The sequence below is a fragment of the Entelurus aequoreus genome, linkage group LG23, assembly GCF_033978785.1.
Source record: "Entelurus aequoreus isolate RoL-2023_Sb linkage group LG23, RoL_Eaeq_v1.1, whole genome shotgun sequence".
NCBI lineage: Eukaryota > Metazoa > Chordata > Actinopteri > Syngnathiformes > Syngnathidae > Entelurus > Entelurus aequoreus.
The window spans coordinates 42,446,653-42,518,741 of NC_084753.1; the positions used below are offsets into that span (position 1 = coordinate 42,446,653).

The 72,089-nt window shown below is 38.4% G+C and overlaps 3 protein-coding genes and 1 long non-coding RNA gene across 7 annotated transcripts in view; 1 reads left to right on the forward strand and 3 right to left on the reverse strand.

Annotated features, from left to right (window-relative positions):
* Window positions 1-2,195: 2,195 nt before the first annotated feature.
* On the reverse strand, window positions 2,196-30,589 carry LOC133641139 (pantothenate kinase 3-like). The gene is made up of 7 exons (XM_062035024.1): window positions 30,277-30,589; window positions 25,822-26,174; window positions 19,561-19,814; window positions 19,326-19,502; window positions 6,528-6,651; window positions 6,186-6,311; window positions 2,196-6,120 (listed from the first exon to the last, which is right to left on the reverse strand). The coding sequence occupies exons 1-7, from the start codon at window positions 30,467-30,469 to the stop codon at window positions 6,070-6,072; spliced, it is 1,278 nt and encodes a 425-aa protein (XP_061891008.1). The 5' UTR covers window positions 30,470-30,589; the 3' UTR covers window positions 2,196-6,069.
* A 5,622-nt stretch (window positions 30,590-36,211) lies between these two features.
* mavs (mitochondrial antiviral signaling protein) lies at window positions 36,212-49,196 on the reverse strand. 2 transcript variants are annotated; one of them, XM_062034651.1, is made up of 5 exons: window positions 49,015-49,196; window positions 46,481-46,603; window positions 44,032-44,212; window positions 43,365-43,762; window positions 36,212-37,576 (listed from the first exon to the last, which is right to left on the reverse strand). In XM_062034651.1, exons 2-5 carry the CDS (start codon window positions 46,601-46,603, stop codon window positions 36,821-36,823), a joined length of 1,458 nt encoding a protein of 485 aa, XP_061890635.1. In that variant the 5' UTR covers window positions 49,015-49,196; the 3' UTR covers window positions 36,212-36,820. The 2 variants fall into 2 exon arrangements, with proteins under 2 accessions (XP_061890635.1, XP_061890634.1); XM_062034650.1 differs by having other exon boundaries at window positions 43,365-43,798; window positions 49,015-49,193.
* Window positions 49,197-52,090: 2,894 nt separating this feature from the next.
* The window catches only part of LOC133640934 (uncharacterized), a 66,951-nt gene continuing 46,952 nt past the window's right edge, over window positions 52,091-72,089 (reverse strand). The window contains exon 6 of the long non-coding RNA XR_009824227.1: window positions 52,091-52,239. This is a non-coding gene — a long non-coding RNA (uncharacterized LOC133640934). The remainder of the gene's footprint in view (window positions 52,240-72,089) is intronic.
* Window positions 54,373-66,629, forward strand: LOC133640931 (mitochondrial antiviral-signaling protein-like). 3 transcript variants are annotated; one of them, XR_009824225.1, is made up of 6 exons: window positions 54,373-54,468; window positions 57,769-57,891; window positions 62,387-62,567; window positions 62,796-63,250; window positions 65,237-66,335; window positions 66,416-66,629. XR_009824225.1 is itself a non-coding variant. In XM_062034648.1 (5 exons), the coding sequence occupies exons 2-5, from the start codon at window positions 57,769-57,771 to the stop codon at window positions 66,245-66,247; spliced, it is 1,734 nt and encodes a 577-aa protein (XP_061890632.1). In that variant the 5' UTR covers window positions 54,373-54,468; the 3' UTR covers window positions 66,248-66,629. The 3 variants fall into 3 exon arrangements, 2 of the variants coding, with proteins under 2 accessions (XP_061890632.1, XP_061890631.1); XM_062034648.1 differs by having other exon boundaries at window positions 62,832-63,250; window positions 65,237-66,629; XM_062034647.1 differs by having other exon boundaries at window positions 65,237-66,628.

Consider the following 72,089-nt stretch of genomic DNA (forward strand, 5'->3'; position numbering starts at 1 on the left):
GGTACACTAAAATGTGACACTTAGAAAAAATCCCGACTTTTTGAGTAATGGTACACTAAAATGTGAAACTTAGAAAAAATCCCGACTTTTTGAGTAAAGGTACACTAAAATGTCAAACTTAAAAAAAATCCCGACTTTTTGAGTAATTGTACACTAAAATGTGACACTTGGAAAAAATCCCGACATTTTGAGTAATGGTACACTAAAATGTGACACTTAGAAAAAATCCCGACTTTTTGAGTAATGGTACACTAAAATGTGACACTTAAAAAAATCCAGACATTTTGAGTAATGGTACACTAAAATGTGACACTTAGAAAAAATCCAGACTTTTTGAGTAATGGTACACTAAAATGTGACACTTAGAAAAAATCCAGACATTTTGAGTAATGGTACACTAAAATGTGACACTTAGAAAAATCCCGACTTTTTGAGTAATGGTACACTAAAATGTGACACTTAAAAAAATCCTGAGTTTTTGAGTAATGGCACACTAAAATGTGACACTTAAAAAATCCAGACATTTTGAGTAATGGTACACTAAAATGTGACACTTAAAAAAAATCCAGACATTTTGAGTAATGGTACACTAAAATGTGACACTTAGAAAAATCCCGACTTTTTCAGTAATGGTACACTAAAATGTGACACTTAGAAAAAATCCAGACATTTTGAGTAATGGTACACTAAAATGTGACACTTAAAAAAATCCCGTCTTTTTGAGTAATGGTACACTAAAATGTCAAACTTAAAAAAAAATCCCGACATTTGGAGTAATGGTACACTAAAATGTGACACTTAGAAAAAATCCCGACATTTTGAGTAATGGTACACTAAAATGTGACACTTAGAAAAAATCCCGACTTTTTGAGTAATGGTACACTAAAATGTGACACTTAGAAAAAATCCCGACTTTTTGAGTAATGGTACACTAAAATGTCAAACTTCAAAAAAATCCCGACTTTTTGAGTAATGGTACACTAAAATGTCAAACTTTAAAAAAATCCCGACTTTTTGAGTAATTGTACACTAAAATGTGACACTTGGAAAAAATCCCGACATTTTGAGTAATGGTACACTAAAATGTGACACTTAGAAAAAATCCCGACTTTTTGAGTAATGGTACACTAAAATGTGACACTTAGAAAAAATCCCGACATTTTGAGTAATGGTACACTAAAATGTGACACTTAGAAAAAATCCCGACTTTTTGAGTAATGGTACACTAAAATGTGAAACTTAGAAAAAATCCCGACTTTTTGAGTAATGGTACACTAAAATGTCAAACTTAAAAAAAATCCCGACTTTTTGAGTAATTGTACACTAAAATGTGACACTTGGAAAAAATCCCAACATTTTGAGTAATGGTACACTAAAATGTGACACTTAGAAAAAATCCCGACTTTTTGAGTAATGGTACACTAAAATGTGACACTTAAAAAAATCCAGACATTTTGAGTAATGGTACACTAAAATGTGACACTTAGAAAAATCCCGACTTTTTGAGTAATGGTACACTAAAATGTGACACTTAAAAAAATCCTGAGTTTTTGAGTAATGGCACACTAAAATGTGACACTTAAAAAATCCAGACATTTTGAGTAATGGTACACTAAAATGTGACACTTAAAAAAATCCAGACATTTTGAGTAATGGTACACTAAAATGTGACACTTAGAAAAAATCCAGACTTTTTGAGTAATGGTACACTAAAATGTGACACTTAGAAAAAATCCCGACATTTTGAGTAATGGTACACTAAAATGTGACACTTAGAAAAAATCCCGACATTTTGAGTAATGGTACACTAAAATGTCAAACTTAAAAAAAAATCCTGTCTTTTTGAGTAATAGTACACTAAAATGTGACACTTAGAAAAAAATCCCGACTTGGGGGTCCCCACATCTGCGGTCCCCCCCAAGGTTTGTCATTGTTATCCCGTTGGGTTGAGTTTTTCCTTGCCCTGATGTGGGATCTGAGCCGAGGATGTGGTTGTGGCTCGTGCAGCCCTTTGAGACACTCCCGATTAAGGGCTATATAAATAAACTTTGATTATTTTCTCTCCCCGAGGGGCCGTGTTACAAATCTTATTATAGTGCATGAATGAATGATTGTAAGACCGCATACTGGCCCCAATTATACTAATAGTGTACCTAATTAAATGTGACGACGTGAAGAAGGAATAAAACAGCATAAAAAGTCGGAACATTTATTAGGAAATAATGGCATTTCAGTGCCAAATCTGAACTAGAAATAAGAGCTTTTGTCTTTTAAAAGTCACAGTAAAAAAATGTGATTGTCGCTGCAAATAACGTGAAAGCATCAGGCAGGCACTTAACATTAGAAGATGAAAATGGAGTTAACGGGACAATGCGTGTCCATAAAACCGACACGTGTGTGTGTGTGTGTGCTTACCGTTAAATGTGCCTAACCAGTCCATAAAAAACACAAAAAAGACCGGTTGAGAAAAGACGCAGCAGCGACTTGGTAAACATCGAGATGCCGTAACCGTGGCGACCGCAGTAACATAAAACCTCATGGCGCTCGTGTCCCGGCGAGAACACAAATCCAGTGTCTGGTGGACTTCTTTTGGGTGATCCTGTTCTGTGTCCTTTGTCTTATTTGGGAGGAGGAAGTGTCATGGCTGACCTTTGTTTGCTACACTTCATCGTGATGACTGTTGTCAATCAAAGACCAGACCAGGGGTGTCCAAAGTGCACCTGGGTCAAGTTGGCCCCACAAACTTGTCCTAATCATTCATGCTGCAAAAGTGTTTGGTCTAACTATTGTAGTTTTTAAGTTATTAATGTTTTATCAATCATAAATCGACCCTAACTATGTCAAAATCTCCCCAAACTTGTTCTATTTATTTATGCTGCAAAATGTTTTGGTCTAATTATTATAGTTTTTAAATGATTAGCATGTACTTGACGTGTTATTAATCATAAATCGACCCTAACTATGTCAAAATCTCCCCAAACTTGTTCTATTTATTTATGCTGCAAAATGTTTTGGTCTAGCTGCTATAGTTTTTTAATTATTAACATGTACTTGACGGGTTATTAATCATAAATTGACCCTAACTATGTCAAAATCTCCCCAAACTTGTCCTATTTATTTATGCTGCAAAATATTTTGGTCTAATTATTATAGTTTTTAAATTATTAACATGTACTTGACGGGTTATTAATCATAACTTCACCCTATGTCAAAATCTCCCCAAACTTGTCCTATTTATTTATGCTGCAAAATGTTTTGGTCTAATTATTATAGTTTTTAAATTATTAGCATGTATTTGACGTGTTATTAATCATAAATCGACCCTAACTATGTCAAAATCTCCCCAAACTTTTCCTATTTATTTATGCTGCAAAATGTTTTGGTCTAATTATTATAGTTTTTAAATTATTAGCATGTACTTGACGTGTTATTAATCATAAATCGACCCTAACTATGTCAAAATCTCCCCAAACTTGTCCTGTTTATTTATGCTGCAAAATGTTTTGGTCTAATTATTATAGTTTTTAAATTATTAGCATGTACTTGACGTGTTATTAATCATAAATCGACCCTAACTATGTCAAAATCTCCCCAAACTTGTTCTATTTATTTATGCTGCAAAATGTTTTGGTCTAGCTACTATAGTTTTTAAATTATTAACATGTACTTGACGGGTTATTAATCATAACTTGACCCTAACTATGTCAAAATCTCCCCAAAATTGTCCTATTTATTTATGCTGCTAAATTTTTGGGTCTAACTATTATAGTTTTTAAGTTATTAACGTGTTATTAATCATAAATAAACCCTAACGTTGTAAATCTCCCCAAACTTGTCCTATTTATTTATGCTGCAAAAATTTTTGGTCTAACTATTATAGCTTTTAAATTATTAAAATGTACTTGACGGGTTATTAATCATAACTTGACCCTAACTATGTCAAAATCTCCCCAAACTTGTTCTATTTATTTATGCTGCAAAATGTTTTGGTCTAATTATTATAGTTTTTAAATTATTAGCATGTACTTGACGTGTTATTAATCATAAATCGACCCTAACTATGTCAAAATCTCCCCAAACTTGTCCTGTTTATTTATGCTGCAAAATGTTTTGGTCTAATTATTATAGTTTTTAAATTTTCACCATGTACTTGACGTGTTATTAATCATAAATCGACCCTATGTCAAAATCTCCCCAAACTTGTTCTATTTATTTATGCTGCTAAATGTTTTGGTCTAGCTACTATAGTTTTTAAATTATTAACATGTACTTGACGGGTTATTAATCATAACTTGACCCTAACTATGTCAAAATCTCCCCAAAATTGTCCTATTTATTTATGTTGCTAAATTTTTGGGTCTAACTATTATAGTTTTTAAGTTATTAACGTGTTATTAATCATAAGTAAACCCTAACATTGTAAATCTCCCCAAACTTGTCCTATTTATTTATGCTGCAAAATTTTTTGGTCTAACTATTATAGTTTTTAAATTATTAACATAAACTTGACGTGTCATTAATCATAAATCGACCCTAACTATGTCAAAATCTCCCCAAACTTGTCCCATTCGTTTGTGCTACAAAATGTTTCCATTTGTGCTTTTACTTTTTTAAAGTTACTATTTTACGGTATTAATGTGTAATTATTGTGGTAGCAATCATAACTTTTTTAAATAATTTTTGGTCAAACTATTGTAGTTTTTAAGTTATTAAATGTTTTATCGAGCTGGTTATGAATACAAATTTAACAGTCTGTGGAACGCTCTCCCTGACCACCTGAGGGCACCACAGACTGTGGATGCTTTTAAAAAAGGCTTAAAACCCCCCCCTTTTTTTTTTAAACTTTATTTATTTTTAGATATATGCATACTAGTTCTACCTATTAGGCTGTTGTAGTTTTAATTTTTATTATCCTTTTTTTTTTTTTTTTAAATACATTGTAGCACTTTTAGGTCGTTTGCTCAAAGTTCAATTTGCTCAATGCTCAACATGTTAATAGCATGACTAGACCTTATGTCAAAAATGTCCTATCCCATTCGTTTGTGCTGCAAAAATTTTCATTTGCACTTTTACGGTTTTTAAGTTAACATTTTATGGTATTAACGTGTAATTAATGTGGTATTAATCATAACTAGACATCTACTATGCCAATAACTCCCCAACTTGTCCTATTCATTTGTGCTGGAAAAAACTTATTTTTTGCCGTTACGGTTTTTAAGTTAACATTTTTTTAAATCTTCTTATCCCGTTCGTTTGTGCTGCAAAATTTTTTCCATTTTTGCTTTTACTTTTTTTAAGTTACTATTTTACAGTACTAATGTGTAAATTATTGTGGTAGCAACATTTTTGGTCAAGCTATTATAGTTTTTAAGTCATGCAATGTTTTATGGAGTTGGTTATGAATACAAATTTAACAGTCTGTGGAACGCTCTCCCTGACCACCTGAGGGCACCACAGACTGTGGATGCTTTAAAAAATAAAAATAAAAAAATAAAAAAAAAGGCTTAAAAACCCTTCTTTTAAAAATTTTTTTTTTTTTTTTAGATATATGCAGTTCTAGCTATTAGGCTATTCTAGTTTTTATTTCTTTTTTTTTATACACAGTAGCACTTTGAGGTTGTTTGCTCAATGTAAAGTGATTTTTAGAAATAAAATCTATTATTATTATTATTATAATAACTATAATAGTTTAGTTTTTTTTGCAGCACAAACGTATAGGACAGGTTTGGGGAGATGTTGACATAGTAGTTATGATTAATAACATGTTAAAAACTATAATTGTGCAGCATTAACGAGTGAGACAAGTTTGGGTAAAAATCTAATGAATGATTAGCGCCATGATATTACATTAATTTGCATTGCCACCTGTAATAACTTAGCATATTTCCACCTACAGTGGATTCCTTTTAGCATCTTTAATATACAAATTGCATCAACGTGGACCTCGTGCTTCTGGCTGGGAAACGTTTGGACACCCCTGCCAGGGAGCGGGACGTGGGTCACCTTTTCCCTCATGACTGTGGACCATAAGGAGTAAAGTGCTGGTTGGAGGACCTTCTTCCAGATGCCTCAGGACGGATGCAGCAGCTCCAGGAGTGCTCCCACGGCTCCAAAGTAACCCTAGAGACGAAGCGCAGACCAGTGAGGCGTCACCAAGGGAACGTCTGGGCAGCCATGTTGCTCACCTCATGGCGCAGGAAGAGAGCCTTGAGTTGACCTTTGGACCAGTAGTCCATGGCGTAGGCCAGCAGCTTCATGGAGAGCGTGTTGACTCTCAGGAAGTTCCCCACAAACACCACACGCTCGATGTTCTTCAACGGCGAGACAGTGGTTATTAAGCTCCGCCCATTTGTACATGACTTAAGTTGTAAGAAGTTCCTGGGCGTGGCTCATCTCCTGGCGCTTTCATAGCCCTGTACAATGCTGCTTGATCTAGACGCCACAAGGCAGCACAGTAAAGAGGCTGAACGCGCGCGGAACAACGCCGTTCCGTGTCCCGCCGGTTGGTGTCCCAGACGCCCACTGACCTCGTTGAGCGCGCACATCCTGGTGATGGAGCCGATGTTGTTGGTGATGGTGACCAGCGTCGCTCGGGCCAGGTCCTCCTTGGACACGGACTCCCGCTTGTCTTTGGACATCATGTTGCCGAAACTGGCGGGACAAAAGCCAACTAAAATGAAACGCCACTTCTACGATTGGATGCTGATTCAGCTGTGAAAGTCGTGCGTGTTACATTTGCTGACTGAGCAGTTTTCCTCATAATGCAAGCTTTTTGACTCAGGGGACACATTGTGTTCAAATATTTCATGTAATGTGACCTGCATATTAAAGGCCTACTGAAAGCCACTACTAGCGACCACGCAGTCTGATAGTTTATATATCAATGATGAAATCTTAAAGGCCTACTGAAATGAATTTTTTTTATTTAAACGGGGATAGCAGATCTATTCTATGTGTCATACTTGATCATTTCGCGATATTGCCATATTTTTGCTGAAAGGATTTAGTATAGAACAACGACGATAAAGATTGCAACTTTTGGTATCTGATAAAAAAAAGGCTTGCACCTACCGGAAGTAGCGTGACGTAGTCAGTTGAACATATACGCAAAGTTCCCTATTGTTTACAATGATGGCCGCATGAAGTGAGAGAGATTCGGACCGAGAAAGCGACAATTTCCCCATTAATTTGAGCGAGGATGAAAGATTTGTGGATGAGTAAAGTGCAAGTGAAGGACTAGTGGGGAGTTGAAGCTATTCAGATAGGGAAGATGCTGTGAGAGCCGGGGGTGACCTGATATTCAGCTGGGAATGACTACAACAGTAAATAAACACAAGACATATATATACTCTATTAGCCACAACACAACCAGGCTTATATTTAATATGCCACAAATTAATCCTGCATAAAAACACCTGCGTGTTTGTTATGCTAGCTCCTAGCTCCTCTGCTAGCTCCTAGCTCCATAGAACACGCCAATACAATTCAAACACCTGATCAACACACACAATCACTCAGCCCAAAAGACCGTTTACCTAACCCAAGGTTCATAAAGCTTATATATTTTTAAAAAGTTACGTACGTGACGCGCACATACGGTCAAGTTATCGAATGTTTAGCAGCCAAGGCTGCATACTCACGGTACCTGATATTCAGCTGGGAATGACTACAACAGTAAATAAACACAAGACATATATATACTCTATTAGCCACAACACAACCAGGCTTATATTTAATATGCCACAAATTAATCCTGCATAATAACACCTGCGTGTTTGTTATGCTAGCTCCTAGCTCCTCTGCTAGCTCCTAGCTCCATAGAACACGCCAATACAATTCAAACACCCGATCAACACACACAATCACTCAGCCCAAAAGACCGTTCACCTAACCCAAGGTTCATAAAGCTTATATATTTTTAAAAAGTTACGTACGTGACGCGCACGTACGGTACGGTACGTGTTATGCTAGCTCCTAGCTCCTCTGCTAGCTCCTAGCTCCATAGAACACGCCAATACAATTCAAACACATGATCAACACACACAATCACTCAGCCCAAAAGACCGTTCACCTAACCCAAGGTTCATAAAGCTTATATATTTTAAAAAAGTTACGTACATACGCAAAAAAAAGCCAAAGCTGCATACTCACAGTAGCACGTCTGCGTCTTTGTCATCCAAATCAAAGTAATCCTGGTAAGAGTCTGTGTTGTCCCAGTTCTCTACAGGCGTCTGTGTATCCAAATCAAAAGTCCTCCTGGTTAGAGTCTCTGTTATCCGAGTTCTTCCATCTTGACTGCATCTTTCGGGAATGTAAACAAAGAAGCGCCGGCTGTGTACTGTTGTGGCTGACTACGTTCGAAAAATACGTCCATTTCGCACCGACAACTTTCTTCTTTGCTTGCTCGGCTTCCTTCTCCATAATGCAATGAACATGATTGAAACAGATTCACGAACACAGATGTCCAGAATACTGTGGAATTATGAAATGAAAACAGAGCTTTTTCGTATCGGCTTCAATGTGGAAGGCATACCCGTGTTCGCCGGGCTACGTCACACGCATACGTCACACGCAGAGGCGTTTCGAACCGGAAGTTTAGCGGCAAATTTAAAATGTCACTTTATAAGTTAACCCGGCCGTATTGGCATGTGTTATAATGTTAAGATTTCATCATTGATATATAAACTATCAGACTGCGTGGTCGGTAGTAGTGGGTTTCAGTAGGCCTTTAACATTGCAACACATGCCAATACGGCCGGGTTAACTTATAAAGTGACATTTAAAACTTCCCGGGAAATATCCGGCTGAAACATCGCGGTATGATGACGTATGCGCGTGACGAAGTCCGAGTAACGGAAGTTATGGTACCCGTAGAATCCTATACAAAAAGCTCTGTTTTCATTTCATAATTCCACAGTATTCTGGACATCTTTTGCAATTTTTTAAATGAACAATGAAGGCTGCAAAGAAGACAGTTGTAGGTGGGATCGGTGTATTAGCAGCGGACTACAGCAACACAACCAGGAGGACTTTGTTGGAGCGCTAGCCGCGCTAGCCGCCGACCTTACCTTGACTTCCTACGTCTCCGGGCCGCCAAACGCATCGGGTGAAGTCCTTCGTCCTTCTGCCGATCGCTGGAACGCAGGTGAGCACGGGTGTTGATGAGCAAATGAGGGCTGGCTGACGTAGGTGGAGAGCTAATGTTTTTAGCATAGCTCTGTGCAGTCCGGTTGCTAAGTTAGCTTCAATGGCGTCGTTAGCAACAGCATTGTTAACCTTCGCCAGCCTGGAAAGCATTAACCGTGTATTTACACGTCCACGGTTTAATAGTATTGTTGATTTTCTATCTATCCTTCCAGTCAGGGGTTTATTTCTTTTGTTTCTATATGCAGTTAAAGCACGATGCTATCACGTTAGCTCGTAGCGAAAGCATTTCGCCGATGCATTGTCGTGGAGATAAAAGGCACTGAATGTCCATTTCGCGTTCTCGACTCTCATTTTCAAGAGGATATAGTATCCCAGGTGGTTTAAAATACAAATCTGTGATCTACAATAGAAAAAGGAGAGAGTGTGGAATCCAATGAGCCAGCTTGTACCTAAGTTACGGTCAGAGCGAAAAAAAGATACGTCCATCACTGCCTCTCAAGTCCTTCACTGTAACGTTCCTCATCTACGAATCTTTCATCCTCGCTCAAATTAATGGGGTAATCATCACTTTCTCGGTCCGAATCTCTCTCGCTCCATTTTAAACAACGGGGAATTGTGAGGAATACTAGCTCCTGTGACGTCACGCTACTTCCGCTACAGGAAAGGCTTTTTTTTTATCAGCGAGCAAAAGTTGCGAACTTTATCGTCGATTTTCTCTACTAAATCCTTTCAGCAAAAATATGGCAATATCGCGAAATGATCAAGTATGACACATAAAATGGATCTGCTATTCCCGTTTAAATAAAAAAAAATCATTTCAGTAGGCCTTTAACAGACTATTAGCGATATAGGGTTGTCCTGATACCAATATTTTGGTACCGGTACCAAAATGTATTTCGATACTTTTCTAAATAAAAGGGGACCACAAAAAAATGTCATTTTTGTCTTTATTTGAACAAAAAATCTTAGGGTACATGAAGCATATGTTTATTATTGTAATTTAGTCCTTAAATAAAATAGTGAACATACTAGACAACTTGTCTTTTAGTAGTAAGTAAACCAGGCATGTGATTTGACCACAATGAAAAAGACTGAAAAAATTTCCGGGGGTCTGGGGGCCAGCTCCTGGTTTTTCACCAATTTAACGTGCTAAAATTAACAAAGACAGCACCATTTGAAGAAAATATTTTAGTGTTTAAAGACATGAAAACATCATTAATAAAACATACATAACCCAATGATCCTAATGAATCACTGTATATGGTTCAGCCCCAACAGTATTTAGTCACTAATATTTACATCTTGTGTTCATTTCACATCCACAGGTGTCACATTGATCAGTGTTATTATCTACAGTTTATTTACAGTATTACCACATTACTTCAGTTCATGTAATGTAATTTAATGTAAACATTTCATTTTCGCCAAAATAGGATATACATTTATGAAAATAATTAAACATGTTTAGTATTGTTTACTCATATTTGAAAATAGGAAATAATAATAATGTGAGGACACTGACTTATTGCACGAAACAAGTGTGAAAATATTGACCTTCAAGATTGTTACACCACTGACAATAGTTTCAACAGACTACAAAAGAACATAATATTACAAAATAGCATTATATGCAAATTTATTTCAAATAAATTGTTAACTGGAATCAATAATGCGACTCTTTGATAGGGATGATACTCGAAACCGGTTTTCCCGGTTGTTTGATAAGAAAAGAACCGAGTCCTCGGACTCGAATCCCTTTTTGAGAACCAGTACCCGTTATCGAGACCACTATAGTAAAACAAAAGAGTTGATTCTTTATTCGAATCCCGTCCCGACCAGAAATGCTCCGTGGGACATCACAATAAATGACGTCACGTAGCTCAGTCATTAGGCTCAGATAGCGAAATCAGGAAAACAATGGACGGGAAAAAGCGCTCCAAGGTGTAATAAAGTTCAAAACAAAAGCTATAATCCATCGAATAACTTTACTGAGAGATTTGAGCAGGGTAAAACACATGACGAACACTTTTACGACCAACCGGAAACATAGCAACCAGGCTAGCAACGCACCTCCTTTACGGCAGCTGTCACAACGTTCTTAAAACAACCGCAGCACATACATATATATACAACATATCTCCCTTTTTTAACTTTTGTTTTTCTTTCCTTGTAAACGTTACAAAATCACACTGTAGATGTGTTGTCGGTCTAATTATAAATAATGCAGACGAGGCGTGTTGGCTGAGTTCTTGACGTTTACTTTCACAGCGTGGCAACATGCAACACTTTTCGGGGCTACCGCGCATGCTCGTAACTCCCGTTGCATGCTGGGTAGTGTAGTTGTTATATTCTCTAGCTCATAACATTTTTCCCCCAAAAAGAAATAATGTTAACTCAATAAAGTGTATTTCTTTTTTTAGCTTTCACTTTTCATTTATTAGCATTGTAACCACATTTGCAAACAACTTTTCTCTTCATAGAATGTTCTTTCAATAAAGAAAAAAAGTGCAAAAATGTCAAAGCATCATAACAAAAAGTTATGTCAAATAGCAGCAGAAGTGCACTTTTTGGAGAGCTGTATTATTTTCAGTTTTGTGCCCAAGGGACTGATTTTATTTAACACTATATTATTATTTATACACCTATAGTGATCACAGAGACAGCTTGTTTTTGTGTTACTGTATATATTTGTTTCTCTGAAAAATCCCACTTAATATACTTTGGGTAACAACAGTCAATATTTATTTATTTTTATTTAATTTTTTTAGGTGGGTAACAGTCAATATTTATTTATTTATAAGATTTTATTTTTTTATTATATAATAAAAGTGAGCTTTTGTTAAACCAAATATTGTGTGTTTTTTTCCATATACAACAACCTATCTGGACTCCATAAGAGAATCGATAAGGAATCGGTTCGATAAGAGGATTCGATAATAGGCTCGAACTCGATAATTCCTTATCAAACATCATCCCTACTCTTTGAATTTCTGTAATTTCATAATATATTTTCACGTGGCTTTTTATTTTTAGAAAACCCCATTTATATTTCGCAAAGCAATAATTGGTTAATATTTCAAACAAACGTGCGTATTTCGCAAGCAAATATTTTTTAGCTTACCTCATTATTAACAACCCTGTCTGCAACTGAAGTGGGCGGATCTTTCCTCTCCATGTCTACGGCAGTTTAAACAACAGATGAAGTCCGTAAGGTTTGCTCACTTTCGGTTGACATCCAAAAGTACCAGCTAGTGAAAAGTTGGTTTTCCTTGCTTCAAGTTGTTTCGTATGTTTTTGGCGTTTCGCATGTACTTCCAAAGCCTTGAAACCTCGCGATCCATAGTCAATATTATCATGACACCACGTGCACAAAACCTTTCCGGGACGATCGATTTTCCGAATAAAATCACCGAACAAAGTCGTAACTTCCTTCTTCCCAACAGTATCAGTGATTTCCCTTTCCATCCAGTCCCATCGGAACTTATTTTTGACATGTTTATCCATTTCTTTTACTCGTAAAGCGTCCTTTCTCTCGAGAACCGACATTGTTTACATATGGAAAATGGCCGTAGTAACCATTATGAATGATGACGTTTTAAACGTCATCATTCATAACAGATGTCCTGATTGGTCACAAGGAACATATCGACCAATCGACTACGGCGTAATATAAACTACGTCTCGAATCTTGATTTAGGGTCGGAAAAAAAAACGGAAGATAATTTTTATTTTTTCCCCCCGAGATTAAAAAAGACGGAATTCCGACTTTAGACGGAAAAATCACATGCCTGGTAAACAAACAAAGACTCCTAATTAGTCTGCTCACGTATGCAGTAACATATTGTGTCATTTATACACCTATTATTTTGTACACATTATGAGGGACAAACTGTAAAAATGGATTATTAATCTACTTGTTCATTTACTGTTAATATCTGCTTATTTTCTGTTTCAACATGTTCTATCTACACTTCTGTTCAAATGTAATAATCACTTATTCTTCTCTTCTTTGATACTTTACATACCACACATTTAGGTATCGATCCGATACCAAGTAGTTGCAGGATCGTACATTGGTCATATTCAAAGTCCTCATGTGTCCAGGGACGTATTTACTGACTTTATAAACATAATATGAATTTTTTCAAAAGGAAAAAAGATTTTGTGATGCTAAAAAATATCGATGTAATCATAGTAGCATCGACTAGATACACTATTGTACTTGGTATCATTACAGTGGATGTCAGGTGTAGATCCACCCATGGCATTTGTTTACATTGTGACGCCGGCGAGCTATTGTATCCTCCTACGGTGTGTAGTGAAGCATGTTTAGCTATTCCTCGTCCTCCAGTGATAATGCTACTTGTAATAAACTTACTTTGTCACCATGGAGGCAAGGATTAGGGATTTAGAAGTAGCTAAAACACTGCTGACTGCGGATGGATGTTAGCTCTTAAAGCACCTCTTCCTAAAGGTGTTTCAGTGTTATAACTTCACCTTTATCTTTACTTTTTACACCAAAATGCGTCCGTCCTCCCTTTTCTGTCTACACACTGTGTCTGCTTGTAAGTACTCTGTGTGTGTGCGCTGCCCAACATGCTACTCTGCTCGTAAAACCAGCAATGTCACCACGTGACGACACGCTGTCATGCCCGGGAGCTGGTACTTTTCAAACAGAGTATAGTACCGTTTTTTTATTCATTAGTACCGCGATACTACACTAGTACAACACTATAGCGATATCGTTACTATAAGCACTGAAGCGGCGGCGTGATCGCAGAGAGCCGACTAGCTCTGAGTTGGTGAAAGTTCATTCTAGACCAGAGGTTCTTAAACTTTTTTTCACCAAGTATCACCTCAGAAAACACTCAGCTCTCCTAGTACCACCTTAATGACCACACTAAAATACTAGTAGGCCTAAGTATTCATTATAAACAAGACGTTTTATTTAACAAGTATATTTAATATTTTTGGCCACCGTTTGAACAGTAACACTGTGTTTGTGTTTTTTAATCAAGTGATTCTTTGACAAAAACTGTTCTATGGTTCTTTAATGGACAAGTTTGCATAATGGTGTATGTAGAATTAGCAATTATCGTTTGACTAGTTGACTAATCGAAAAAAATAAGCAGTCAACTGTTGAAATAATGGTTAGTTGCAGCCCTACTTCCAATATCTACTCCTCATTTTGTAATACTTTCCACAGATTTGACTATTTATGTTAGGGTTGGGTTGATAAAACAATGTCAATATACATCACGATAAACATGTCATCAATATTGACGTAAAATGCGTTCAATAACAATATTTTTTTTTGGTTAGAACAAACCGGAAAGAATGCAGTAAGCTAGCAAAACAGGAAGTGACCAGTGAGCAATGGGCAGATTTCCCCCCCTGCACCATGACTAGGGAGGGTTGTTTGGATTGGGTCATATAAGTAAATACTGTACACAAGAATATCCACAAAGTTCAATGAGCAGGGTGTGTTGTGTGTGACCATGTTTGTTGAAATTTGGGGCTGCCGGATTTTTTTTCCCCTGCACCATGACTAGGGAGGGTTGTTTGGATTGGGTCATATAAGTAAATGCTGTACACAATAATATCCACAAAGTTCAATGAGCAGGGTCATAGTTTGGACCAATATAAAAAGCCAATATGACCAATATAAAACCTATATTGTGATACTTTTTGGTAAATTAATTTACAAGGGTGTAATTTTGATTTATTTTTTGCTGAGGGACAAGCGGTAGAAAATGGATGGATGGATTGGACCTTTTTAAAAAAAATAATATCCACAAAATTCAATGAGCAGGATGTGTTATGTGTGACCATGTTTGTTGAAATTTGTGCTGGTGTTTTTTTTTCTTCTTCCTGCACCATGACTAGGGAGGGTTGTTTGGATTGGGTCATATAAGTCAATACTGTACACAATAGTATCCACAAAGTTCAATTTGACCAATTTAAAACCTATATTGTGATACTTTTTGGTAAATGGATTTAAACCGGTTTAATTTTGATTTATTTTTTACAAAAGGGACAAGCGGTAGAAAATGGATGGTTGGATTGGGCGTTTTTTTGTTATAATATCCACCAAATTCAATGAGCAGGGTGTGTTGTGTGTGACCATGTTTGTTGAAATTTTGGACTGGTGGATTTTTTTTTCTGCACCATGACTAGGGAGGGTTGTTTGGATTGGGTCATATAAGTCAATACTGTACACAATAATATCCACAAAGTTACATTTGACCAATATAAAAAACAATATGACCAATATAAAACCTATATTGTGATACTTTTTGGTAAATGGATTTAAACCGGTTTAATTTTCATTTATTTTTTATAGAGGGACAAGCGGTAGTAAATGGATGGATTGAGCGTTTTTTTGTTATAATATCCACAAAATTCAGTGAGCAGGATGTGTTGTGTGTGACCATGTTTGTTGAAATTTTGGGCTGGTGGATTTTTTTTTCCCTGCACCATGACTAGGGAGGGTTGTTTGGATTGGGTCATATAAGTCAATACTGTACACAATAGTATCCACAAAGTTCAATTTGACCAATTTAAAACCTATATTGTGATACTTTTTGGTAAATGGATTTAAACCGGTTTAATTTTGATTTATTTTTTACAAAAGGGACAAGCGGTAGAAAATGGATGGTTGGATTGGGCGTTTTTTTTGTTATAATATCCACCAAATTCAATGAGCGGGGTGTGTTGTGTGTGACCATGTTTGTTGAAATTTTGGGCTGGTGGATTTTTTTTCTCCTGCACCATGACTAGGGAGGGTTGTTTGGATTGGGTCATATAAGTCAATACTGTACACAATAATATCCACAAAGTTCGATTTGACCAATATAAAAAACAATATGACCAATATAAAACCTATATTATGATACTTTTTGGTAAATGGATTTAAACCGGTTTAATTTTCATTTATTTTTTATAGAGGGACAAGCGGTAGTAAATGGATGGATTGAGCGTTTTTTTGTTATAATACCCACAAAATTCAATGAGCAGGGTGTGTTGTGTGTGACCATGTTTGTTGAAATTTTGAACTGGTGGATTTTTTTTTCCTGCACCATGACTAAGGAGGGTTGTTTGGATTGGGTCATATAAGTCAATACTGTACACAATAATATCCACAAAGTTCAATTTGACCAATTTAAAACCTATATTGTGATACTTTTTGGTAAATGGATTTAAACCGGTTTAATTTTCATTTATTTTTTACAAAAGGGACAAGCGGTAGAAAATGGATGGTTGGATTGGGCGTTTTTTTTTTGTTATAATATCCACCAAATTCAATGAGCAGGATGTGTTGTGTGTGACCATGTTTGTTGAAATTTTGGGCTGGTGGATTTTTTTTTCTGTACCATGACTAGGGAGGGTTGTTTGGATTAGGTCATATAAGTCAATACTGTACACAATAATATCCACAAAGTTCGATTTGACCAATATAAAAGACAATATGACCAATATAAAACCTATATTGTGATACTTTTTGGTAAATGGATTTAAACCGGTTTAATTTTCATTTATTTTTTATAGGGGGACAAGCGGTAGAAAATGGATGGATTGAGCGTTTTTTTGTTATAATATCCACCAAATTCAATGAGCAGGATGTGTTGTGTGTGACCATGTTTGTTGAAATTTTGAACTGGTGGATTTTTTTTTTCCTGCCCCATGACTAGGGAGGGTTGTTTGGATTGGGTCATATAAGTCAATACTGTACACAATAGTATCCACAAAGTTCAATTTGACCAATTTAAAACCTATATTGTGATACTTTTTGGTAAATGGATTCAAACCGGTTTAATTTTGATTTATTTTTTACAAAAGGGACAAGCGGTAGAAAATGGATGGTTGGATTGGGCGTTTTTTTGTTATAATATCCACCAAATTCAATGAGCAGGATGTGTTGTGTGTGACCATGTTTCTTGAAATTTTGAACTGGTGGATTTTTTTTTCCTGCACCATGACTAGGGAGGGTTGTTTGGATTGGGTCATATAAGTAAATACTGTACACAATAATATCCACAAAGTTCCATTTGACCAATTCAAAACCTATATTGTGATACTTTTTGGTAAATGGATTTAAACCGGTTTAATTTTGATTTATTTTTTACAAAAGGGACAAGCGGTAGAAAATGGATGGATGGATTGAGCGTTTTTTTGTTATAATATCCACCAAATTCAATGAGCAGGGTGTGTTGTGTGTGACCATGTTTGTTGAAATTTTGGGCTGGTGGATTTTTTTTCTCCTGCACCATGACTAGGGAGGGTTGTTTGGATTGGGTCATATAAGTCAATACTGTACACAATAATATCCACAAAGTTCGATTTGACCAATATAAAAAACAATATGACCAATATAAAACCTATATTATGATACTTTTTGGTAAATGGATTTAAACCGGTTTAATTTTCATTTATTTTTTATAGAGGGACAAGCGGTAGTAAATGGATGGATTGAGCGTTTTTTTGTTATAATACCCACAAAATTCAATGAGCAGGGTGTGTTGTGTGTGACCATGTTTGTTGAAATTTTGAACTGGTGGATTTTTTTTTCCTGCACCATGACTAAGGAGGGTTGTTTGGATTGGGTCATATAAGTCAATACTGTACACAATAATATCCACAAAGTTCAATTTGACCAATTTAAAACCTATATTGTGATACTTTTTGGTAAATGGATTTAAACCGGTTTAATTTTCATTTATTTTTTACAAAAGGGACAAGCGGTAGAAAATGGATGGTTGGATTGGGCGGTTTTTTTTTGTTATAATATCCACCAAATTCAATGAGCAGGATGTGTTGTGTGTGACCATGTTTGTTGAAATTTTGGGCTGGTGGATTTTTTTTTCTGTACCATGACTAGGGAGGGTTGTTTGGATTAGGTCATATAAGTCAATACTGTACACAATAATATCCACAAAGTTCGATTTGACCAATATAAAAGACAATATGACCAATATAAAACCTATATTGTGATACTTTTTGGTAAATGGATTTAAACCGGTTTAATTTTCATTTATTTTTTATAGGGGGACAAGCGGTAGAAAATGGATGGATTGAGCGTTTTTTTGTTATAATATCCACCAAATTCAATGAGCAGGATGTGTTGTGTGTGACCATGTTTGTTGAAATTTTGAACTGGTGGATTTTTTTTTTCCTGCCCCATGACTAGGGAGGGTTGTTTGGATTGGGTCATATAAGTCAATACTGTACACAATAGTATCCACAAAGTTCAATTTGACCAATTTAAAACCTATATTGTGATACTTTTTGGTAAATGGATTCAAACCGGTTTAATTTTGATTTATTTTTTACAAAAGGGACAAGCGGTAGAAAATGGATGGTTGGATTGGGCGTTTTTTTGTTATAATATCCACCAAATTCAATGAGCAGGATGTGTTGTGTGTGACCATGTTTCTTGAAATTTTGAACTGGTGGATTTTTTTTTCCTGCACCATGACTAGGGAGGGTTGTTTGGATTGGGTCATATAAGTAAATACTGTACACAATAATATCCACAAAGTTCCATTTGACCAATTCAAAACCTATATTGTGATACTTTTTGGTAAATGGATTTAAACCGGTTTAATTTTGATTTATTTTTTACAAAAGGGACAAGCGGTAGAAAATGGATGGATGGATTGAGCGTTTTTTTGTTATAATATCCACCAAATTCAATGAGCAGGGTGTGTTGTGTGTGACCATGTTTGTTGAAATTTCGAACTGGTGGATTTTTTTTCCCCCTGCACCATGACTAGGGAGGGTTGTTTGCATTGGGTCATATAAGTAAATACTGTACACAATAGTATCCACAAAGTTCAATTTGACCAATTTAAAACCTATATTGTGATACTTTTTGGTAAATGGATTTAAACCGGTTTAATTTTGATTTATTTTTTACAAAAGGGACAAGCGGTAGAAAATGGATGGATGGATTGAGCGTTTTTTTGTTATAATATCCACAAAATTCAATGAGCAGGATGTGTTGTGTGTGACCATGTTTGTTGAAATTTTGGGCTGGTGGATTTTTTTTTCTGCACCATGACTAGGGAGGGTTGTTTGGATCGGGTCATATAAGTAAATGCTCATTTTGACTTGCGTTACAAACAAAACTAATTGCTAAATGATGAAGATCTTGTCTTTAAATGGCGGCGAGAGCGTACCTGGAGGCCACCGCCCATCCTGGCAGTCCAAAGCGTTCGTAGTCTCCTCCGTAGATGTCCCGCACCAGCTTGTCCACGCGGGTGCTCTCGCCCTGCGACGCCATTTGCAGAGCTTCCTCAAAGGTGGAGCATCCCGTCAAGAGGCAGCACAGACCCAGGAAGGTTCCTCCCCCAAGGCTACGAAACAAAGCCAGCTTCACCTCTGCTCCCTGCACGTGGAGTCATGACCTGGTACCTGGTCCCGGTGACACGCTTGTAGTCGCTCTCAGAGTAGACGGCCAGGATGCTGACGCCGGAGCCGATGTTGACCAGCAGCAGGGGGTAAGGGTTCTCCAGGGTGTACGGCCTCTGGACGCAGCCCTCCGGCTCGGCGGGGTTCTCGAAGTAGTAGCACTCGGACGGGCCGCTGGACACCACCGCGTCGATGTAGAGCACGCCGCGGATCAGACAGTCCAGCTCGTCCAGCTTGCTGAGTTGCAGGTCGGCCATCTGAAGAAAATACATCTTCTTCACCTTATGAATGTTAGAATAATCATGTATATATTATCACACAACTTTATGCTTAAGGGCCCTTGCTGTACTTATTATCTATTATTAATCCAAAAGATTGCCAGCCGTCTCTATCAGTGTCGGCCTGCTGCCTGCCAAGGCAGAACATCGGGTACCCGGACGCAGACAAAGCAGAGGCGGGGCGATAGCACCAGCGTCAACACATTTGCCTTTGTGTATAATCATATATTGTGTCTAAGTGTTTGAACCTGACAATGAAACATTCCATGCATCACATCGAAGCTGCTACGCCCCCTGGTGGCTGTAAGCAAAATAGGACCAAGTTTAATAAGTGCAATGATTTTCGGTTTTTGACAAATGGTAACTGTTAGCATTTTTTTTAGCACATTTTTCAGACATACACCTCACAGTCAAATTTTTTGGTAGTTGGCAAATGCTTGCTGTTAGCATGTTAGCTTTTTAAACTAATTTCACAGGCATACACCTCAGAGTCTGATATTTTGGTACCTGACAGGTGCTGATTGTTAGCATGCTAAAATTAACATGCTAGCTTTTTTTTGGCAATTTTTTCAGAAGTCATATGTTGGTACTTGACGCATGCTAACTGTTAGCATGTTAGCTTTTTAAATCATTTCACAGGCATACACCTCAGAGTCTGATATTCTGGTGCTTGACAAATGCTAACTGTTAGCATTTTTTTTTTTTTTAGCAAATTTTACAGACATAAACCTCACAGTCATATTTTTTGGTAGTTGACAAATGCTTGCTGTTAGCATGTTAGCTTTTTAACTAATTTCACAGGCATACACCTCAGTCTGATATGTTGGTGCTTGACAGGTACTAACTGTTAGCATGCTAAAATAAACATGGTAGCTTTTTTTTGGGCAATTTTTCAGAAGTCATATGTTGGTATTTGACGCATGCTAACTGTAAGCATGTTAGCTTTTTAAATCATTTCACAGGCATACACCTCAGAGTCTGATATTCTGGTGCTTGACAAATGCTAACTGTTAGCATTTTTTTTTTAGCAAATTTTACAGACATTAACCTCACAGTCATATTTTTTGGAAGTTGGCAAATGCTTGCTGTTAGCATGTTAGCTTTTTAAACTAATTTCACAGGCATACACCCCAGAGCCTGATATTTTGGTGCTTGACAAATGCTAACTTTTAGCGTTTTTTTAGCAAATTTTTCAGACATAAACCTCACAGTCATATTTTTTGGAAGTTGGCAAATGCTTGCTGTTAGCATGTTAGCTTTTTAAACTAATTTCGCAGGCATACACCTCAGAGTATGATATTTTGGTACTTGACAGGTGCTGACTGTTAGCATGCTAAAATTAACATGCTAGCTTTTTTTTGGCAATTTTTTCAGAAGTCATATGTTGGTACTTGACGCATGCTAACTGTTAGCATGTTAGCTTTTTAAATCATTTCACAGGCATATACCTCAGAGTCTGATATTCTGGTGCTTGACAAATGCTAACTGTTAGCATTTATTTTTTTTAGCAAATTTTACAGACATAAACCTCAGTCATATTTTTTGGAAGTTGGCAAATGCTTGCTGTTAGCATGTTAGCTTTTTAAACTAATTTCACAGGCATACACCTCAGAGTCTGATATTTTGGTACTTGACAGGTGCTGACTGTTAGCATGGTAAAATTAACATGCTAGCTTTTTTTTGGCAATTTTTTCAGAAGTCATATGTTGGTACTTGACGCATGCTTACTGCTAGCATGTTAGCTTTTTAAATCAATTCACAGGCATACACCTCAGAGTCTGATATTTTGGTATTTGACAGGTGCTAAATGTTAGCATGCTTAAATTAACATGCTAATTTTTTGGGTGATTAGCGCATGCGATCTGTTAGCATGTTGACATTAGCATGCTAGCTTTTCAGCTAATTTCGCAGGTATACACCTCAATGTCTGACATTTTGGTACTCGACAGAGGCTATCTGTTAGCATGCTAGCTTTTTTTGGCAAATGTTTCAGACATACACCGCACAGTCATGTTTTGGCAACTGGCTAGGGCTTCCTGTTAGCTTTTTAAACAAATTTCGCAGGCAAACACCTCAGAGTCTGATATATTGGTACTTGAGAGAGGCTAACTGTTAGCATGCTAAAATTAACAGGCTAGCTTATATTTTGCAATTTTTTTCAGAAGTCAAATGTTGGTACTTGACGCATGCTAACTGTTAGCATGTTAGCTTTTTAAATCATTTCACAGGCATATACCTCAGAGTCTGATATTTTGGTGCTTGACAAATGCTAACTTTTAGCGTTTTTTTAGCAAATTTTTCAGACATACACCTCACAGTCATATTTTTTGGTAGTTGGCAAATGCTTGCTGTTAGCATGTTAGCTTTTTAAACTAATTTCACAGGCATACACCTCAGAGTCTGATATTTTGGTACTTGACAGGTGCTGACTGTTAGCATGCTAAAATTAACATGCTAGCTTTTTTTTGGCAATTTTTTCAGAAGTCATATGTTGGTCCTTGACGCATGCTTACTGTTAGCATGTTAGCTTTTTAAATCAATTCACAGGCATACACCTCAGAGTCTGATATTTTGGTACTTGACAGGTGCTAACTGTTAGCATGCTAACTTTTTTGGTGCCTAGCGCATGCTATCTGTTAACATGTTGACATTAGCATGCTAGCTTTTCAGCTAATTTCGCAGGTATACACCTCAATGTCGGACATTTTGGTACTTGACAGAGGCTATCTGTTAGCATGCTAGCTTCTTTGGCAAATGTTTCAGACATACACCGCACAGTCATGTTTTGCTAACTGGCTAAGGCTTACTGTTAGCTTTTTAAACTAATTTCGCAGGCAAACACCTCAGAGTCTGATATTTTGGTACTTGAGTGAGGCTAACTGTTAGCATGCTAAAATTAACATGCTAGCTTTTTTTTTGGCAATTTTTTCAGAAGTCATTTGTTGGTACTTGATGCATGCTAACTGTTAGCATGTTAGCTTTTTAAATCATTTTACAGGCATATACCTCAGAGTCTGATATTTTGGTGCTTGACAAATGCTAACTTTTAGCGTTTTTTTAGCAAATTTTTCAGACATACACCTCACAGTCATATTTTTTGGTAGTTGGCAAATGCTTGCTGTTAGCATGTTAGCTTTTTAAACTAATTTCACAGGCATACACCTCAGAGTCTGATATTTTGGTACTTGACAGGTGCTGACTGTTAGCATGCTAAAATTAACATGCTAGCTTTTTTTTGGCAATTTTTTCAGAAGTCATATGTTCGTACTTGACGCATGCTTACTGTTAGCATGTTAGCTTTTTAAATCATTTCACAGGCATATGCCTCAGAGTCTGATATTCTGGTGCTTGACAAATGCTAACTGTTAGCATTTATTTTTTTTTAGCAAATTTTACAGACATAAACCTCACAGTCATATTTTTTGGAAGTTGGCAAATGCTTGCTGTTAGCATGTTAGCTTTTTAAACTAATTTCACAGGCATACACCTCAGAGTATGATATTTTGGTACTTGACAGGTGCTGACTGTTAGCATGCTAAAATTAACATGCTAGGTTTTTTTTGGCAATTTTTTCAAAAGTCATATGTTGGTACTTGACGCATGCTTACTGTTAGCATGTTAGCTTTTTAAATCAATTCACAGGCATACACCTCAGAGTCTGATATTTTGGTACTTGACAGGTGCTGACTGTTAGCATGCTTAAATTAACATGCTAATTTTTTGGGTGCCTAGCGCATGCTATCTGTTAACATGTTGACATTAGCATGCTAGCTTTTCAGCTAATTTCGCGGGTATACACCTCAATGTCTGACATTTTGGTACTTGACAGAGGCTATCTGTTAGCATGCTAGCTTTTTTGGCAAATGTTTCCGACATACAGTCATACGCACAGTCATGTTTTGGCAACTGGCTAAGGCTTCCTGTTAGCTTTTTAAACTAATTTCGCAGGCAAACACCTCAGAGTCTGATATTTTGGTACTTGAGAGAGGCTAACTGTTAGCATGCTAAAATTAACATGCTAGCTTTTATTTTGGCAATTTTTTCAGAAGTCATATGTTGGTACTTGACGCATGCTAACTGTTAGCATGTTAGCTTTTTAAATCATTTCACAGGCATATACCTCAGAGTCTGATATTTTGGTGCTTGACAAATGCTAACTTTTAGCGTTTTTTTAGCAAAATTTTCAGACATAAACCTCAGTCATATTTTTTGGAAGTTGGCAAATGCTTGCTGTTAGCATGTTAGCTTTTTAAACTAATTTCGCAGGCATACACAGAGTATGATATTGTGGTACTTGACAGGTGCTGAATGTTAGCATGCTAAAATTAACATGCTAGCTTTTTTTTTGCAATTTTTTCAGAAGTCATATGTTGGTACTTGACGCATGCTTACTGTTAGCATGTTAGCTTTTTAAATAAATTCACAGGCATACACCTCAGAGTCTGATATTTTGGTACTTGACAGGTGCTAACTGTTAGCATGCTAATTTTTTTGGTGATTAGCGCATGCTATCTGTTAGCATGTTGACATTAGCATGCTAGCTTTTCAGCTAATTTCGCAGGTATACATTTCAATGTCTGAAATTTTGGTACTTGACAGAGGCTATCTGTTAGCATGCTAGCTTTTTTTGGCAAATGTTTCAGACATACACCGCACAGTCATGTTTTGGCAACTGGCTAAGGCTTCCTGTTAGCTTTTTAAACTAATTTCGCAGGCAAACACCTCAGAGTCTGGTATTTTGGTACTTGAGAGAGGCTAACTGTTAGCATGCTAAAATTAACATGCTAGCTTTTTTTTTGGCAATTTTTTCAGAAGTCATTTGTTGGTACTTGACGCATGCTAACTGTTAGCATGTTAGCTTTTTAAATCATTTCACAGGCATATACCTCAGAGTCTGATATTTTGGTGCTTGACAAATGCTAACTTTTAGCGTTTTTTTTAGCAAATTTTTCAGACAAAACCTCACAGTCATATTTTTTGGAAGTTGGCAAATGCTTGCTGTTAGCATGTTAGCTTTTTAAACTAATTTCACAGGCATACACCTCAGAATCTGATATTTTGGTACTTGACAGGTGCTGACTGTTAGCATGCTAAAATTAACATGCTAGCTTTTTTTTGGCAATTTTTTCAGAAGTCATATGTTGGTACTTGACGCATGTTAGCTTTTTAAATCAATTCACAGGCATACACCTCAGAGTGATATTTTGGTACCTTGAAGGTAGAAAAGCGCTATACAAGTATAACCCATTTATCATTTATTTATTTACTTGACAGGTGCTAACTGTTAGCATGCTTAAATTAACATGCTAATTTTTTTGGTGCCTAGCGCATGCTATCTGTTAACATGTTGACATTAGCATGCTAGCTTTTCAGCTAATTTCGCAGGTATACATTTCAATGTCTGACATTTTGGTACTTGACAGAGGCTATCTGTTAGCATGCTAAAATTAACATGTTAGCTTCTTTTGCAATTTTTTTCAGAAGTCAAATGTTGGTACTTGACGCATTCTAACTGTCAGCATGTTAGCTTTTTTTGTTGTTGATATTTTTGAATGTATATATAACAAAGTCATACATTGCGGTACTTGACACACGCTAACTGTTATATTTTGATGTTACCTACCGCTAGCTGACTGTTAGCATTTCGGTTCGGCATTGAATTTTCAGCATTAAAAATGCAAATTCTTATGAAATTGCATTTTGTAGCTATGTATTTGCGTTAAATGGTATTCATTGCTTTTTAAAAACATTCTGGGATGGATGGTTCTACGTAAATGTATTATGTTTTAATACATTTTATGTATAGTATTATTTTATTACCTGTGTTTAGTCCTTATCCGGATAATACACTTTTTGTTTTGTATTGATAAATAATTCCAATAGACCTCTTTAAGTGACATTAGCAAATGTATGGTTATAGTTGCATTGCAAGGACATTATCTTGCTGCAAAGCTAACCTTTTTTGTCCAAAAGAATAAACACAAACCGTGCGAAAGTCGGACTCAAACTTGTAGGCGCCCCCGCCGGTGGCACAGAGGCTGGTGTGCAGGCTGGAGAAGTGCTTGTTGCGGCCCATCTGCAGGAAGGCGGGCAGGTCCTGCGTGGGGAAGCGGATGAAGTGGAGGTTTCCCGTGCGGCCGCAGAGCGTCAGCTCCTGGAGCTCCAGGTGCACGTCCCTGATGCCCGTGGTGCCGTACGCCGTGTTGGACGTCAGGTAGCGGCGGATGCTCTTCAGGTTCTCCACCTCCTCCTGCTCCTCCTCCGCCGTGATGTCTTTGGGCTCGAAGTAGACCAGCTTGACCAGCGTGCCGCCGATGTCCATGCCAAACCAGGGGAAGGCTGCATTCACACGGATTACATTTCAGTCATAGGATGTTCTTGATGGAACCTCCGAGGGTCCACAGCGAGCCTTTTGTTGCATCTCATTAGCTGGCCGTGTTGGCGTTAGCACACTTTTTATGTCTTTTTACGCATTGAAATCACTAAGGACGCGCAATTCCAGGACGAGGAAAATCAGTTTTTACCTGAAAATCAGCTTTTACCTTGAACATCAGCTTTTACCTTGAACATCAGCTTTTGCCTTAAAAATTTGAAAATCAAAAGTTGATTTCCAAGGTAAACGCTGACTTTCAAGGTAAAAGCTGATTTTCAGGTTAAAAATGATTTTTAAGGTAAAAGCTGACTTTCAAGGTAAAAGCTGATTTTCAAGGTAAAAGCTGATTGTCAAGGCAATGGCTCTCAAGGCAAAAACTGATTTTCAAGGTAAAAGCTAATTTTGAAGATAAAAGCTGACTTTCAAGGTAAAAGCTGATTTTCAGGTGAAAGCTAATTTTCAAAGTAAAAGCTGACTTTCAAGGTAAAAGCGGACTTTCAAGGTAAATGCTGATTTTCAGGTGAAAACTTATTTTCAAGGAAAAAGCTGATTTTCAAGGCAAAAGCTGATTTTCAAGGTAAAAGCTAATTTTCAGGGTAAAAGGTAATTTTCAGGGTAAAAGCTCATTTTCAAGGTAAAAGCTGACTTTCAAGGCAAAAGCTGATTTTCAAGGCAATGGCGGATTTTCAAGTTAAAAGCTGATTTTCAAGGTAAAAGCTAATTTTCAAGGTACGAGCTTATTTTCAAGATAAAAGCTGATTTTCAGGTGAAAGCTAATTTTCAAGGTAAAAGCTGACTTTCAAGGTAAAAGCTGACTTTCAAGGTAAAAGCTGACTTTCAAGGTAAATGCTGACTTTCAAAGTAAATGCTGACTTTCAAGGTAAATGCTGATTTTCAGGTGAAAACTGATTTTCAAGGCAAAAGCTTATTTTCAAGGTAAAAGCTCATTTTCAAGGTACGAGCTAATTTTCAAGGTAAAAGCTGATTTTCAAGGCAATGGCTCTCAAGGCAAAAACTGATTTTCAAGGTAAAAGCTAATTTTCAAGATAAAAGCTGACTTTCAAGGTAAAAGCTGATTTTCAGGTGAAAGCTAATTTTCAAAGTAAAAACTGACTTTCAAAGTAAAAGCTGACTTTCAAAGTAAATGCTGACTTTCAAAGTAAATGCTGACTTTCAAGGTAAACGCTGATTTTCAAGGTAAATGCTGATTTTCAAAGTAAATGCTGACTTTCAAAGTAAATGCTGACTTTCAAGGTAAATGCTGATTTTCAGGTGAAAACTGATTTTCAAGGCAAAAGCTTATTTTCAAGGTAAAAGCTAATTTTCAGGGTAAAAGATCATTTTCAGGGTAAAAGCTGATTTTCAAGGTAAAAGCTGACTTTCAAGGCAAAAGCTGATTTTCAAGGCAATGGCGGATTTTCAAGTTAAAAGCTGATTTTCAGGGTAAAAGCTAATTTTCAAGGTACGAGCTTATTTATTAAGGTAAAAGCTAATTTTCAAGGCAATGGCTCTCAAGGCAAAAACAGATTTTCAAGGTAAAAGCAAATTTTCAAGGTAAAAGTAGATTTTCAGGTAAAAACTGATTTTCAAGGCAATGGCAGGTTTTCAAGGTAAAAGCTGATTTTCAAGGTAAAAAATACATTAAATTAGTCTTTCAACCTTAAAAAAATAATGATTTAATCCTTAAAAAATGCCATGAAATAGTCTTTTAACCCTTAAAACTCATAAATTACAGTATTTCAACCCTTAAAAATGCTATAAAATAGTATTTTAACTCTTAAAATGCCATAAAATACAATAATATAATTATTTAAAATGCCATATTAGTAATTACAATGTTTTAACCTTTAATGTTTTTTAAATTACAGTCTTTCAAATACAAATATAGAAAGCAAATACAAATATAGAAAAAACTACCGGCATCGGTAAATTTTAGATCCATAAAGCAAAGAAGAAAGTGAATGTTTATAACTGCACACATTTACATATGTATAAACTAGAGATGTCCGATAATATCTGCCTGCCGATATTATCGGCCGATATATGCGTTAAAATGTAATATCGGAAATTATCGGTATCGTTTTTTAAATTATCGGTATCGTTTTTTTTTAAATTAAATCAACATAAAAAACACAAGATACACTTACAATTAGTGCACCAACATAAACCTCCCTCCCCCCATTTACACTCATTCACACAAAAGGGTTGTTTCTTTCTGTTATTAATATTCTGCTTCCTACATTATATATCAATATATATCAATACAGTCTGCAAGGGATACAGTCCGTAAGCACACATGATTGTGCGTGCTGCTGCTCCACTAATAGTACTAACCTTTAACACAGGGGTCACCAACGCGGTGCCCGCGGGCACCAGGTAGCCCGCAAGGACCAGATGAGTAGCCCGCTGGCCTGTTCTAAAAATAGCTCAAATAGCAGCACTTACCAGTGAGCTGCCTCTATTTTTTTAATTATATTTATTTACTAGCAAGCTGGTCTCGCTTTGCTCGACATTTTTAATTGTAAGAGAGACAAAACTCAAATAGAATTTGAAAATCCAAGAAAATATTTTTAAGACTTGGTCTTCACTAACTGACAAAGAAACAGATAACAGATTTGGTGTCCAGTTCAAAGTGTGACATGATTTATTTAAAAATTTGAGAGTTGACTTTTGTATTTTACATGAGTTATTATTTGTACAAACATGGTGCAAAGTAATTCATGATTTGTTAAAAAAATGTTAGTGGCTAGCTGGTTAAAATGGGATATTGTGATTTCACAAGACTGTCTTAGAAGTGATCAAATATAAAAATAAAGTGTTGCATTTTGATATTTATCTGTTTCTATATATATTTATTGTGAGAAATCATTAAGATGATCAGTGTTTCCACAAAGATAAATATCATTAATTATTAATAATAACATAGAGTTACAGGCAAATTGACTATTTCTGGCAATTTATTGAAGTGTGTATCAAACTGGTAGCCCTTCGCATTAATCACTACCCAAGAAGTAGCTCTTGCTTTCAAAAACGTTGGTGACCCCTGCTTTAACAGTTAATTTTACAAATTTTCATTCATTACTAGTTTCTATGTAACTGTTTTTATATTGTTGTACTTTCTTTTTTATTCAAGAAAATGTTTTTAATTTATTTATCTTATTTTACTAATTTTTTTAAAAAGTACCTTATCTTCACCATACCTGGTTGTCCAAATTAGGCATAATAATGTGTTAATTCCACGACTGCATATATCGGTATCGGTTGATATCGGTATCGGTAATTAAAGAGTTGGACAATAATGGAATATCGGATATCGGCAAAAAGCCATTATCGGACATCCCTAGTATAAACATTTGTTTACTTTTGTATTATTTTTCTAATGAATTAAGTAAGGTTTATGACAACCTTTTTTTCCAAAACACAACATAGAATGTGAGATATAACAGGATAATGCGTACATTTATCATTTGTTTTCAAAGCGCTTACAAGAAAAAAAGTGGGACCCCATTTTTAAGACTTGATGGGGTCCCTGGGACCCCATTTTGAACATTCCACCAGACCTTCATAACTTACATTCAATATCCCTCTTCAAATCAAGACTCAAAACACACCTATTCCTGACTGCTTATTCATTGTAATCATATTTTCTTCTCTATCTTTGTTGTTGTTGTTTTTTATCCAATTTGATTTTATTGTTTTGATTTTGTACGGTGTCCTTGAGTGCCCAGAAAGGCGCCTTATAAATAAAATGTATTATTATTATTATTCCTAGCGCCAACACTGAGCATTAAGTGTCTGATAAAGCCAACATCCTCATCATCCTGACAAAAGTGTGCTAACGCCATCTTGTTGCCAGACAGGAGCTCCATCACGCCAATAAATACATTAAGCCATCATCGGCAGCCATTACTGCGCGCGTCGCTTACAAAGCCAACCCCCAGCAAATTAAAATATGTGCTACATTTTATTATTTCCTTTCACATCTCTAATGTCGCTGTCAAGTCCCGAGCTAACGTCTACCTAATAAAGAACAAAACAGTACTCCATTTCCCCGGGTGAGACACCTACGTGGCCTGCTCTTCTTCACCGTGTCGCTCTGAAGCCTCGGCGTCGCGTGGGAGACGTAGCCGGAGGAGGAGGCGCGTCCGTCGGCGTCGCTTCGGAGGCGGCCGGGCGCGGCTCCGTCGGAGCGCGGCCGCTTCGCGGGCGTCTCGTCCTGTTCGGCGGTGTCATCGTCGCACTGGTGGCCGTTGTACGCCATTTAAAGTGTCCAATTTACGACATAGAGGCGGGGTTGTTGTGTTTGGGCGGACACAGGAGGAGGCTAATTGCCGCGCTAACAAGCTACATTAGGCGAGGGGGGGGGTGGGGGGGGGGCGTTCTTCCTGTGGGCTCTTAAAGGTGGGCGGAGCCATCAGATGATTGAAGGCCCTGTCAACCAATCACAAGGCTAATCATATCTCGAGCCTTTGTTTGTTTGTTTAATAAACACAACACTTAACACAATATAGCCTTTCTAGTCATGCTTTAAAACATGAATGTTTCCAATTTTAGATCACACAATACACATCATTCTTTCCTTCCTCGCAATTTAATATCAACATTAAATAACCCAGCAGGGACAAGACTTTGATACAACCTTGAGTGTCCTTGAAAACTGACTCGTAAACAACGTTGCAAAATAGTTGCATTTGTAAATTGAGACGACGTCGATGTCTAACGTTGGATCCACGTTGTTGGTTGGGAAATGACCGTGAAATTTCAACGGTCAAACCAACCTCAGAACCCAACATTGATTATTCGTCGTCAAAAAGCATGTTGTTTCAACGTTGCATTTGTGTTGTAGAATATTGGCTGGGTAATGACCAAAATTCAACAGTCAAATCAACGTCAGAACTCAACATTGAATAAACGTTGTATTTGTGCTGTAGAATATTGGTTGGGAAATGACCAAATTTCAACGGTCAAATCAACCTCAAAACCCAACATTGAATAAACGTCGTCAAAAAGCATGTTGTTTCAATGTTGTAGAATAATGGTTGGGAAATAACCAAATCAACGTCAGAACCCAACATTGATTAAACGTCGTCAAAAAGCATGTTGTTTCAACGTTGTATTTGTGCTGTAGAATATTGGTTGGGTAATGACCAAAATTCAACGGTCAAATCAACCTCAGAACCCAACGTTGATTAATCGTCGTCAAAAAGCATGTTGTGTCAACGTTGTATTTGTGCTGTAGAATATTGGTTGGGTAATGACCAAAATTCAACGGTCAAATCAACCTCAGAACCCAACATTGAATAAACGTTGTCAAAAAGCATGTTGTTTCAATGTTGTAGAATAATGGTTGGGAATTAACCAAATCCACGTCAGAACCCAACATTGAATAAACGTCGTCAAAAAGCATGTTGTTTCAACGTTGTATTTGTGTTGTAGAATATTGGTTGGGAAATGACCAAAATTTAACGGACAAATCAACGTCAGAACCCAACGTTGATTAATCGTCGTCAAAAAGCATGTTGTGTCAACGTTGTATTTGTGTTGTAGAATATTGGTTGGAAAATGACCAAATTTCAACGGTCAAATCAACGTCAGAACCCAACATTGATTAAACGTCGTCAAATAGCATGTTGTTTCAACGTTGTATTTGTGTTGTAGAATATTGGTTAGGAAATGACCAAAATTTAACAGTCAAATCAACGTCAGAACCCAACATTGAATAAATGTTGTCAAAAAGCATGTTGTTTCAATGTTGTAGAATAATGGTTGGGAAATAACCAAATCAACGTCAGAACCCAACATTGATTAAACGTCGTCAAAAAGCATGTTGTTTCAACGTTGTATTCGTGTTGTAGAATATTGGTTGGGAAATGACCAAAATTTAACGGTCAAATCAACGTCAGAACCCAAAATTGATTAACGTCGTCAAAAAGCATGTTGTTTCAATGTTGTATTTGTGTTGTAGAATATTGGTTGAGAAACAACCAAAATTCAATGGTCAAAACAACGCCGGAACCCAACATTGAATAAAGGTTGTCAAAAAGCATGTTGTTTCAATGTTGTATTTGTGTTGTAGAATATTGGTTGGGTAATGACCAAAATTTAACGGTCAAATCAACCTCGGAACCCAACATTGATTAAACGTCGTCAAAAAGCATGTTGTTTCAACGTTGTATTTGTGTTGTAGAATATTGGTTGGGAAATGACCAAAATTCAATGGTCAAAACGCCGGAACCCAACTTTGAATAAACGTATTTGTGTTGTAGAATATTGGTTGGGAAATGACCAAAATTTAACGGTTAAATCAACGTCAGAACCCAACATTGAATAAACGTCGTCAAAAAGCATGTTGTTTCAATGTTGTAGAATAATGGTTGGGAAATAACCAAATCAACGTCAGAACCCAACATTGATTAAACGTCGTCAAAAAGCATGTTGTTTCAACGTTGCATTTGTGTTGTAGAATATTGGTCGGGAAATGACCAAATTTCAACAGTCAAAGCAACCTCAGATGCCAACATTGATTAAACGTCGTCTAACATCATGTTGTTTCAACGTTAGTGCGGGTGGAGGTGTAGCCAGCACTGTTTGTAGGAGTAAAAGTCACCGCCGCTGTCCGTGGTGCTGAGGACGAGCGCCATCGGGCAGGGGCGGGGCATGTGCTGACGGCGAGACACAGCTGGCAGGTGATTAGATTTCACAGGTGGTACGTGTTGTTGGAAGCAGATCAGAATCATATCCATATTTAAGTGTTACTTCTTTCTAAACTCCTATAGTCATATAAAGAATAGCTAGTATTCTTCCTTCTTTTGAGTCTCATAGTAAGGTGTTGGCCTTCTAGATTGGAATGTGTCAGAGTAGAGATAACTCGGAGTAGTCTAAACAAATGGAGTGAGGGCGGGGGACAGAGGGAAGATCACGGGACTTCCGGGGGTTTGAGGGGAGACCGAGCTAGACCGATCTGGACCGGGCTGGGGAACGCTGGTGTGCTGGATTGGTCTCAGTTTGTCCTCTAAGCTTGGAGAATAAACCACAAAATACCAACTGCTGCCTGTTGATTGAATATAAACATCAGCTTATTGCCATAAAAAGAATCTGGGAGAGACTAGCAATTTGAATTCCCCATTGGAGGAATGCTGGTCGACGCAACAGTGTTAATCTAATTATCCGTTGTCTTTAAGAGTGAGCGCCCGGGTGCAGGAGAGGGAGGGAGTTGGGAGAGAGACTGGAAAGTCCTGGAAGAAAACGTCATATTTGATGGTTGTGTTGAAAAACATTAAAGCTGTTGTCAAATCCGTGCGCTTGTGTACTTTGACGTGCATATCTGTGGAGCCGCAAGACAGCGACTCCCACAGTTAGGTTTGAGTTGCTCAACGTCAGGAGCTAATTTAAGAAGTTCCCAACATTGTTTCAATGCTGAGAAAACATCAAACCTTGACTGGTGTGATTTGTGTCAACAAAGAGATCCAACAAATTCCATGATGCAAAACGTTCAAATGTGCATTATTCCCTTGATGTTTTATTGTAGTGTTTACAGCAGTATTCACAATGAACTGGGTTACCTGATCACAAATATTTTAGAACACTTACAACAGATTTTCCCCAGCACCCGTGCTCCCGTGGAAAGTCCCCTTTAGCACCTTTGGGGCTGATTTGGACCGATGAAGAATCTTTGTTGGACATCTTAGAAGTCGAAGCTGGAATGAACAACAATGGCCATACAAGATGCGGCTGGGATGGCGGCACCTTGGCTTGATTATTGCATGATTTCCGGTGAGAAAATGTTTTGAAATATGAGGAAATTGGAACCTTAGCACAGGTGTCAAACTCAAGGTCTGATCTGGCCCGCCACATGATTGTCTTCGGCCCTCGAAAAACCGTAAATGTGTTAATAAAGTACTTCATCTTTTCTTCCTAAATATATTTGTTCTTTCCATTTTGACAGGGAAAAAAAATACATATACTCTATTCAATGGCATATTTTCTCAATAATAATGCAATAAATACGTTGCAACAATTTTTGTTCAAATATAAATAAATACTTTGTATATGCTTGACTTATAATTTCATATCAAATTATCCATCCAACTGTACACTGTAAAAATGACAATAGATTTTTTTAACCATTTTTTTTTACACCATTTGACTGGAAAACAGTACCATTGTTTTTGACGATACAATTTTGGCAACTGAGCCGTAAAATCTGAAGTTTTTACAGTAAAAAAACCAAAAAAAAATGGCAACGACCTTGCCAAAATTGTACCGTAAAAAACAGTTTTATTTACAGTTTAAAAAAAAGAAGTAAGTGTTTTAGTAAAATTCTGGCCAATGAGCTGCCAGTTTTTTTCCATTCACATCAATACATTTATAAATCTGTAGTTGTTTTTAACGGCAAAACAAAAATGGCAGCTCATTTTACTATTTTTTACAGTAAAATTCTGGCAACTGAGCTGTAAAATCTGAAGTTGTTTTTACAGTAAAAAAAACAACCTAAAAATGGCAGCGACCTTGCCAAAATTGTACCGTAAAAAAAAGTTTTATTTACAGTTTAAAAAAAAAAAGTAAGTGTTTTAGTATATTTATTTTTTTATTATCTTTTTAATTTGTATTTATTTTTATTTTAATACACTGTAGCACTTTGAGGTTGTTTACTCAATGTAAAGTGCTTTATACAAATAAAATCTACCCCAAACCACACGCCTCCACCACCGCTTGATTCCCCTTCGGGGTGATGGACGGCTGGCAGCGCTTTATAGCAGCAGTCGACCTCCAGGGCCCCAACTCATGTTTATGTGTGCATGGCATGGAGGTTTTTTCCAACTCAGTCCTTTGAGACACTTGTGATTTAGGGCTATATAAATAAACATTGATTGATTGATTGATTATTATTAGTAGTAGTAGTAGTAAAATTCTGGGAAATGAGCTGCCATTTTTTTCCCATTTACATCAATACATTATAAAATCTGTAGTTGTTTTTAACGGCAAAACAAAAATGGCAGCTCATTTTAGTATTATTTTTTTACAGTAAAATTCTGGCAACTGAGCTTTATTTAAAAAAACAGTGGTACCGTTTTTCCATTTGCATGTATACACTATAAAATCTACAGCTGTTTTTACGGTAAAGAAAATCAAAACAATGGCTGTTCACTTACCAGATTTTTACCATAAAAACATTTCTATTTCAAGTAAAAACCAAACAAACAGTAAATGTTATAGTAAAATTCTGGCAACTGAGCTGCTAGTTTTTTTAATTTAAAAAAACAGTGGTACACTTATACCATTAATACACTGTACAATCTAGTTCTTTTCACTTGCCAGAATTTTACTGTAAAAAAGCGGTTGTCTATTTACAGTAAAAGACACTGTAAATGTTATGGTAAAATTCTGGCAAATGAGCTGCCAGTTGTTAACCGTAAAACAAACAAACAGTGGTACCGTCATGCCATTTCAAGTACAAACCTCCGTATATTTTACAGTACAATTATTATTTTTCTTTCCTCTACATTGTACGTAAAACAAATCCAGTAATCTAATCAGAGCGTAGAAAACTGAACTGAATCGCAAGATGGATCACATCATGGAAAAAGCTGGTTGAAAGGGAAAAATTGGATATGAGGGCCGGCATGGGAATAGAACAGACAAGCCATTGTAATGTCTGTTCGCGGAAAAACAAAACCCTAATCTACGATTTGACTCCCTCGAATGGCCTTGACGCAACAACAGGAGCAGGCTGTTCTGAAAACATCCCCCCGAGGACTCCTCAATGATGGACGCTTTTGACCTCCCTCCCTCCTCAACGACACCTGGAGTCGAACTTTTGCTTGCATGCAGAACGGCCCCAGGCCTATGGAAACTACATCAACACACCCAAGACAATGGGCATACACACACCCCCACCCCTTCACCACCGCTTGATTCTCCTTCGGGGTGATGGACGGCTGGCAGCGCTTTATAGCAGCAGTCGACCTCCAGGGGCCCCAACCCCACCCCCCCCCCACCCCTCTGTTGCGAGTTGTCGTGATTATATGGAACATGTTTATGTGTGCATGGCATGGAGGTTTTTTCCCACTCCAGACTAGGCCCCCTTAGGAGCCCAGTCTAGATTGTATTTTTTTACTCATCTTCTTCCCCAGCGTTTTACCTTTTTCCCTTCTTTTACGGGGCACCTTGTAACCCTGTACACTGTTTGTTTGTCTAATCTTGACCGGGTTTGTACTGAAAACAACGTTTTGTTGTACCTGTGCAATGACAATAAAGTCCTATCCTATCCTAGCCCTGTCCTATCCTATCCCCAAATGGTGTAATAATACCATTGACTGTTAGAAGCGGCCCTCAATGGAAACCATTTTGACCCCCCTGCCTTACAGGTTCTACTGTAATGTTAAAAAATGCTAAGATGGAAGGAAGCTAATTTAGAGTGACTATTAAAATGCTTAATATAAGATAGCTACAAGGCTTGGCAGCCACCAGCCTCAAGGACAAAGTGCTTGGGAAACATTTCCACCACGCACGCAGCAACTCACCTGAAAGCGGACAGGTGAGCTGCTGAAAGACACACCTGCAGAGACGAGCCACGACAATAAGGCACGCTTCCTTCACCAACCCCCTGACCTTAATGCTTCCACTTCCACGCCATCAGCAGTGCGCCGGCGCCCACGCCCAGAGCCGTCAGGATGTACTTGCTGTTGGCGGACAGCCTGCCGGAGGAGGGGTTCACCGGCTCCTCGGCGGCGGGGGCGCCGTCCTTGGAGGCGTCGCCGTTGCCGACGCTCTGGCCGTCGAGGTCGAGGAGCGACGCCTGCTGGGTCACGTGCATCACGTGCACCCGCGCCTCCTCTTTCTCAGGGGGGTGTTCCTCGGGTTCGGCGCCGTTGCCGACGCTCTGGCCGTCGAGGTCGAGGAGCGACGGCTGCTGGGTCACGTGCATCACGTGCACCCGCGTCTCCTCTTCCTCCGGGGGGCTTTCCTCGGGTTCGGCGCCGTTGCCCACGCTCTGGCCGTCGAGGTCGAGGAGCGACGGCTGCTGGGTCACGTGCATCACGTGCACCCGCGTCTCCTCTTCCTCCGGGGGGCTTTCCTCGGGTTCAGCGCCGTTGCCCACGCTCTGGCCGTCGAGGTCGAGGAGCGACGGCTGCTGGGTCACGTGCATCACGTGCACCCGCGTCTCCTCTTCCTCCGGGGGGTTTTCCTCGGGTTCGGTGCTCGTCTCTCCTTGCGCAAAGTCGCTGATTTCCAGACGGTCTGTGTTGCCCGAGTAGGTGGTCAGCGGTTGGGCGCTGAGAAGTGGGCAGGGCAGGCTCAGTCCCACGGGGAGGGCGGACCTCACGGATGTACTTTCGGTCGGCGTGGCATCAGGTACTGAACGCACCTTGGACATCAGAACACAGCCTTTAAAACCCACTCATCGAGGTTCGGACACATCCACAAAAAATATACCCCACACACCCACAAATATACCTCACCCCCTATCCTTGACGCAAATCCCTTAGGGGTGATGGACAGCTGGGCAGCGCCTGAAGAGCTGCAGCCTGCCACCGTAGCCCCTCACTCCCTCCCCTCTGTTGCAAGTCTGGAGATGTATGTTGTAATATGTATATGTGCCTTGCTATGGAGGGTTTTTCCCACTTAGGAGCCCAGTCTAGATTGTATTTTTTTACTCATCCTCCCCCAGCGTTGACCTTTTTCCCATCTTTTACGGTGCGCCTTGTGGCGACCCATCAGCGTTCCTGTTCTGTAACCCTGCACACTGTTTGTTTGTCTCATCTTCAACGGCTTTGTGCTGAAAACTAAGTTTTGTTGTACTTATGCAATGACAATAAAGACCTACCTATCAATACTGTTCTTGAGAGAACTAAAGTACTGTTCCGTAGTACTCCTAACTGTTTTGAGGGACAGATTTCCAAAAAAAACAAGGACCAGAAGGGCGGACTTCACTATTATTTGATATAGTCTAGAGCAGGGGTCACCAACCTTTTTGAAAGCAAGAGCTACTTCTTGGGTACTGATTAATGCGAAGGGCTACCAGTTTGATACACACTTAAATAAATTGCCAGAAATAGCCAATTTGCTCAATTTACCTTTAACTGTATGTTATTATTAATAATTAATGATATTTACACTTAATTGAACGGTTTAAAAGAGGAGAAAATACGAAAAAAATCACAATTAAATTTTGAAACATAGTTTATCTTCAATTTCGACTCTTTAAAATTCAAAATTCAACCGAAAAAAAGAAGAGAAAAACTAGCTAATTCGAATCTTTTTGAAAAAATTAAAAAAATAATTTATGGAACATCATTACAAATTTTTCCTGATTAAGATTAATTTTAGAATTTTGATGACATGTTTTAAATAGGTTAAAATCCAATCTACACTTTGTTAGAATATATAACAAATTGGACCAAGCTATATTTCTAACAAAGACAAATCATTATTTCTTCTAGATTTTCCAGAACAAAAATTTTAAAAGAAATTCAAAAGACTTTGAAATAAGATTTAAATTTGATTCTACAGATTTTCTAGATTTGCCGGAATATTTTTTTTAAATTTTAATCATAATAAGTTTGAAGAAATATTTCACAAATATTCTTCGTCGAAAAAACAGAAGCTAAAATGAAGAATTAAATTAAAATGTCTGTATTATTCTTTACAATAAAAAAAATAAATTTACTTGAACATTGATTTAAATTGTCAGGAAAGAAGAGGAAGGAATTTAAAAGGTAAAAAGGTATATGTGTTTAAAATTCCTAAAATCATTTTTAAGGTTGTATTTTTTCTCTAAAATTGTCTTTCTGAAAGTTATAAGAAGCAAAGTAAAAAAAAATCATGAATTTATTTAAACAAGTGAAGACCAAGTCTTTAAAATATTTTCTTGGATTTTCAAATTTTATTTGAGTTTTGTCTCTCTTAGAATTAAAAATGTCGGGCAAAGCGGGACCAGCTTGCTAGTAAATAAATAACATTTAAAAAATAGAGGCCACTCACTGGTAAGTGCTGCTATTTGAGCTATTTTTAGAACAGGCCAGCGGGCTACTCATCTGGTCCTTACGGGCTACCTGGTGCCCGCGGGCACCGCGTTGGTGACCCCTTGTCTAGAGAAGCAACGACATAGTGATGTGCCATACCACTGATTGTCTTTCCGATCCGATACCAAGTGATACTTTGTGCAAATACTTAATGTGTCTGCTCAAATTTGAAAAGTTGTTTTCAAATAATCACATATAAAATAATAACCGTAAAAATGTAAGAAAAATAGAGCAGAAAAAACTAGAAAAATATGACATTTTAAACAAATAATAATAATAATAATAATAATTAGGGATGTCCGATAATGGCTTTTTGCCGATATCCGATATTCCGATATTGTCCAACTCTTTAATTACAGATACCGATATCAACCGATACCGATATCAACCGATATATGCAGTCGTGGAATTAACACATTATTATGCCTAATTTGGACAACCAGGTATGGTGAAGATAAGGTACTTTAAAAAAAATAAAAATAAAATAAGATAACTAAATTAAAAACATTTTCTTGAATAAAAAAGAAAGTAAAACAATATAAAAACAGTTACATAGAAACTAGTAATTAATGAAAATGAGTAAAATTAACTGTTAAAGGTTAGTACTATTAGTGGAGCAGCAGCACGCACAATCATGTGTGCTTACGGACTGTATCCCTTGCAGACTGTATTGATATATATTGATATATAATGTAGGAACCAGAATATTGATAACAGAAAGAAATGGGGGAGGGAGGTTTTTTGGGTTGGTGCACTAATTGTAAGTGTATCTTGTGTTTTTTATGTTGATTTAATAAAAAAATTAAAAAAACGATACAGATAATAAAAAAAACAGATACCGATAATTTCCAATATTACATTTTAACGCATTTATCGGCCGATAATATCGGCAGGCCGATATTATCGGAAATCCCTAATAATAATAATAATATACTTAGTCATCCATGACAGAATGTGTTGTCTTTAAATAAATATATCTCTTTTTAGCTTTTTTTCATGTATTTTTTAGAACACTTCTAAATGTGTGACTGAACATGAATATTTTCGTACAGGCTCTAGCGCCGCCCTAGTGGCTCCCTGGAGCTTTTTCAAAAATGTATTAAAATGGAAAAAGATGAGGGAAAAAATATAATTTTTGTTTGAATATAGTTTCTGTAAGAGGACAAACATGACACAAAACTAATTGTTAGAAATCCAACTGTTTATACTAAACATGCTTCACTGATGACAGTATTTAGCGAGCAATGTTTTGTCCTACTAATATCAGCGGTCCTTGAACTCACCGTAGTTTGTCTACATGTACAACTTTCTCTGACGCCGCCACGGAAAAACGTGTTTTTTCGCCACTCCTTTGTCTCATTTTGTCCACCAAACGGCCGTGGCCTGAGCTTCCTCGCCCGTATGGCGCTCGCCCTGGTCACCTGGCTCTGGATCGTTCTACAAACCCCGTTTCCATATGAGTTGGGAAATTGTGTTGGATGTAAATATAAACGGAATACAATGATTTGCAAATCCTTTTCAACCCATATTCAGTTGAATATGCTACAAAGACAACATATTTCATGTTCAAACTCATAAACTTTTTTTTTTTTTTGCAAATAATCATTAACTTTAGAATTAGATGGCAGCAACACGTGCAGCCAATTTAAAATGTGGACTCGTCAGACCACAGAACACTTTTCCACTTTGCATCAGTCCATCTTAGACGAGCTCGGGCCCAGCGAAGCCGACGGCGTTTCCGGGTGTTGTTGATAAACGGTTTTCGCCTTGCATAGGAGAGTTTTAACTTGCACTTACAGATGTAGCGACCAACTGTAGTTACTGGCAGATGGTTTCTGAAGTGTTCCTGAGCCCATGTGGTGATATCCTTTACACACTGATGTCGCTTGTTGAGGGATGGAAGGTCACGGGCTTAGCTGCTTACGTGCAGTGATTTCTCCACATTCTCTGAACCCTTTGATGATATTACGGAGCGTAGATGGTGAAATCCCTAAATTCCTTGCAATAGCTGCTTGAGAAAGGTTTTTCTTAAACTGTTCAACAATTTGCTTGCGCATTTGTTGACAAAGTGGTGACCCTCGCCCCGTCCTTGTTTGTGAATGACTGAGCATTTCATGGAATCTACTTTTATACCCAATCATGGCACCCACCTGTTCCCAATTAGCCTGCACACCTGTGGGATGTTCCAAATAAGTGTTTGATGAACTTTATCAGTATTTATTGCCACCTTTCACAACTTCTTTGTCACGTGTTGCTGCCATCAAATTCTAAAGTTAATGATTATTTGCACAAAAAAAAACAAGTTTATGAGTTTGAACATCAAATATGTTGTCTTTGTAGCATATTCAACTGAATATGGCTTGAAAAGGATTTGCAAATCATTGTATTCCGTTTATATTTACATCTAACACAATTTCCCAACTCATATGGAAACGGGGTTTGTACTTTGTGGACGGTTTTTCTTTGTTTCCTGCTTCACGGGACTTTTAAACCTAGTTTTACTTGCGTTCCAACGCCTGCTCTCTCTGCATCCTTGGCGTCACGCTCACTAAACCCTGACCTAGGGATGATACTCGAAACCGGTTTTCCCGGTTGTTTGATAAGAAAAGAACCGAGTCCTCGGACTCGAATCCCTTTTTGAGAACCGGTACCCGTTATCGAGACCACTATAGTAAAGGAAAAGAGTTGATTCTTTATTCGAATCCCGTCCCGACCAGAAATGCTCCGTGGGACATCACAATAAATGACGTCACGTAGCTCAGTCATTAGGCGCAGATAGCGAAAGCAGGAAAACAATGGACGGGAAAAAGCGCTCCAAGGTGTAATAAAGTTCAAAACAAAAGCTATAATCCATCGAATAACTTTACTGAGAGATTTTAGCAGGGTAAAACACATGACCAACACTTTTACGACCAACCGGAAACATAGCAACCAGGCTAGCAACGCACCTCCTTTACGGCAGCTGTCGCAACGTTCTTAAAGCAAGCGCAGCACATACATATATATACAACATATCTCCCTTTTTTAACTTTTGTTTTTCTTTCCTTGTAAACATTACAAAATCACACTGTAGATGTGTTGTCTGTCTAATTATAAATAATGCAGACGAGGCGTGTTGGCTGAGTTCTTGACGTTTACTTTCACAGCGTGGCAACATGCAACACTTTTCGGGGCTACCGCGCATGCTCGTCACTCCCGTTGCATGCTGGGTAGTGTAGTTGTTATAATCTCTAGCTCATCACATTTTTCCCCCTATAAAGAAATAATGTTAACTCAATAAAGTGTATTTCTTTTTTTAGCTTTAACTTTTCATTTATTAGCATCGTAACCACATTTGCAAACAACTTTTCTCTTCATAGAATTTTCTTTAAAGAAATAAAGTGCAAAAATGTCAAAGCATTATAAAAAAACAGTTATGTTCCAATAGCAGCAGAAGTGCACTTTTTGGAGAGCTGTATTATTTTCAGTTTTGTGCCCAAGGGACTGACTTTATTGAACACTATATTATTATTTATACACCTATAGTGATCACAGAGACAGCTTGTTTTTGTGTTACTGTATATATTTAGTTTTCTGAAAAATCCCACTTAATATACTTTGGGTAACAACAGTCAATATTTATTTATTTTATTTTATTTTTTTAGGTGGGTAACAGTCAATATTTATTTATTTATTAGATTTTATTTTTTTATTATATAATAAAAGTGAGCTTTTGTTAAACCAAATATTGTGTTTTTTCCCACATACAACAACCTATCTGGACTCCATAAGAGAATCGATAAGGAATCGGTTCGATAAGAGGATTTGATAATAGGCTCGAACTCGATAATTCCTTATCAAACATCATCCCTACCCTGACCATTACAATGCATGATGGGAAAAATGCAGAACACCCTCTCCACACTTATCCATGTTTTTCGCATTTTAGATTGATTAAAAAAAACTTTCAGGTCATCACGGAAGTAAACGAGGTCGGAGTCGAATGGCCAAATGTTTTAAGCTCAATGTGGCCCCCCAGTCAGAAAGTGAAGACCCTCCTGGTCTGGGGTTAAAGTAGCAAGAATGAACCATCGAAGCCTCGACCTGATCCTTGTAGTCCTAACAACAAACAGAATGAGGGCTTTTTCTCACCTGGGAATGTTCTTCTGGCTCCAGGGTGACGACCTCTTCCACCGGAGGGTCTGTTTTCTGCACGGGGGGCCGCTCAGGGGTCACGTCGCTCTGTTCAGTCGGCACGGCGCCGCCCGCTGAAACCTCTCCTGGGCTCACTTGATCAGGGTGCAAAACAACCAGGAAGTCGGATGGAGAGGTCTCCTCCGGCACAGGGCGAGCCGGATCCGGCTCGCCCTGTGCTCGGTCGGGCGAGGGGGGCGACTCGGGCGCGGCAGCCGGCGTTGAAGCTTCCGGCTGTGCTTCAGTTACCGGAGGGGGTGTGGCATTGGGGGCGGGTCGTGGAGGGGACGGTGGCGCGGCAACCTGGCCGAGACCTGCACCGGTCTCGGGCACGGGGAGGTGAGCATCATCTGGAGCTGGATGGACATTGGAAGGAGAGCTGGGGTTGGAGTCTAAGGCAATGTAAACAATGTGTTACTACAGTGTAGAGAGCACATCATATATTGGAACAAAGGTTAAATATTCAAAACACAGTGTTACTGTTCAAACTGTGCGGAATGTCAGCGGCCAAAAATAATAAATATACTTGTTTTTAATGAATACCTAAGCCTACTGTGCTACTGTATTATAATGTTAGGTATTATAGTGTTTTCTGAGGTTTGAGAAGCAGCGCTATAATGCTTACTGTGGGCGCCCCTCAGAGTGTCGTATTCCGCCCGCACCTCAGCCGCGATGCTGGTGTGCTCGCACATCTCCAGTGCTCTGATAAAGTGCTCGGGCCAGCTCTCCCTCCTCTTCAGGCAGTCCAGAAGAAGAACCATGCCGTCAAAATTGCCACACGTCTCCCTCTTGGCCTCGATGGTCTCCTGCAAGCACACACGCCACATCAACCTCTTTTTTTGTTGTTGCATGTACACGCTCAAAAAGAACGCTCTCCCTGACCACCTGAGGGCACCACAGACTGTGGATGCTTTTAAAAAAGGCTTAAAAACCCATCTTTAAAAAAAAAAAGCCTTTTTTTTTAGATATATGCATACTACTTTTAGTTATTTTTCTGTTCTAGTTTTTTTTATATTTTATTTTTATTTTTAACATCTTTAAATTTTTTGAAATTTTTAATAAACAAACATAAAAAAAAGAAAATAAGTTGTGCATTAAAAATAGTTATTTATTTATTATTATTATTATTCATGATATAATATTACCAAATTATTACAATACAAAATATTATATTACGTATTTATTTAATATTATATTTATTATCTAATATAATCTAAAATTCATAACCCATAACATAATCTATTGTTATATATTTATTTATTTCAAATTATTTAATATAATATTTATTATCTAATATAATGCATTATTATATATTTATTTATTTAATATGATATTTACTATCTAATATAATTTATTATTATATATTTATTTATTTCTAATTATTTAATATTATATTTATCATCTAATATAATTTGCTATTATATATTTATTTGTTGGGGACACTGAGAAGTGCAGTTGTCTGTGGCTTCATGATGCATGTTTTTTTTTTTTATTGTATCTTATTTTATATATAATGTGTAGGGATGTCCGATAATGGCTTTTTGCCGATATCCGATATTCCCCAACTCTTTAATTACCGATACCGATATCAACCGATACCGATATCAACTGATATATGCAGTCGTGGAATTAACACATTATTATGCCTAATTTGGACAACCATGTATGGTGAAGATAAGGTACTTTAAAAAATAAATAAATAAATAAGATAACTAAATTAAAAACATTTTCTTGAATAAAAAAAGAAAGTAAAACAATATAAAAACAGTTACATAGAAACTAGTAATTAATGAAAATGAGTAAAATTAACTGTTAAAGGTTAGTACTATTAGTGGAGCAGCAGCACGCACAATCATGTGTGCTTACGGACTGTATCCCTTGCAGACTGTATTGATATATATTGATATATAATGTAGGAACCAGAATATTGATAACAGAAAGAAATGGGGGGAGGGAGGTTTTTTGGGTTGGTGCACTAATTGTAAGTGTATCTTGTGTTTTTATGTTGATTTAATTTAAAAAAAACCAAAAAAAAAACCCGATACAGATAATAAAAAAAACGATACCGATAATTTCCGATATTACATTTTAACGCATTTATCGGCCGATAATATCGGCAGGCCGATATTATCGGACATCCCTAATAATGTGTGTGGATAACTGGAAAAAAAGAACATTTGACATGTGTTTAATTGTATTTCTGGACTTTATATGTCGAAAATCAACAAACATTAAAAAAAAAAAAAAAAAAGTTGTACTTTAAGAATACGGTTAGTTATTTATTATTTTTATTCATTGTATAATATTATTATTACCGATTTTTTAAATATTATATTATGTATTTATTTAACATTACATTTATTATCCAATACGATGTATTATTATATATTTATTTATTTCAAACTCTGAAGTATATTGAGTCCTGGCTGCAGTAGTTGGAAGGCCAAGATGCAGGAGACAGGAGGATGACGTGCAGGTAAGACAAATATTGCATGATATTCAACACAGGAGGGGAAAGAGCGCAGGAAAAGGAAGCAAAAATAAGAGCGCTACACAGGAAATAAACACAAACTAAGGAAACATAAGACAGATGGTCACAGTAGTGGTGTGAATAACAATATAGCCAAGCTAATGCCACAGAAGAAAGCAGGACACAATCTTACAAAGTGAAGAAAAATCCTGTTTCAAACCATAATATTAAGAACTACTGTTAGAATAAAAAGTAAGTCACATTTCAGACATTGTACACAAGCTTACTTACTTCTTTTTCCACAGTGTTCCCATTAATGATACACATTACCTCAATTAACTCAAGTATCAAAAGTATTTAGACTTGAGAATCTATATTAGAGCAGAAAGAGCTGCTATTCCTAGCCCCTCCCTGCTCCGTCACTGCTAACATAATGGCAAATTGTGATCCAGTCCCGTGTCTGATGATGTTTATTTGCTCCAAAATAGTTCATTATTGATCGATCTCCATCCATCCGTCCATTTTTCCACCGCTTGTCCCTTTCAATCTCTTTCCCATAAACTCATTCCAGTCCAAAACCTAAGTGTCAGATGGAAGAACTCACCCTGTCGTGAGCGGTCAGACACGGCAAATGGACCACCATCTCTCTCACTTTGACCGTGCTCACAATGGTCGGCATGTTGGTCCTCAGGTAGCCGTTATACAGCTTGTCACTGGCAAATGACATCTGGCGGGAAAAAATAAATAAATACAAATCGGTGCGTTTTCTCAAAAAACTTAAATACACTTAAAATGTGAACAAAAGTTGAGTTACTTAATTTATGAACTTAAGAATTACTTGGAAAAATGACAACAAGCATAATAAACACTGTTGAGTATGGAACTGAACACGAATATTTTTGTACAGGCAGAATGTTTGACACAGGAGGTTACACAATCATATTATTATTATTATTATTATTATTATATTCTTACAACGGGACAAAAAACAACAGTAAAAATTAGAGATGTCCGATAATATCGGTCTGCCGATATTATCGGCCGATAAATGCGTTAAAATGTAATATCGGAAATTATCGGTATCTGTTTTTTTATTATCAGTATCGTTTTTTTTTGTTGTTTTTTTATTAAATCCACATAAAAAACACAAGATACACTTACAATTAGTGCACCAAGCCAAAAAACCTCCCTCCCAGCCATTTACACTCATTCACACAAAAGGGTTGTTTCTTTCTGTTATCAATATTCTGCTTCCTACATTATATATCAATATATATCAATACAGTCTGCAAGGGATACAGTCCGTAAGCACACATGATTGTGCGTGCTGCTGCTCCACTAATAGTACTAACCTTTAACAGTTAATTTTACACATTTTCATTAATTACTAGTTTCTATGTAACGGTTTTTATATTGTTTTACTTTCTTTTTTATTCAAGAAAATGTTTTTAATTTATTTATCTTATTTTATTTGATTCATTTTTTAAATAGTACCTTATCTTCACCATACCTGGTTGTCCAAATTAGGCATAATAATGTGTTAATTCCACGACTGTATATATCGGTTGATATCGGTATCGGTTGATATCGGTATCGGTAATTAAAGAGTTGGACAATATCGGCATATCGGCAAAAAGCCATTATCGGACATCCCTAGTAAAAATGTAAGAAAAAAAGAGGAAGAAAATCAGTATGTAATGAGAAAATATGGAATGTTCAAACTAATATTTTATAATAATATACTTAGTCACCTATAGTACAAAGCTGACAATATCTGTTTTAAGCATTTTTTTTTTAATATATAAAAAAATCAATATTGCCTCCGCATACTTTGACTTTTCAGTATTCGGCCCTTGGTGGAAAAAGTTTGGACACCAAAAAGTATCAATATTTCGATTTGAGAATTGAAATTCGAGCATAAAGATCCGGAATTGACATCGCCGTATCACCCGGCATATCCCTACATTGCACTGTGGAGGGACGTCAGCCGCTAGCTAATATGTACACATTGATATCAGTGATATTGTATACCGAGTGTGTATTGCGCAAGCCTAGTTAATATTCTGTGTTAAAGTAGTGTGGATCTTCCCTCTCCACCTTGTGACATTTTAGTTTTGGGTCCGACCCTCACTTGAGGGTTCCAGGTTCGATCCCCGCTTCCACCATCCTCGTCACTGCCGTTGTGTCCTTGGGCAAGACACTTTATTCACCTGCTCCCAGTGCCACCCACACTGCTTTAAATGGAACTTACATATTGGCTTTCACTATGTAAAAGTGCTATATAAATAGAATTCACGTCCCTTAAATCGTTTTTAAATCATATTCATTTTTATATTTATTTATTTTGTTTTTATTCAGTCATTGGTGGAGCTAAGGATAGCGCTTGAATCTTGTTTTTGTATGTTTGTGCAGCACTTTGGAAACGTGTGTTGTTTAAATGTGCTCTATAAATAAAGTGGACTGGATTGAAAGTGAAAGTGAAAGTAAAGAAAAGCTAGGCTGGAAGAAACAGGAAGAAGTTTTTTTTAAAGGCGACCTTGACTATACTTGGGATAATTACAGTGGTTAATGATATCACGAGTAACAGTATCAGTCGTTAATGATATCCTGAGTAACAGTATCAGGGCAGTGGTGCTTTGTTGTGACCACTTCTCTGCCGTGTTTGCACTAAACAGTCGCTCAGGCGGATCCAAAGTCAGCCTCTTTCCCCGAATGGGCCACGAACCGTAAAATATCCGTCTGCAAAAAAACAAAAACAAAAAAAAAAGGAGCAAAGTCTCCTGCCGAGTGTGGTTATTATTATGTTCCGCACCTGCTCCGGATTGCAGATTAACAGGACGCAATTAAAGTATGACCTTTAGGTCCTGGCCCGGACACGATCTTGGAAATTGTTTTCTTAGCGAGAAATAGGATAATAATCGTAGACAAATACGATTAAATGCCTCTTAAACCGGTTTAATGCGTAAGCTAATGTATGTTTAGCTAACATAATGTTAGCTAAACATGATTAATGACTCATATGCTTATTAAGACACGGTGAAAGTTTGGTATAAAAAAACAAACAATGAAGACATTGCCGTGAATAAAACGTCATTCTTGAAGTCAACAGTACCGAAATAAAGTTTAATCCGGGCTCACCTTTAGCGTGTCTTCGTGCGTCCACTCGAGATATTCCGAAGGTGCTTGACCTCACTCCTTTCACGCAACATCTGCCCGGACCCGCCCACTTCCGCCTCTGCCGCCTCCTTATTGGACGGCAGCCCGCCGTCCGGTCCACATCCCGCCCAATCGCAGTGGGGTAGAGGGGCGTGGCTTGCGGCGCCTTTAATCCAATGTCACTGTTCAACTGTGACAGAGAGAGAGAGAGAGAGAGAGAGAGAGAGAGAGAGAGTTAGAGCGACAGGATTAGATTTGATCTCGATTTCTGCTTTACATCTGTCTCTAATCCCACGAACCTAATCTGTGCACACGGACAGGATGAAGGCGCATTAAAAAAAAGGCCTAAATTAGGTTTTAAATGACAAAAAAAACACATTTATTTACTACTTGTGCTCCTTTTTAAGACCATAATAAAACCCCACTACACTACAGGGCTGCAGCTATCGATTATTTTAGTAACACATCGATTAATTGACTAATCGGATATAGTGGATGGTGGAGGGTGTGTCAGTGGATGGTGGCGGGTGTCAGTGGATGGTGGAGGGTGTGTCAGTGGATGGTGGAGGGTGTGTCAGTGGATGGTGGAGGGTGTGTCAGTGGATGGTGGAGGGTGTGTCAGTGGATGGTGGCGGGTCTCAGTGGATGGTGGAGGGTGTGTCAGTGGATGGTGGAGGGTGTGTCAGTGGATGGTGGAGGGTGTGTCAGTGGATGGTGGAGGGTGTGTCAGTGGATGGTGGAGGGTGTGTCAGTGGATGGTGGAGGGTGTGTCAGTGGATGGTGGAGGTGTGTCAGTCGATGGTGGAGGGTGTGTCAGTCGATGGTGTGGGGTGTGTCAGTGGATGGTGGAGGGTGTGTCATTCGATGGTGGAGGGTGTGTCAGTGGATGGTGGAGGTGTGTCAGTCGATGGTGGAGGGTGTGTCAGTGGATGGTGGAGGTGTGTCAGTTGATGGTGGAGGGTGTGTCAGTCGATGGTGTGGGGTGTGTCAGTGGAGGGTGGAGGGTGTGTCAGTCGATGGTGTGGGGTGTGTCAGTCGATGGTGGAGGGTGTGTCAGTGGATGGTGGAGGGTGTGTCAGTGGATGGTGGAGGGTGTGTCAGTCGATTGTGGAGGGTGTGTCAGTCGATGGTGGAGGGTGTGTCAGTGGATGGTGGAGGTGTGTCAGTCGATGGTGGAGGGTGTGTCAGTGGATGGTGGAGGTGTGTCAGTCGATGGTGGAGGGTGTGTCAGTCGATGGTGTGGGGTGTGTCAGTCGATGGTGGAGGGTGTGTCAGTCGATGGTGTGGGGTGTGTCAGTCGATGGTGGGGGTGTGTCAGTCGGGGTGTCAGTCGATGGTGTGGGGTGTGTCAGTCGATGGTGTGGGGTGTGTCAGTCGATGGTGGAGGGTGTGTCAGTCGATGGCGTAGGGTGTGTCAAGTCAGTCGATAGCGGAGGGTGTGTCAAGTCAGTCGATAGCGGAGGGTGTGTCAAGTCAGTGGATGGTGTAGGGTGTGTCAGTGGATGTTGGAGGGTGTCAGTGGATGGTGTGTCAGTCGATGGTGGAGGGTGTGTCAGTCGATGGTGTGGGTGTGTCAGTCGATGGTGGAGGGTGTGTCAGTCGATGGTGGAGGGTGTGTCAGTCAATGGTGTGGGTGTGTCAGTCGATGGTGGAGGGTGTGTCAGTCGATGGTGTGGGTGTGTCAGTCGATGGTGGAGGGTGTGTCAGTCAATGGTGTGGGTGTGTCAGTCGATGGTGGAGGGTGTGTCTGTCGATGGTGGAGGGTGTGTCAGTTGATGGTGTGGGGTGTGTCAGTCGATGGTGGAGGGTGTGTCAGTCGATGGTGGAGGGTGTGTCAGTCGATGGTGTGGGGTGTGTCAGTCGATAGTGGAGGGTGTGTCAGTCGATGGTGGAGGGTGTGTCAGTTGATGGTGGAGGGTGTGTCAGTGGATGGTGGAGGGTGTGTCAGTGGATGGTGTGGGTGTGTCAGTCGATGGTGGAGGGTGTGTCAGTCGATGGTGGAGGGTGTGTCAGTCGATGGTGTGGGTGTGTCAGTCGATGGTGGAGGGTGTGTCAGTCGATGGTGTGGGTGTGTCAGTCGATGGTGGAGGGTGTGTCAGTCGATGGTGGAGGGTGTGTCAGTCAATGGTGTGGGTGTGTCAGTCGATGGTGGAGGGTGTGTCTGTCGATGGTGGAGGGTGTGTCAGTCGATGGTGTGGGGTCTGTCAGTCGATGGTGGAGGGTGTGTCAGTCGATGGTGGAGGGTGTGTCAGTCGATGGTGTGGGGTGTGTCAGTCGATAGTGGAGGGTGTGTCAGTCGATGGTGGAGGGTGTGTCAGTCGATGGTGGAGGGTGTGTCAGTGGATGGTGGAGGGTGTGTCAGTCGATGGCGGAGGGTGTGTCAGTCGATGGTGGAGGGTGTGTCAGTGGATGGTGGAGGGTGTGTCAGTCGATGGTGTGGGGTGTGTCAGTCAATGGTGGAGGGTGTGTCAGTCGATGGCGGAGGGTGTGTCAGTCGATGGCGGAGGGTGTGTCAGTCGATGGTGGAGGGTGTGTCAGTGGATGGTGGAGGGTGTGTCAGTGGATGGTGGAGGGTGTGTCAGTGGATGGTGGAGGGTGTGTCAGTTGATGGTGGAGGGTGTGTCAGTGGATGGTGGAGGGTGTGTCAGTCGATGGTGGAGGGTGTGTCAGTGGATGGTGGAGGGTGTGTCAGTCGATGGTGTGGGGTGTGTCAGTCGATGGTGGAGGGTGTGTCAGTCGATGGTGTGGGGTGTGTCAGTCGATGGTGGAGGGTGTGTCAGTCGATGGTGGAGGGTGTGTCAGTCGATGGCGGAGGGTGTGCCAGGTGTGTCAGTCGATGGCGGAGGGTGTGCCAGTCGATGGCGGAGGGTGTGTCAGGTGTGTCAGTCGATGGCGGAGGGTGTGTCAGTCGATGGCGGAGGGTGTGCCAGTCGATGGCGGAGGGTGTGTCAGGTGTGTCAGTCGAGTGCATGAATAAAACCTTCTGAGATGACTCTTAACTCTGTGATGTCACGACTCCTTCAATAAATAAAGCTGATTTTGGTACTGAATCTCAACTTGAGAGGGCCATTTGCATTGAGAACGGCTCTCAAACGCACAAATTACCCGGATGTCTCTGCACATGGCTCGCACTCATCTTTCCCTCTATCCTGACTGGTCTCCAAGTTCCTGCCGCCGAAAAACAAGCCCACAGCATGATGTTGCCACCTGGTAACAATTAAAAAATGACATTTAGGTCGAGTAATTTGATTACAATGTTTTTAGGTTGAGTGTAACTACGAAAAATGCACAAAATCTAGACGACACGGGCTGGCCCGAACTGTAAATAGTCTGACATGTTTTCGCCCGACAGCGGAGAGAAATTTATAATTTTATTTCAGGTGAAATTGCAATTTCAATGTTGATGATGTGCATTTACATACCCCAAAAGCGGTGAAGTTGTCACGTTGTGTAAATGGTAAATAAAAATCTTTTTCAACTTATATTCAATTGAATAGACTGCAAAGACAAGATATTTCACGTTCACACTGAGAAACTTTGTTATTATTTGCTAATATTAGCTCATTTGGAATTTGATGCCTGCGACATGTTTCAAAAAAGCTGGCACAAGTGGCAAAAAGGACTGAGAAAGTTGAGGAATGCTTGTCAAAGACTTATTTGGAACATCCCACAGGTGAACAGGCTGATTGGGAACAGGTGGGTGCCATGATTGGGTATAAAAGCAGCTTCACAAACAAGGACGGGGTGAGGGTCACCACTTTGTCAACAAATGCCTGAGCAAATTGTTTAAGAACGACATTTCTCAACCAAGCTATTGCAAGGAATTTAGGGATTTCACCATCTACGCTCCGTAATACCATCAAAAGGTTCAGAGAATCTGGAGAAATCACTGCACGTAAGCCATGATATTACGCACCTTCGATCCCTCAGGCGGTACTGCATCAAAAAGTGACATTGGTGTGTAAAGGATATCACCACATGGGCTGAGGAACACTTCAGAAAACCACTCTCAGTAACTACAGTTGGTCGCTACATCTGTAAGTGCAAGTTAAAACTCTACCATGCAAAGCCAGAGCCATTTATCAACAACACCCGGAAACACCATCCCCGAGCTCATCTAAGATGGACCGATGCAAAGTGGAAAAGTGTTCTGTGGTCTGACGAGTGCCACATTTCAAATTGTTTTTGGAAACTGTGGGCGTCGTGTCCTCCGGACCAAAGAGGAAAAGAACCATCCGGATTGTTCTAGGCGCAAAGTGTAAAAGGCAGCATGTGTGAGGGTATGGGGGTGTATTAGTGCCCAAGACATGGGTAACTTACACATCTGTGAAGGCGCCATTAATGCTGAAAGGTACGTACAGCTTTTGGAGCAACATATGTTGCCATCCAAGCAACGTTATCATGGACGCCCCTGCTTATTTCAGCAAGACGATGCCAAGCCACGTGTTACATCAACGTGGCTTCGTAGTAAAAGAGTGCGGGTACTAGACTGGCCTGCCTGTAGTCCAGACATTGAAAATGTGTGAAGGCTAAAATATGAGAAGCAAGAATGGGGAATAATTCCACTTCAAAAATGTGTCTCCTCAGTTCCCAAACCTTTACTGGGTGTTGTTAAAAGGAAAGGCCATGTAACACACTGGTAAAAATGCCTTTATTGCAATGTGTTGCTGCCATTAAAATCCAAGTTATTGATTATTTGCAACAAAAAAAAAAGACGTTTCTCAGTGTGAACATGAAATATCGTGTCTTTGCAGTCTAATTGAATATAAATTGAAAAGGATTTGTTGTATTCTCTTTTTGTTTACCTTTTACACAACGTGACAACTTCACCGCTTTTGGGTTTCCTATTAGAATACAACAATACAAGTCGAGGCAAGCGGAATAATTGTTTATTTAAACGTCTTTCCCTGAAATATTAACGCTATAAAGTGTTCTTTTTAAAAAAAAAAATCCGATTAGTCAATTAATCGATGTGTTACTAAAATAATCGACAGCTGCAGCCCTGTAGTGTAGTGTGGTTTTATTATGGTCTTAAAAAGGAGCACAAAGAGTAAATAAATGTGGTTTTTTTGTCATTTAAAACCTAATTTAGGCCTTTTTTTTTAATGCGCCTTCATCCTGTCCGTGTGCACGGATTAGGTTCGTGGGATTAGAGACAGATGTAAAGCAGAAATCGAGATCAAATCTAATCCTGTCGCTCTCTCTCAGTTGAACAGTGACATTGGATTAAAGGCGCCGCAAGCCACGCCCCTCTACTCCACTGCCATTGGGCGGGATGTGGACCGGGCGGCGGGCTGCCGTCCAATAAGGAGGCGGAAGAGGCGGAAGTGGGTGGGTCCGGGCGGAAATGGGCGGGTCCGGGCAGATGTTGCGTGAAAGGAGCGAGGTCAAACTCCTTCGGAATATCTCGAGTGGACGCACGAAGACACGCTAAAGGTGAGCCCGGATTAAACTTTATTTCGGTACTGTTGACTTCAAGAATGACGTTTTATTCACGGCAATGTCCTCATTGTTTGTTTTTTATACCAAACTTTCACCGTGTCTTAATAAGCATATGAGTCATTAATGTTAGCTAAACATACATTAGCTTACGCATTAAACCGGTTTAAGAGGCATTTAATCATGTTTGTGTAGCCGAGTATTCTGGGTTCGCATATTCTGTGTACTGATATAATATAATAATGAAATAATAAATGGGAGTCATGAGTGCAGGTCCGGTCTCCACCACTTCTTTAATGTTATCTTCTCCTTTTTCTCTCTCTCCACACCTTCTTCCACAACCACCTTTAATAGACCTCTTACGTCACAGCCCTACGGGCGACTCTGGAGGGACAAAACTCCTCCTTACCTAACATTCTCTGCTAACTTGGGACATCCTGAAAAGTTTGTTACATTTGTTTACGATTATTATCCTATTTCTCGCTAAGAAAATAATTTCAAAGATCGTGTCCGGGCTAGGAGGACAGTGGTGCGCCGTGCAGTTAATCTGCAATCCGCACCAGCTCCGAAAAAGGTGCGGATTGACAAAATTCCAACTGCTTCCTGTTTCTTCCAGCCTAGTTTTTCTTTACTTTCACTTTCACAAGGTGGAGAGAGGGAAAACCCACAATGTGTGTTTGAGACCTACTTTAACACGGAACTAGAAACAAGTTGAAAAACTTATTGGGGTGTTACCATTTAGTGGTCAATTGTACGGAATATGTACTGTACAAAATAGCGATACTTTTGTTGTCCAAACTTTTTCCACCAAGGGCCGAATACTAAAAAGTCAAAGTATGCGGAGGTCATATTGATTTTTTTTTTTAAAAAAACAAACAAAAAAAAATGCTTAAAACAGATATTGTGTCACCTTTGTATTATAGGTAAGTATAATATTATAAAATATTAGTTAGAACATTCCAGTTTTTTCTCATTACATACCGATTTTTTCCTCTTTTTCTTACATTTTTACTATTCTTTTTTGTCCCGCTGTAAGAATATAATAATAATAATAATAATCAAATATTCATGTTAAGTTACATATTCAACAGTGTTTATTATGCTTGTTGTCATTTTTCAAAGTAATTCATAAGTTAGTTTTATTCTATTTTTCTAATTAAGTAACTACATTGTTGTTTATATTTTAAGTATATTTTAGTTTTTTGAGAGAGAGCTTCTAATATTTTACATCAAGGGTGTCTAAATGTTTTCCATCACTTAAAAGTCAAGTGTGCGGGGCCATTTTGATGTTGTTAGTTTTTACTTAAAAAAAAGGAGATTTAATAAATACATTTCTTTAATAAATGTTTATTTAATTAATTAATTTTTTTTTTTTTTTAGGGGTGGCAAAAGTGTTTGTTTCTCAGTACTTGTATTATGATTTCCCTGTCAAATGAATAAATAAATATTATATAAAAAAATAAAGCCAATATTGACATAAAATTAAAAAAAACACTGATTTTTATTATTATTTATTATTGTTATATTTTAGTTTTTTGAGAGAGAGCTTCTAATATTTTAGATCAAGGGGGTCTAAAGGTTTTCCATCACTTAAAAGTCAAGTGTGCGGGGGCCATTTTGATGTTGTTGGTTTTTACTTTAAAAAAAAAGGAGATTTATAAAGAAAATAAATTTAAATTAATTTTTAATTAATTAATGTATTTATTTGTATTTTTGTTTCCTCAGTACTTGTATTATTATTTCCCTGTCAAATGAATAAAGAAATATTATATAAAAAAATAAAGCCAATATTGACATAAAATAAAAATAAAACACTGATTTTTATTATTATTATTATTGTTATATTTTAAGTACATTTTAGTTTTTTTAAAGAATGAATAAATAAATATTATATAAAAAAATAAAGCCAATATTGACATAAAATTTAAAAAAACACTGATTTTTATTATTATTATTATTGTTATATTTTAAGTATATTTTAGTTTTTTTAAAGAGAGCTTCTAATATTTTAGATCAAGGGGGTCTAAACATTTTCCATCACTTAAAAGTCAAGTGTGCGGGGGCCATTTTGATATTGTTGGTTTTTACTTTAAAAAAAAAGAGATTTATAAAAAAAAAAAAAAAAATTGAAATTCATTTTTAATTAATTAATGTATTTATTTGTATTTTTTTTGGGGGGGGGGGCAAAAGTGTTTGTTTCTTTGTTTCTCAGTATTTGTATTATGATTTCCCTGTCAAATGAATAAATAAATATTATATAAAAAAATAAAGCCAATATTGACATAAAATAAAAAAAAACAGATTTTTATTAATATTATTATATTTTAAGTATTTTGTAGTTTTTTGGGAGAGAGCTTCTAATATTTTCATCAAGGGCGTCTAAACGTTGTCCATCACTTAAGAGTCAAGTGTGCGGGGACCATTTTGATGGGTTTTTTTCACTTAAAAAAAAAAGTATTAAAAAAAAATTAAAAATGAATTTTTATTTAATTAATTAATTTGTAATTTTTTTGAGGGTGGAGGGAAAAAGTGTCTCTCAGTACAATTATTATGATTTCCCTATCAAATGAATACATAAATATTATATTAAAAAATAAAGCCAGTATTGACAAAAAAAAAAAACACTGATTTTTATTATTATTATATTTTTGTTTTTAGAGAGAGCTTTTAATTTTACATCAAGTTGTCCGAGGGCTGCATACTTAAAAGTCAAGTGTGCGGGGGCCCTTTTGATGTTTTTATTTTATTTTTATTTAAAAAAAGGATATTTATAAAAAAAAAGTTAAATACCTTTTTATTTAATTAATTTATTTATTTGTTGTTGTTTTTTAGGGTGGAGGGAAAAAGTGTCTGTTTCTCAGTACAATTGTTATGATTTCCCTATCAAATAAATACATAAATATTATATAAAAAAATAAAGCCAATATTGACATAAAAAAACAAAAAACACTGATTTTTATTATTATTATATTTTAAGTATATTTTAGTTTTTTGAGAGAGAGAGCTTCTAATATTTTAGATCAAGGGTGTCTGAACAGTTGCGGGGGCCAGTTTGATGTTTTTTTTTAAATTAAAAAAAAGGGAGATTAAAAAAAAAAAAATTAAATTAATTTTTATTTAATTAATTAATGTATTTATTTATTTCTATTTTTTTTTGAGGGTGGAGGGAAAAAGTGTCTGTTTCTCAGTATAATTATTATGATTTCCCTATCAAATGAATACATAAATATTGTATATATAAAAAAAATAAAGCCAACATTTAAAAAAACTAAACGCACTGAATTTTTTTCCTGCCAGATGTCATTTGCCAGTGACAAGCTGTATAACGGCTACCTGAGGACCAACATGCCAACCATTGTGAGCACGGTCAAAGTGAGAGAGATGGTGGTCCATTTGCCGTGTCTGACCGCTCACGACAGGGTGAGTTCTTCCATCTGACACTTAGGTTTTGGACTGGAATGAGTTTATGGGAAAGAGATTGAAAAGGACAAGCGGTGGAAAATGGACGGATGGATGGAGATTGAACAATAATGAACTATTTTGGAGCAAATGAACATCATTAGACACGGGACTGGATCACAATTTGCCATTATGTTAGCAGTGACGGAGCAGGGAGGGGCTAGGAATAGCAGCTCTTTCTGCTCTAATATAGATTCTCAAGTCTAAATACTTTTGATACTTGAGTTAATTGAGGTAACGTGTATCATTAATAGGAACACTGTGGAAAAAGAAGTAAGTAAGCTTGTGTACAATGTCTGAAATGTGACTTACTTTTTATTCTAACAGTAGTTCTTAATATTATGCTTTGAAACAGGATTTTTCTTCACTTTGTATGATTTTGTCCTGCTTTCTTCTGTGGCATTAGCTTGGCTATATTGTTATTCACGCCACTTCTGTGACCATCTGTCTTATGTTTCCTTAGTTTGTGTTTATTTCCTGTGTAGCGCTCTTATTTTGGCTTCCTTTTCCTGCGCTCTTTCCCCTCCTGTGTTGAATATCATGCAATATTTGTCTTACCTGCACGTCACCCTCCTGTCTCCTGCATCTTGGCCTTCCAACTACTGCAGCCAGGACTCAATATACGTCAGAGTTTGAAATAAATAAATATGTAATAATACATCGTATTGGATAATAAATATAATGTTAAATAAATACATATAATATTTAAAAAATCGGCAATGATAATATTATACAATGATAATAAATAACTAGCTGTATTCTTAATGCACAACTTTTTTTTATTTTGTTATTTATTTTTTCAAATGTTTGTTGATTTTCGACATATAAAGTCCAGAAATACAATTAAACACATGTCAAAGTTTTTTTTCTCTTAACAAGTTACCCACAAACTGTATGTATAAAATAAGATGCAATAAAAAAAACATGCATCATGAAGCCACAGACAACTGCACTTCTCAGTGTCCCCAACAAATAAATATATAATAATAAATTATATTAGATAATAAATATAACATTAAATAATTTGAAATAAATTAATAATAATAAATTATATCAGGTAATAAATATAATATTAAATAATTTGAAATAAATAAATATATAATAATAAATTATATTAGATAGTAAATATCATATTAAATACTAATAAATTATATTAGATAATAAATATATAATTTTAAATAAATAAATTTATAATCAATTATATTAGATAGTAAATATTAAATACTAATAAATTATAATAGATAATAAATATATTAAATAATTTGAAATAAATAAATATATAATAATAAATTATATTAGATAGTAAATATCATATTAAATACTAATAAATTATATTAGATAATAAATATATAATTTTTTAAATAATTTGAAATAAATAAATATATAATAAATTATATTAGATAGTAAATATCATTAAATACTAATAAATTATAATAGATAATAAATATAATATTAATTTGAAATAAATAAATATATGATAATAAATTATATTAGATAGTAAATATCATAGTAAATACTAATACATTATATTAGATAATAAATATATAATTTTAAATAATTTGAAATAAATAAATATAAAATAAATTATATTAGATAGTAAATATCATTAAATACTAATAAATTATAATAGATAATAAATATAATATTAAATAATTTGAAATAAATAAATATATAATAATAGATTATATTAGATAATAAATATAATATTAAATACATACATAATATAATATTTTTAAATTTGGTAATATTATATAATGATTCTTAATAGGACTAGTTGTTAAAGATCCCTAAATATTCAGCACAACAATTAAATGGGGTTGGAGATGTCCTCTTGGGTGGGGTGGAGTTTGGCACTAATCATAATAATAATAATAATAATAATAATAAATACATAACTGTATTTTTAATGCAAACTTTTTTTTTTTTTCATTTTATTTTTATTGACATCCAGCATCAGACATTCCTATCCATTACATCATATTCACATACATGTTATATCTGTTGTCTGCCCTAAATGTCCAAATGTTTTTTGTTTATATCCCAACCATACCACCCACCACCCCCCAAAAAAGAAAGTAACAGCAAAAAAACAACAACAAAGTAATATCTACAAATACAACAATTAAATAAACAAAAAATAAATGATAATACATCAATAATAATAATAATCAGAAATAAAATAATTAAAAAATATATATAAACAGATACATATATATATATATATATACACACACACATATAAATACATACATACCTGTACACATATAGGGAGTAATCCTTTTTTTTTTTTTTTATGTTTGTTGATCGGCTTTTCAACATATAAAGTCCAGAAATACAATTAAACACGTCAAATGTTCTTTGTTCTCCCCTTAACAAGTTACCCACAAACATTATATATAAAATAAGATACAATAAAAAAAAAAACATTCATCATGAAGCCACAGACAACTGCACTTCTCAGTGTCCCCAACAAATAAATATATAATAATAAATTATATTAGATAATAAATATAATAGTAAATAATTGGAAATAAATAAATATATAATAAATTATATCAGATAATAAATATAACATTAAATAATTGGAAATAAATAAATATATAATACATTATAGTAGATAGTAAATATCATATTAAATTAATATATAATAAATAGTTTGAAATAAATATATAACAATAGATTGTATTAGATAATAAATATGATATTAAATACATTTGTAATATAATATTTTAAAATTTGGTAGTAATATTATATAATTAATACAAATAATAAATAAATAACTATTTTTAATGGACAACTTTTTCTTTTCTTTTTTTTATGTTTGTTGATCGGCTTTTCGACATATAAAGTCCAGAAATACAATTAAACACGTGTCAAATGTTCTTTGTTCTCCCCTTAACAAGTTACCCACAAACATTATATATAAAATAAGATACAATAAAAAAAACATGCATCATGAAGCCACAGACAACTGCACTTCTCAGTGTCCCCAACAAATAAATATATAATAATAAATTATATTACATAATAAATATAATAGTAAATAATTGGAAATAAATAAATATATAATAAATTATATCAGATAATAAATATACCGGTAATATTAAATAATTGGAAATAAATAAATATATAATACATTATATTAAATAGTAAATATCATATTAAATTAATATATAATAAATAATTTGAAATAAATATATAACAATAGATTATATTAGATAATAAATATGATATTAAATACATTTGTAATATAATATTTTAAAATTTGGTAATAATATTATATAATGAATAAAAATAATAAATAAATAACTGTATTTTTAATGGACAACTTTTTTTTCTTCTTTTTTTAATGTTTGTTGATCGGCTTTTCAACATACAAAGTCCAGAAATACAATGAAACACGTGTCAAATGTTCTTCGTTCAAGTTACCCACAAACTTTATGTATCAAATAAGATACAATAAATAAACAAAACATGCATCAGTCAAATAAGTACAGGCAAATATTGACATGAAGCCACAGACAACTGCACTTCTCAGTCCCCAATGCAGCAATACTACAAAGCAGACAAAAGGCTCATCAATTATCTACCTTTCAATCGGGGTTACATTTGAGATCGGTCTCTTATACATATTTTAGGAATCCAAATATACAACTTTTAACATTTTATCAGACACATTTGCGTAAAGTATCACATCGGTATCGCCGATACCAGCCTGAATTCCACTCAGTATCGGATGGGAATAACATTTCTCAACAAGCTATTGCAAGGAATTTAGGGATTTCACCATCAAAAGGTTCAGAGAATCTGGAGAAATCACTGCACATACGCGGCAAGGCCTGAAACCAACATTGAATGCCCGTGACCTTGGATCCCTCAGGCGGTACTGCGTCAAAAAAAACGACACCAGTGTGTAAAGGATATCACCACATGGGCTCAGGAACACTTCAGAAAACCACTGTCAGTAACTACAGTCGGTCGCTACATCTGTAAGTGCGAGTTAAAACTCTACTATGCAAAGCCAAAGCCATTTATCAACAACACCCAGAAGCGCTGCCGGCTTCACGACTCCACATTTCAAATTGTTTTTGGAAACCGTGGACGTCGTGTCCTCCGGACCAAAGAGAAAAAGAACCATCCGGATTGTTCTAGGTGCAAAGTTGAAAAAACCACCATGTGTGATGGTATGGTGGTGTATTAGTGCCCAAGACATGGGTAACTTACACATCTGTGAAGGCACCATTAATGCTGAAAGGTACATACAGCTTTTGGAGCAACATGTTGCCATCCAAGCAACGTTACCATGGACGCCCCTGCTTATTTCAGCAAGACGATGCCAAGCCACGTGTTACATCAACGTGGCTTCATAGTAAAAGAGTGCGAGTACTAGACTGGCCTGCCTGTAGTCACAAAAGAAGAGGTTGATGTGGTATGGATGTGGTGTGTGCGCTTGCAGGAGACCATCGAGGCCAAGAGGGAGACGTGTGGCAATGGTGACGCCATGGTTCTTCTTCTGGACTGCCTGAAGAGGAGGGAGAGCTGGCCCGAGCACTTTATCAAAGCACTGGAGATGTGCGAGCACACCAGGATCGCGGCTGAGGTGCGGGCGGAATACGACACGCTGAGGGGCGCCCACAGTAAGCATTATAGCGCTGCTTCTCAAACCTCAGAAAACACTATAATACCTAACCAGGTATTCATTAAAAGCAAGGCAGAGGTTTTACTTAACAAGTATATTTATTATTTTTGGCCACTAACATTACGCACAGTTTGAACAGTAACACTGTGTTTTGAATATTTAACCTTTGTTCCAATATATGATGTGCTCTCTACACTGTAGTAACACATTGTTTACATTGTCTTAGACTCCAACCCCAGCTCTCCTTCCAATGTCCATCCAGCTCCAGATGATGCTCACCTCCCCGTGCCCGAGACCGATGCAGGTCTCGGCCAGGCCGCCGCGCCACCGTCCCCTCCACGACCCGCCCCCAATGCCACACCCCCTCCGGTAACTGAAGCACAGCCTGAAGCTTCAACGCCGGCTGCCGCGCCCGAGTCGCCCCCCTCGCCCGACCGAGCGTGTCTTCAAGAGAGCGCCGAGCCGGAGACGCCGGATCCGGCTCGCCCTGTGCCGGAGGAGACCTCTCCATCCGACTTCCTGGTTGTTTTGCACCCTGATCAAGTGAGCCCAGGAGAGGTTTCAGCGGGCGGCGCCGTGCCGACTGAACAGAGCGACGTGACCCCTGAGCGGCCCCCCGTGCAGACAACAGACCCTCCAGTGGAAGAGGTCGTCACCCTGGAGCCAGAAGAACATTCCCAGGTGAGAAAAGCCCTCATTCTGTTTGTTGTTAGGACTACAAGGATCAGGTCGAGGCTTCGATGGTTCATTCTTGCTACTTCAACCCCAGACCAGGAGGGTCTTCACTTTCTGACTGGGGGGCCACATTGAGCTTAAAACATTTGGCCATTCGACTCCGACCTCGTTTACTTCCGTGATGACACAGCACACAGAGCAACAGTCCACAAAGTACAATGATCCAGAGCCAGGTGTCGGCGGCGAGTGGAGCACGGCAAGCGCAGAATGAACGCCGCAGCAGCAGGCGACGACGCTGATGAGGTCATCCCAGCAGGGAGGCATAGTAGCGTTGTGGACGAGCAATAAGTAGCTGTGCCCCCCTCCCCCAGCTGCACAGCTAGTCATAGCTCCCCCCCCCTCACGGGACGGAACCTAGATGTCCCCAGACGACAGGGATGGGTGGGAGGGCGCTTGACGAGAGGCTGAAAAACGCTTCAATGTGGCCATCAGTGCCGAAATGTTGTCAAGCTGCTGGACCATAGAAATCTCTGCGGGGTCACTCACTGGCTCGATCATTTCTGTCTTCTGCGGGGTCACTCACTGGCTCGATCATTTCTGTCAGGGTTTAGTGAGCGTTGCTCGCAGCGTGACGCCAAGCATGCAGAGGTAGCAGGCGTTGGAACGCAAGTCAAACTACATTTAAAAGTCCCGTGAAGCAGGAAACAAAGAAAAACAGTCCACAAAGTAGAACGATCCAGAGCCAGGTGACCAGGGCGAGCGCCAGACGGGCGAGGAAGCTCAGGCCACGACCGTTTGGTGGACAAAATGAGACAAAGGAGTGGCAAACAAAACAAGTTTTTCCGTGGCAGCGTCAGAGAAAGTTGTACATGTAAACAAACTACGGTGAGTTCAAGGACCGCTGATATTAGTAGGACAAAACATTGCTCGCCAATCAGTGAAGCATGTTTAGTGGGATTTCTAACAATTAGCTTTGTGTCATGTTTGTCCTCTTACAGAAACTATATTCAAACTGAAATTATATTTTTCCCCTCATCTTTTTCCATTTTAATACATTTTTGAAAAAGCTCCAGGGAGCCACTAGGGCGGCGCTAGAGCCTGTACGGAAATATTAATGTTCAGTTACACATTTAGTGTTCTAAAAAATAAATAAAAAGCTAAAAACAGATATATTTATTTAAAGACAAAACAGTGTTATAGATGACTAAGTATATTATTATTATTATTATTATTTGTTTAAAATGTCATCTTTTTCTCGTTTTTTCTTACATTTTTACGGTTATTATTTTAGATGTGATTATTTGAAAGCAACTTTTTAAATTTGAGCAGACACATTAGGTATTTGCACAAAGTATCACTTGGTATCGGATCGGAAAGACAATCAGTGGTATGGCACATCACTACATCGTTGATTCTCTGGAATATTTGAAATAATAGTGAAGTCTGGCCTACTGGTCCTTGTTTTTTTGGGGGGGAAATCTGTCCCTCAAAACAGTTAGGAGTACTACGGAACAGTACTTGTGTTCTCTCAAGAACAGTATCGGTAGGTAGGTCTTTATTGTCATTGCACAAGTACAACAAAACTTAGTTTTCAGCACAAAGCCGTTGAAGATGAGACAAACAAACAGTGTGCAGGGTTACAGAACAGGAACGCTGATGGGTCGCCACAAGGCGCACCGTAAAAGATGGGAAAAAGGTCAACGCTGGGGGAGGATGAGTAAAAAAATACAATCTAGACTGGGCTCCTAAGTGGGGGAAAAACCCTCCATAGCAAAGCACATATACATCTCCAGACTTGCACCAGAGGGGAGGGAGTGGGGGCTACGGTGGCAGGCTGCAGCTCTTCAGGCGCTGCCCAGCGGTCCATCACCTCTAAGGGATTCGCGTCAAGGATAGGGGGTGGGGTATATGTGTGTGTGTGTGGGGTATATTTTTTGTGGATGTGTCCGCCCTCGATGAGTGGGTTTTAAAGGCTGTGTTCTGATGTCCAAGGTGCGTTCAGTACCCGATGCCACGCAGACTGAAAGTACATCCGAAGGCTACGCCCTCCCCGCCGATGACACGACCATGGCACTGAGCCTGCCCTGCCCACTTCTCAGCGCCCAACCGCCGACCACCTATTCGGGCAACACAGACTGTCTGGAAATCAGCGACTTTGCACTAGGAGAGACAAGCACCGAACCCGAGGAAAACCCCCCGGAGGAAGAGGATGTGCGGGTGCACGTGATGCACGTGACCCAGCAGCCGTCGCTCCTCGACCTCGGCGGCCAGAGCGTCGGCAACGGCGCAGAACCCGATGAAAACCCCCCTGAGGAAGAGGAGGCGCGGGTGCACGTGATGCACGTGACCCAGCAGCCGTCGCTCCTCGACCTCGACGGCCAGAGCGTCGGCAACGGCGCCCAGCCGCCGACCACCTACTCGGGCAACACGGACCGTCTGGAAATCAGCGACTTTGCACAAGGAGAGACGAGCGCCGAACCCGAGGAAAACCCCAAGGAGGAAGAGGAGGTGCGGGTACACGTGACCCAGCAGCCGTCGCTCCTCGACCTCGACGGCCAGAGCGTGGGCAACGGCGCCGAACCCGAGGAAAACCCCCCTGAGGAAGAGGAGGCGCGGGTGCACGTGATGCTCGTGACCCAGCAGCCGTCGCCCCTCGACTTCGGCGGCCAGAGCGTCGGCAACGGCGCCCAGCCGGCGACCACCTACTCGGGCAACACGGACCGTCTGGAAATCAGCGACTTTGCACAAGGAGAGACGAGCGCCGAAACTGAGGAAAACCCCCCGGAGGAAGAGGAGGCGCGGGTGCACGTGATGCACGTGACCCAGCAGCCGTCGCTCCTCCACCTCGGCGGCCAGAGCGTCGGCAACGGCGACGCCTCCAAGGACGGCGCCGCCGAGGAGCCGGCGAACCCCTCCTCCGGCAGGCTGACCGCCAACAGCAAGTACATCCTGACGGCTCTGGGCGTGGGCGCACTGCTGATGGCGTGGAAGTGGAAGCATTAAGGTCAGGGGGCGGTGAAGGAAGCATGCCTTATTGTCGTGGCTCGTCTCTGCAGGTGTGTCTTTCAGCAGCTCACCTGTCCGCTTTCAGGTGAGTTGCTGCGTGCGTGGTGGAAATGTTTCTGTCTAGAAATTTGAATGAGAAAGTCATTTACGTTCCGTCCTTTACAGCACCTGTGAGGAAAGCATGTAGGTGCACAGGTGACTGTGATTGGACAAATGTCGGGTGGAGAGACTGGCGGTGACAACATTTTTTGACCACTTCTTACGCAACACTTGAGCTTAGCTTTTGTTTATAGCTTTAAAACTGTTTTTGTTAACCTTGGAAAGAAAACATTTGTATTTTGCAAATAAAGCCATTTTTGGAAAGACTAAAGTTGTAGTTTGAAGTACTGTATATTCATGTTGTCATTATGGTGGTACTTCATGAATACTTAGGTCTACTACACTACTGTATATTCATGTTGTCATTATGGTGGTACTTCATGAATACTTAGGTCTACTACACTACTGTATATTCATGTTGTCATTATGGTGGTACTTCATGAATACTTAGGTCTACTACACTACTGTATATTAATGTTGTCATTATGGTGGTACTTCATGAATACTTAGGTCTACTACACTACTGTATATTCATGTTGTCATTATGGTGGTACTTCATGAATACTTAGGTCTACTACACTACTGTATTTAATGTTGTCATTATGGTGGTACTTAATGAATACTTAGGTCTACTACACTACTGTATTTTAATGTTGTCATTATGGTGGTACTTAATGAATACTTAGGTCTACTACACTACTGTATTTAATGATGTCATTATGGTGGTACTTCATGAATACTTAGGTCTACTACACTACTGTATATTCATGTTGTCATTATGGTGGTACTTCATGAATACTTAGGTCTACTACACTACTGTATATTCATGTTGTCATTATGGTGGTACTTCATGAATACTTAGGTCTACTACACTACTGTATATTCATGTTGTCATTATGGTGGTACTTCATGAATACTTAGGTCTACTACACTACTGTATATTCATGTTGTCATTATGGTGGTACTTCATGAATACTTAGGTCTACTACACTACTGTATATTAATGTTGTCATTATGGTGGTACTTCATGAATACTTAGGTCTACTACACTACTGTATATTCATGTTGTCATTATGGTGGTACTTCATGAATACTTAGGTCTACTACACTACTGTATTTAATGTTGTCATTATGGTGGTACTTAATGAATACTTAGGTCTACTACACTACTGTATTTTAATGTTGTCATTATGGTGGTACTTAATGAATACTTAGGTCTACTACACTACTGTATTTAATGATGTCATTATGGTGGTACTTCATGAATACTTAGGTCTACTACACTACTGTATATTCATGTTGTCATTATGGTGGTACTTCATGAATACTTAGGTCTACTACACTACTGTATATTCATGTTGTCATTATGGTGGTACTTCATGAATACTTAGGTCTACTACACTACTGTATATTCATGTTGTCATTATGGTGGTACTTCATGAATACTTAGGTCTACTACACTACTGTATATTAATGTTGTCATTATGGTGGTACTTCATGAATACTTAGGTCTACTACACTACTGTATATTCATGTTGTCATTATGGTGGTACTTCATGAATACTTAGGTCTACTACACTACTGTATTTAATGTTGTCATTATGGTGGTACTTAATGAATACTTAGGTCTACTACACTACTGTATTTAATGTTGTCATTATGGTGGTACTTAATGAATACTTAGGTCTACTACACTACTGTATATTCATGTTGTCATTATGGTGGTACTTCATGAATACTTAGGTCTACTACACTACTGTATATTCATGTTGTCATTATGGTGGTACTTAATGAATACTTAGGTCTACTACACTACTGTATATTCATGTTGTCATTATGGTGGTACTTAATGAATACTTAGGTGTGTCAGTCGATGGTGGAGGGTGTGTCAGTCGATGGCGGTGGGTATATCAGTCGATGACGGAGGGTGTGTCAGTCGATGGCGGAAGATGTGTCGGTCGATGGCGGTGGGTATATCAGTCGATGACGGAGGGTGTGTCAGTCGATGGCGGTGGGTATATCAGTCGATGACGGAGGGTGTGTCAGTCGATGGCGGAAGGTGTGTCGGTCGATGGCGGTGGGTATATCGGTCGATGGCGGAGGGTGTGTCAAGTCAGCCGATGGCGGAGGGTGGGTCGGTCAATGGCGGAGGGTGTGTCGGTCGATGGCGGAGGGTGTGTCGGTCGATGGCGGAGGGTGTGTCGGTCGATGGCGGAGGGTGTGTCGGTCGATGGCGGAGGGTGTGTCGGTCGATGGCGGAGGGTGTGTCGGTCGATGGCGGAGGGTGTGTCGGTCGATGGCGGAGGGTGTGTCGGTCGATGACGGAGGGTGTGTCGGTCGATGACGGAGGGTGTGTCGGTCGATGGCGGAGGGTGTGTCGGTCGATGGCGGAGGGTGTGTCGGTCGATGGCGGAGGGTGTGTCGGTCGATGGCGGAGGGTGTGTCGGTCGATGGCGGAGGGTGTGTTGGTCGATGACGGAGGGTGTGTCGGTCGATGACGGTCGGTCGATGACGGAGGGTGTGTCAGTCGATGACGGAGGGTGTGTCAGTCGATGGTGGAGGGTGTGTCAGTCGATGGTGGAGGGTGTGTCAGTCGATGGCGGAGGGTATATCAGTCGATGGTGGAGGGTGTGTCGGTCGATGGTGGAGGGTGTGTCAGTCAATGGTGGAGGGTGTGTCAGTCGATGGTGGAGGGTGTGTCAAGTCAGTTGATGGCGGAGGGTGTGTCAGTCGATGACGGAGGGTGTGTCGGTCGATGACGGAGGGTGTGTCAGTCAATGGTGGAGGGTGTGTCAGTCGATGGTGGAGGGTGTGTCAGTCGATGGCGGAGGGTATATCAGTCGATGGTGGAGGGTGTGTCAGTCGATGGTGGAGGGTGTGTCGGTCGATGGTGGAGGGTGTGTCAGTCAATGGTGGAGGGTGTGTCAGTCGATGGTGGAGGGTGTGTCGGTCGATGGTGGAGGGTGTGTCAAGTCAGTTGATGGCGGAGGGTGTGTCAGTCGATGGTGGAGGGTGTGTCAGTCGATGGTGGAGGGTGTGTCAGTCGATGGTGGAGGGTGTGTCGGTCGATGGTGGAGGGTGTGTCAGTCGATGGTGGAGGGTGTGTCAGTCGATGGTGGAGGGTGTGTCAGTCGATGGTGGAGGGTGTGTCAGTCGATGGTGGAGGGTGTGTCAGTCGATGGTGGAGGGTGTGTCGGTCGATGGTGGAGGGTGTGTCAGTCGATGGTGGAGGGTGTGTCGGTCGATGGTGGAGGGTGTGTCAGTCGATGGTGGAGGGTGTGTCAGTCGATGGTGGAGGGTGTGTCAAGTCAGTCGATGGTGGAGGATCTTTCGCCTCCATGGAGACAAATAAAGTGAGTTTCTTACAGGTATCATTATCACTGGAGGACGAGGAATAGCTAAACATGCTTCACTACACACCGTAGCTCACCGGCGTCACAATGTAAACAAACGCCATTGGTGGATCTACACCTGACATCCACTGTAATGATACCAAGTACAGGCACGTATCTAGTCGATACTACTATGATTATGTCGATATTTTTTGTCACCGCACATCTTTTGTTTTTTAAAAATTCACATGTTTATAAAGTCAGTAAATACGTCCCTGGACACATGAGGACTTTGAATATGACCAATGTATGATCCTGTAACTACTTGGTATCACACCGATACCCAAATGTGTGGTATCATCCAAAACCAATGTCAAGTATCAAAGAAGAGAAGAATAAGTGATTATTACATTTGAACAGAAGTGTAGATAGAACATGTTGAAACAGAAAATAAGCAGATATTAACAGTAAATGAACAAGTAGATTAATAATCCATTTTTACAGTTTGTCCCTCATAATGTGTACATAATAATAGGTGTATAAATGACACAATATGTTACTGCATAGATTAATTAGGAGTCTTTGTTTGTTTACTTACTACTAAAAGTCAAGTTGTCTAGTATGTTGACTATTTGATATTTGATATATGAACTTTGACTTACATCCATAAATGTGATGAATGGGAAAAAAGCTCAACTTTAAAGACTGCAGTTTTTTCCTAGCTGCAGTGTTTAACTTCAGCCACAAAGGGGCGCCACCTCCTCACTGACTTGCATTGACGCAGACAGCAGTTCTGAGCTTCAAAAGAGAAGTACAGTGGTGGTCAAAAGTATACATACAGCCATGTTAATATTTACTTACATGTCTTGGCAAGTTGACCTGCAATAAGGCACTTTTGGTAGCCATCCACCAGCTTCTGCTGGACCACTTGACCACTCCTCTTGACTAAATTGGTGCAAGTTGGACTTGTTTCTTCAGCATTTAAGTCAGGACTTTGGGAAGGCCATTCTAAAACCTTCACTGATATGGCCATTCCTTGACCACTTTTGAGGTGTGTTTGGGGTCATTGTCCTGTTGGAACACCCAACTGCGCCCAAGACCCAACCTCCGGGCTGGTGATTTTAGCTTGTTCTGAAGAATTTGGAGGTAATCCTCCTTCTTCTTTGTCCCGTTTACTCTCTGTAAAGCAGCAGTTCCATTGGCAGCAAAACAGGCCCAGAGCATAATACTACCACCACCATGCTTGACGGTAGGAATGGTGTTCCTGGGATTAAAGGCCTCACCTTTTTTCTCCTCCAAACATATTGCTGGGTATTGTGGCCAAACAGATCCATTTTTGTTTTATCTGACCACAGAACTTTCCTCCAGAATGTCTTATCTTTGTCCATGTGATGTCAGATGAAACAAAATTTGAGCTGAGTATTTAACCATTGAAACCTAGTACTTAACCATTAAAACCTAGTACTTAACCATTAAAACCTAGTACTTAACCATTAAAACCTAGTACTTAACCATTAAAACCTAGTACTTAACCATTAAAACCTAGTATTTAACCATTAAAACCTAGTACTTAACCATTAAAACTGAGTATTTAACAACTGAAACCTAGTACTTAACCATTAAAACCTAGTACTTAACCATTAAAACCTAGTACTTAACCATTAAAACCGAGTATTTACCCATTAAAACCTAGTACTTAACCATTAAAACCGAGTATTTAACAACTGAAACCTAGTACCACTAAAACCAAGTATTTACCCATTAAAACTGAGTATTTACCCATTAAAACAGAGTATTTTACCATTGAAACAGAGTATTTAACCATTAAAACAGTGTTTTACCATTAAAACAGAGTATTTAACCATTGAAACAGAGTATTCAACCACTAAAACTGAGTATTTAACCATTACAACCGAGTATTTAACAACTGAAACCTAGTATTTAACCACTAAAACTGAGTATTTAACCATTACAACCGAGTATTTAACAACTGAAACCTAGTATTTAACCACTAAAACCGATTATTTACCCATTAAAACAGAGTATTTAACCATTAAAACCGAGTATTTTACCATTGAAACAGAGTATTTAACCATTTAAACCAAGTATTTTACCATTGAAACCGAGTATTTACCCATTAAAACCTAGTACTTAACCATTAAAACAGAGTATTTAACAACTGAAACTTAGTATTTAACCACTAAAACCGAGTATTTAACCATTAAAAAAACCGAGTATTTAACCATTGAAACCTTAGTATTTAACCACTAAAACCGAGTATTTTACCATTGAAACCTTAGTATTTAACCATTAAAACCGAGTACTTAACCATTAAAACCGAGTATTTTACCATTGAAACCGAGTATTTAACCATTGAAACCTTAGTATTTAACCACTAAAACCGAGTA

Excerpts from the sequence above, each read along its gene's own strand:
- LOC133641139 (XM_062035024.1), bottom strand. The coding sequence starts at position 30,469 with ATGGCGTACAACGGCCACCAGTGCGACGATGACACCGCCGAACAGGAC. Across the intron at positions 19,503-19,560 it reads AAGCGTGTCACCGGGACCAG|CCTTGGGGGAGGAACCTTCC; the intron begins GTACCAGGTCAT and ends TTTGTTTCGTAG. Across the intron at positions 6,312-6,527 it reads GGATGTGCGCGCTCAACGAG|AACATCGAGCGTGTGGTGTT; the intron begins GTCAGTGGGCGT and ends TCGCCGTTGAAG.
- mavs (XM_062034650.1), bottom strand. The coding sequence starts at position 46,603 with ATGTCATTTGCCAGTGACAAGCTGTATAACGGCTACCTGAGGACCAAC. Across the intron at positions 44,213-46,480 it reads GTCTGACCGCTCACGACAGG|GAGACCATCGAGGCCAAGAG; the intron begins GTGAGTTCTTCC and ends GTGTGCTTGCAG. Across the intron at positions 43,799-44,031 it reads CACTCTGAGGGGCGCCCACA|ACTCCAACCCCAGCTCTCCT; the intron begins GTAAGCATTATA and ends ACATTGCCTTAG.
- LOC133640931 (XM_062034647.1), top strand. The coding sequence starts at position 57,769 with ATGTCATTTGCCAGTGACAAGCTGTATAACGGCTACCTGAGGACCAAC. Across the intron at positions 57,892-62,386 it reads GTCTGACCGCTCACGACAGG|GAGACCATCGAGGCCAAGAG; the intron begins GTGAGTTCTTCC and ends GTGCGCTTGCAG. Across the intron at positions 62,568-62,795 it reads CACGCTGAGGGGCGCCCACA|ACTCCAACCCCAGCTCTCCT; the intron begins GTAAGCATTATA and ends ACATTGTCTTAG.